Source organism: Aulostomus chinensis, chromosome 20 (genome assembly GCF_037954235.1).
Source record: "Aulostomus chinensis isolate RoL2024-O1b breed Wild chromosome 20, RoL_Achi_v1.0, whole genome shotgun sequence".
Lineage (NCBI taxonomy): Eukaryota > Metazoa > Chordata > Actinopteri > Syngnathiformes > Aulostomidae > Aulostomus > Aulostomus chinensis.
In genome coordinates, this window is record NC_141339.1 from 7,448,838 (window position 1) to 7,499,864 (window position 51,027).

Genomic DNA, 51,027 nt, shown 5'->3' on the forward strand with positions numbered 1-51,027 from the left:
ACGAGGTCAAATAAGGTGACTTGTAGCTAAGTCATCGATTCTGCCTGGGATGCATAAGCAGGAGATCCCGGTACCGCTACTAACACTAAAGAAGTATCTTTATTACAACTGCCTTGTGTGTCCTACACTCTATTTTAAGTGAATGTATGTATAAATTTAACTACAGTTTAAGCAAATATATATAAATTTGTCTACATTTTTCTATGTGGAACGAAAGACAGTGCTAAGCCAGCGCGCTTTTACATGAGAAGCAGTGAGTCTTTACTGCCGTGAGTGTGAGTTTGAAAACTTGTTTGTATTTTGTTTTTACAACTTTGAGGCAAGCTAAGTAGCCTCGCTCGCCTGCTCAGCTAACTAGCCTAGCAACCCTACCGTTGTAAGAGGGCAGGCGCTGGCCTGATTGTCCTTCACCTGCTGGACGAGAGGGGGACTGCGGTAGCAAGGAGGTTCAGCGGATGCGTTGCAGGTTCCTGAGTGTGGTCTGCTGGGTGCATAGTGGGGGCTCTCCTGCTATTCGTCGATGATGTGACGCGGGGGTGCCTGTGCCAGGGCTGCCGAGTGAGGTTCCTACAGATGACTAAAGGCGAAGGACTACAACTACCTTGTTCTCTTCTTTCTTTTTAGGCTTTATTATTATTTTTTACAGTGTTTTTATGTTTTGAAATGTGAGATACCTGAAATTTCATTGAATACACCCTTGAAAATCAGAGACTGTGTTTGTGGTGGTATTTATCCTATTTTGCTGAACAACTGCACAGGTAAATTGAATTCTGTCAAGAAATGGGTAACATTTCATTGGTTTTTCATAACCATACTTATTCCCATAGCCTCTCAGTGATTATTAAAAGAGTGAGAGTCATTAGTTACCCAAGACAGGTTATTTCATTGTGCCATGTCTCTTTGAAAATATTTGATGCTGGAAGTAGTTCAACGATAGTAGGAGCCGAGGGTGAAAGGGTTAATGTAGCATTTAATGTTCTGTCATCTCAGAATTTCAGTGACTTGACAGGAGATCACTGACATGACTGGATTCCTTTGCTTGTCAATAAGTGAGATCATTTCAGAATTTAGCATTTAATGTTCTGTCAACTCGGAATTTCTGTGACTTGACAGGAGATCACTGACATGACTGGATTCCTTTTCTAGTCAATAAGTGAGATCATTTTCAGAATGTTAGCATTTAATGTTCTGTCAACTCGGAATGTGCTTTTGCGCGTGCATGTGAATGCGCGTCCTCGTGCGTGTGCACCCCCGCGCTAAAAAGGAGTGTGTCCGTTCCTGTTTCCGGTTTAGCGCAGCTCGCAAACAATAGGATTCTTCGGCAGGACGTAAACATGCCTGGACATGTCCCGCTAGTCATATGGGATTCTTGGAGTCGTACATAAATACGCCCAGAGTTTGTTGCTGTATCATATGCGTTTCCGACCCAAGGTGTCGACCGGTGGACTCGCCCGTGTTTTTTCCGGTGAATCTTGGCCATGACTCTGGTTAACGGTAAGTTTTTCCCAATGCCTATTTTTTTTAATGCGTTTGTGTTTAACGTATTTTAAAACCGCTGCTATTTCTGTGCGCAGATGAGGGTGCACCGCTTGATTTCAAACACATGGCAGCCTAAGTGTGGTTATTTTCGATGTGGGTGTTTTTTGTTTTTTTTTTCCCCTGTATACTCTGAAGAGTTACGTAAATATCTACCTTTTTACACACTATGTGCGTTCTTGTTTTCTGTGATGACATGATTGTTAAAGGGGCCAGTGTGATAAAATCTGAAAATGTAATTAAACATGAGTATCTGTTCTTAAGGGGTTCTGTAGTAACCCATTCTGGCTTAAATATTTGATTTTGTAAAATACTGCGTTTAAAAGTAAAACTCATGCCCCGGGCAGGTGGTATGGTGGTATCTCACCAGATTTAAAAACACCACCCACAGCGGCTGGCATCCTATGAGAACACAGCCCCGCCCCAACCTCACAGACAGTCCCTATAAGGAACAGACGGCACCTCGCCAATCCACTGACTCCAGACCCCGGCATCACGATTGGATCATCCCAGGGGATTTTTCAGCGCCTTAAAGCAGACTCACAAGAAATGGTTACACATCCCGATGGTATGTCAGAGCATCGTGTAGAACAGGACGGGCCAAAATGCAAAAAAAAAGAAGCGGGTAGATGAGAGCGCTGCGCTAAAGTATGAGGAGGTTGTAGAAGGAGTTTTTCGGTATGTGTAGAACGTTAAACATGAAGACTGTAAAGTTTATCTGAGCGTGGGTGATGCATGCGTGGACTCATACGGAGTCGCACACGGCATGTCTATTAGTGATTGGTCTCATTATTATGATATATTGCACGCTAAGTTTCATAGTAGCCCTATAACGGGCTACACCGAGCTGTACATGTACCGATGGCACAGCTCACCAAATCATATAGAGCTTGTCACGATGGTGCTGTGTTGTACCTGACAACATGTCTCGATAGAACAAAAAAAGGCCCAAAAGAATTTGAAGACTTTTTTTGTGTACAGTGGTGCGACGGACCAGCTTTGTGTGAGGTGTTTAATGCCTTACAAGAAGTCATCGAGAAGGACACGGTGGTCACAGCTTTTGTAGGAGTTAGGAAGCGCCTTATTTTTGATGATGTATCAAATCAGACTGATGATAACGCATGTGACGGCATTCTGCACCCCGCCAAGGAAGCATTGATGAGATGAGGGTGTTGGTATGTGGTAGTTGTTAAGGCAGGGGTTTTTGTAGACAGTGTGTTATGTGTTTGATTCATGTGTTAATTCCCTTCTCTCATTTCTTTTATTTACAGACACCCATACACCACTTAAAACCCACCTCGTCCCCGGACTGTATTCACCAGAACTCACGCCTATGCTGCACACGCCATCCAACAACAACAACAACAACAACAACAACAACAACAACAACAACAACAACAACCCCCACCAGGGGTCCGTTTCACAAAGCAAGTTCATCAAACCCTGAGTATAATCCTGGTCTCCAAGTTGATCTACCCTAAGATAGAAAACTCTGAATTTTCGAGATCAGAACAGCGGATTTGAATCAGTTTGATCAACTCAGAGTAGGTTCACCTGGGGTAAAGCGCGATCACGACAACTCTAAAAAGCCAGCATAAATGGAGCCCCGATTCACCATCGCGACGGAGAAGCGGAGAGCTTCGGAAATCTTGATGCGATCATGTGAAGAGTTCCAACGCGTTAAAAATAAGTGCAACACCGCTGCAGCTGCAAGAGAGAGAGAGAGAGATGGCGTGGAAGAACATTGCTGCTCGGGTCAATGCATAAGTTTAAATGTAGTCCTTTGCAATCATGATTATTACAGAGGAAGATGCTTACATGGTAGCGCATTAATTTATATCGTTTAGATGCAATACCGCGGGGAGAAACGCACTTGGCAGCAACTTAAAATGAAGTATAAAAACATCATTCAAACAGGTCAGACCATCTCATGGGGTACCCCATGTTCTGCATTGTAAATTAAATTTTAAGTGGCTGTTTGACTGTGTACGATAGTTGTTTTATCCCCAACATAATGCTGGTTTCAAACACAAATGTCTTTTCATCGATATCATGTTCTGTTAAATGATTAAGCCTATTTAAACAAACACAGACTTCTACTCAGCCAACAGAAAGAAGGCAGATGCCCGTAAAACGGGTGGTGGCCCAGCACCACCACCTCTAACAGAGGTACAGGAGCTGGCCCTAAGCCAGAGTGTACGAAGGCCAGTGGCTGAGGGAGTTCATCCTTAGAACCCAACCCTGAAGACACCAGTGCCTTCATAAAATGTAATATGGTTTGATATATATATATATGTGTGTGTGTGTGTGTGTGTGTGTATATATGTGTATGTATATATATATATATATATATATATATATATATATATATGTATGTGTATGTATGTATATATATATGTATGTATATGTGTGTGTGTATATATATGTATATATGTATATATATATATGTATGTGTGTGTGTATATATATGTGTGTGTGTGTATATATGTGTGTGTGTGTGTATATATATATGTGTATCTATATATGTATATATACATATGTATGTATATATATATATATACATATGTGTATATATACATATGTGTATCTATACATATGTATATATACATATACATATGTGTATATATATATGTATATGTGTGTATATATATGTATATGTGTGTATATATATGTATATACATATGTATATACATATACGTGTGTGTATATATTTATATACGTGTGTGTGTGTGTATATATATATGTATATATATATATATATATACACATACATATGTATATATATATACACATACATATGTATATGTATATATGAATATTTAATTCTCTGCGCAGCAATGTTGCACCTTCATCCACGGGATCATCAAGAAAAGGACATGCCATGTTAGTTGAAAAACTCGCCTGATGATGAATGAATGCGGAAATCAAATGGAGTATGTGGCTCTGAAAGTGGGCGGAGACAGCGAGAAACTCGAGGTTCATTGACAAAAACCTGGCCATGACCAGGTTAGTTTCATAGCGTCTGTTACTGCGGTAACTGACCAAGAGCTTAAGTTACCGCTGTCTGTGAAACAGGCGAGAGGTAAGCTTCTTCCTCTGGTTTGAGTTACCTCAAACGGAACCTAGTCTAGGTTAAACGGAAAACTCTGTGTTTTCCTTATTTCAGGGTTGATAGACCCCGAGTTTTCACTAAACCTGCTTTGTGAAATAGACCCCAGGACTCTTCATCCATGCAGTTGAACCCACCCCTGGCAGACGCTTACACTCAGTGGTGTGTATGTGGACAGCGTAGAGACATTTATGCCTCAAGACCAGGGACCCCATCTCGTATAGCATGTGAAATTTGCCGTCTACCACCTGCTCACCAGAACTGTGAATAAGGTGTGGAAAGATGAGTGTTATGGGTGTCTTGTCAACCACCCGTGCCAGCGTCAACACAGCTGTCTGGAAGAAGTCCCGGAGTATTTTCTTCAAGCAAAATACGATGCCATCATGAACATGTTGTGGAACGACAACTTCTTGGTGACAATCAGGAGTTACCTGTTTCTGAAACGCATGCTCTGCAACCCTGTGAAAATCGCCGGAGTAGTGGAATCTATAATGGCTGAACTGTTAGAGGTTGACAACTTTGCGGCCATACTCGACAAGCAGAGCGACGTTGTGAGCAAGTATGAAAACTTCTGGTTGATATGCGACGAGCGGGTGAAAATCTCAAATACATGGGAACACATTGTTCTGATCTGCAGCTGTAACCGTCTTTCACTTTTTTTTTTTTTAATTTTAGTCTTTATAGATTGTATCTACCTTTGTGTGTGTTGGGATTTTTAAATAAATCTATGATGTTTAACCAACACATGATCATTTGCGGTTTGTCTTGACCATGAACACCATACTGCATAATATTTATCACGACCCCTCGCACCCAGGGGGTCTTGGGAATATCAACAGTCTGCGTAAGGCAGCTAGCGAGACAGGGGCTGCTACACCTGACTGGGACACAGTTACAACCTTTGTAGTGGGGCAGGAGGCCTACACACTCCACGCCAGGGCTTTTAAAAACTTTCGCCGTCATGGAGTACTGGTCAGTGGTACTCACAAGCAATTTCAGGTTGATATGGGCGAGTATTCTGAAGACAATAACAATGTGAGATATTTGCTGACGTGTGTAGACGTGTTCAGTAAATATGCGTGGGTACGCTGTCTAAGATCTAAAAGCGGGGCAAGTGTGACAAAGGCATTTGCTGACATTTTGAGCAGTGGTCGTGTCCCTGTAAAACTCCAGACAGATGCGGGAACAGAGTTGTATCACAAACACTTTCAGAGGCTGATGAAGACACATAACATCGTACATTTTTCCACCCTGAACGAGACCAAGGCTAGTGTTGTGGAGCGGTTTAACAGAACCTTGAAGAAACGTATGTGGAGGTATTTAACATCTGTTAATTCAAGGAGATATGTGGACGTGATCCAGGAGCTGGTCAGTGCGTACAAGTCTTTTCACAGATCAATTAAAATGGCTCCTTGTGATGTGAAGAGTGAAAATGAGGCCATAGACTTATATAATACCCCAGGATTTGGGCTTGTTTTCCTCCCTCCGACGCCGTCATCACCGTGATGATGACTAATCATGTGACAAAGACTGTGGAATCAAAAGACATTATGCTCACGGTGGGACATTATGATTCAATCTCTAGAATTTTAAAAGAGGTGAACGCAAAGCTTGCCACCCACACCACATATGGGGTCATACACTTTGCGTACAACAACATCAGCAATAGGGTTTACATCGGGTGGTTTGAACCATCAACAAACAAAACGCAAGATGCTACTCAAATGACCACCGTCACGCTGTGCGGGCGACTAGCTGAAATACTGGGTTTTACCCCGGGTGAGGAGTTTGAGATTTATTCACCAGTTATTCCTACGAAACATATAGCCCCCTTCCCCGCAGACATCCATGGGGGGGCGATACAATATTTTTATTTATAGCGATATCGTGGATTACCAGCTGGGCGTGACAGCCATGTCCCGATCTTGAGGTGTATAAATGTGTCTGACGAGCCCCGACACATGCCCACATTGACTTTTGACAAGCCGCACTATACATCGCTCTCCAAATCTATTATAGACGACATGGCGATATCTTTCAAAAATGATCAAAACGAGCACATACCGTTTATATACGGGAAGGCGATCGTGAAATTACACTTTAGACCTGTGAAGAGCAATTTTTAAAAAAGATTGCAGCCATGTATGCCCCTCACGTGAGCGACAATGGGGGATACATGACATATTACATGAACCAGGCAGGTGGGGCTATGCCGGGTTTCATAGGGACGAGCACCCAATATGATAACGGTCTGGGGGGGATGTTTCGCAGTTTATTCAGGAGGGCCCTGCCACTGCTGTGAAGAGGTTTAAATATAGCAAAACCTTATTTAAAGACAGCAACCACCGGCGTTATGGGAGATGTGGTTTCAAACATAGCGAGAAGTGCCATGCCGGGGCATCAGGAAGGAAATTGGTTTATTGTACCAAGAAACCAAGACCAAGAAAAAGACCCCCCAGTGTCACTGCCCCTGAAAAGAAGAAAAGAAATAAAACACCTGCCAAAACACATAGTCATTCCAGGAAGAAGGCAGCACCCAAGAGGAGAAGAACATCATCAGCTCGCGGCAGACCAGCGATAAGAGACATATTTTAACAAAATGTCACTGATCCACACCCAATCAGGAGAGTGTGTGAAAACCAAGCTCGACCTGTTCACAGTCCCATACACGCAGACGTCTATTGAGAAATCTACATATGTGGAGGTACCACCAGTCTCAGCTCTCTCAGAGAATGGTCCCCTGGAGTTCTATATTTCGGCATGTGGCGAGGATTACCTGGATTTGAACGACTCATATATCTACACACGAGTGCAGATCCAAACCCGGATGGGACGGCTCTGGACGGTCAGGCTGACGCGGGGTTTATTAACTACCCCGGATGCACGTTATTTTCTCAAGTTGATGTTAAACTAGGGGATAGGTTGATCACACAGAGCTCCAACACATAACCACACAGGGGAATAATTGAATGTTTAATCAATTATAACACGGACACCCTGAACACACAATTTAGCAATGCTCTGTTTTTCATAAAGATGGCCATAATCACATGAACGACACGTCTATAACTGGCGCTAATCCTGGACTCGCCCACAGAGGAGCGTATATTGTAGACAGCAGAATTGTTGAGCTAATTGCACCGATACATGCTGATTTGTTTTTCCAAGAATAATCGACATATTAAAGTTTATATGCTCTCCAGACCAGTTTTGTCTGATGACTCCACAAAATGTGTTGTTTAAAGCCAATATCGTGTCAGCCAGCATGTTTGTGAAAAAAGTCTCCATCTCTCCCGCTGTCAGACGAGCTCACAGCAGAGCTCACAGCAGAGCCCTCCAACACACTGAGTTTTTCCTCAGTCGATGTGAGGGTCTAAGGGCAGAGGATGTTGTTATGATGCCATGTGAAGCCCTTTGAGACAAACTGTTTGTGAAAACGGGCTATACAAATAAAATTGCCTTGCCTTGCCTTGCCACAAACACAAAATACGCAATCAACAGAGTTGCCTTGAAGACATTCTCCATCCCCCAGGGCACTAGGGTGTGCAATCAGGAAAACCTTTGCAACGGCCAGGTCCCGAAATTTGTAATTGTATGCTTGTTTGATCACGAGGCCTACACAGGGTCATCAGCCTGTATGTTGATGGTGCACCCTATCCAGCCAAGCCGTTTCAACCACATTTCCTAAATGATCAATATGTAAGAGAGTACTTTCAACTCATTCAAAGCACAGGTCGACACCTGAAGGACAGATCACTAGCCATAAACAGAACAGAATTTGGGTCTGGCTACACCCTGTTTTGTTTCAACGTGGAACCTGACAAGGGTCGTGGCGGAAACGTTTCTCTGATCAAGTCTGGAAATGTGAGATTGGAGGTGCGATTCAGAAATCCCCTAGCCAGAACTGTTAACCTCATTTGTTATTCAGTGTTTGACTCAGTCATTGAGATATCCAACAGTAGACAGTTGCTGCTGGACTACTACTGAGAACCATGAACACCGCTGAGCTGACCGGAGTTGTTAAAAAAATACTGAAGAGAGACCAGTGTTTTTTAGGTCTACTGGCGTGTGATGAGCTCCTGAAAAGGAAAATACCGTGGTTCCCTGCAATGACGATTGTTAACACAGATCCGTCTCATCTGCCCGAGCATTGGCTAGCTCTTTACATCACAAAAGACAAGAACGGATGCTTTTTCAACAGCTTTGGGAATACACCTGATATTTTTGCCCCCGAGATAAACACTTTTTTATGGAAAAACTGTATAGCTGTGTCTTATTAAAAAAAACAGGTTAAAAGCCATCAGGCTGTCTCCTGTGGCCAACACTGTGTGTTTTTTCTTTACCACATGCAGAAAGGAATGTCTTTTGATAGAATGTTAAAAATGTATACAGAAAATTTACTGTGTAATGATGCTATGGTGTGTAAGTTTGTAAACAACATCAAACCTTTAGCCGTGTGCCACGGCCATGATTTCACATGTGTGCAGTGTGGAAAATAAAAAAATAAAAACACAAGAAATCAGTTTGCTCTCAAACGTATTTTATTCTCAAAGAAAACATCACAACATATGCACCAGCATTTATTTATGGTAAAAACATACAAGGCAAAACGTGTGATAAGTGAAAAAATCATGGATTTACATCGACCAAAAAGCTTTTAAAAATAAAATAAGCCGGTATAATGCATGTATTGATAACGACAATAATAATGAAAAAAAAGAAAAGAAAAGAATAATGCAGACATCAATTCCATTAGCTCTTCCACACTGATCAAATAGCTTTATAAAAATAAGCCTGTATAATGCATGTATTGACAACAATAATAAAATGAAAAAAAAAGAAGAAAAGAATAACTAAACATCAATAGGTCTCCCACAACTCGTCACCCAACATTGTTCTCTTGCTGCCTCTTCTAACAATAGGTGTTGAATGGGTAAAGCCGACATCGTCTGCGTGTTTTAGGTCACCGTTAGCTCTGCGGACATGAGTGTTTGGAAAGCGGTACATTTAAATCAGCCAAAGTTTTAAGAAAAGTTGACCACCCCATCGATCTTGATGAGTCGCTCACGTTGTGGCTAGCTGTGACATTCTTGATCAAATCATATACGTGTGAGCCTTTAATTATTTTATTATTGAGAATAATTTCCCCTTGGTCTGACCACGACACAGTGTCTAGAGCCCTAGTCAGTAATGCCAAAATATGCACAGCGTTTCTCAGACTCCTCTTAGGCATGTGTTTAATTAAATCTGAGACTACGTGGTCTCTAGCGTCTGGTGTGTGTGCAGAAGATGTGGCAATAGGGCCCTCTTCAGCATGAGCAACGGCCCCCAGACTGGTTTCCAGATTTTCTCTTTTTAACGAGTTTGACTTTTTTGTCTGCAATGAGTCTGATCTGTTTTTTTTTTCTTCTTAAGCTGTCTGTATTGCCTAGTGTTTAGAGGTATGTTCCCATTTTGCACATTAAGCGCTATTTCACACAGAGAAATGATGAGATCGGACCCTGAATTTGCTATAATGACCCTTCTCATATTCTGTGGTGACTTATATAGCAGTTCGAGCAGTGGGAGGTTTCTTTGAACGCGTGAAAATGTCATGACTTTTTTTCTAATCTTTTTTAAGGCACATAGACGACCGTCTTCTCAGCCATAAGATTGCTTCTGAGTCTCAAATGATCAGGGGTCTTTGCTTTATAATCTATGAATAGGTACCCGTAAGGGGCGGAGGTTGCGTCATTGAACGACTCCCTGGGTCCCTGGGGTTTTTGAAAAGGACCAGATAGTTGGTGTTTAAGCTTATGGTCCTGTTGGCTTTGCCTTGGATAAACAGATTTTGCACCAGATATATGCAGCTAAGATTTCGATGATGTACATATTTTGTAAAAACATTTTGAACTTCTATATTACCACTGGCGTCATAATTAATAGATTATTTTTTTCAGGCGGTAGTAGAGAATCGTCACACAGAGAGTCTGGTAAACCCTTCACAAAGTTTATCTCTCTGAGTTTTAAGAGTTGGTTGTACAGCGGCTGCCAACACGAATAAATGTAAACGACGTTGTCTATAGGGTGTGAAATAATCCGCTGCGCATTTTCAATAATATCTTTAACAAAAAAGGTTTTTCCACAATTGTTTGGGCCGCTCACCACCATGCTAAAGGGGTTTTTTAACCAGGGGTCAAAACCAGAATCCATTTTTAAAAACCGTAAGGCAGAGTGGTGTAATCGGGAAACACCCAGCGCTTGTTATAAAATACCTGAACTCTTTTAACAACTGTGTCATTTTTAAGGTGGAATTGCTTTTTATCGCGCTTGATCATATCCGACACAGCTGTCAAGTGGCCGTTTGTGTTTTTATTGGCTGCGAATGATTGAACCAAGCCCTTCAGGGATTGGGGGGTGACGGTTTTGGAGTTGACAGAGTTTAATGTCACACCCCTGCATTTAACAGCGGTCTTGCCGTGGTGTGTTTGGTACGCGTAACACTTTGGCCCTCAAGACACAAACTCTGTGATAAAATCCCCATCCCCTAACTCATCTGTTAAATCACTCAGATACGGACCTGTCGGGGGGACCCACTCCCCTGGTTGAGATGTGAAGATCACAGAGTCTGTGTCACAGTAAAGCACGCGCTCCTGCAGCTTGTCAAGCAGGTTGTAGAGCTTGAGGCGTGCATGCGCGGTGGTCATGGCGCCTATGAACACATTCACGTCTTTCGCCTGAGCCCCCACACCATTGCACCATAGCAACGTCGTCAGAGATAAAACAAAACTGGCTCACTTTGTAATCATCACTCAACATGAGCTGGGTAAACCTCTCAGGCTCTGTGATCAGCTCACATGTGGCCATGTTACAACGCATGCTAAAACGGCCCCAGAGCGAGTTGAGGGGGAGTTTGTTACAGCTTCTGACTGCTTTGTTGAAGCAGATTTTGGCCAGGTCAAGTCTGATACCCTCCTTTTCATAATAGTCGGCTATGTATTTCTCACGTTCCTGAGGTATTGTGGCATGTTTGGGGTAGCCTGAGGCTTACTGTTTGCATTTCAGGAAGGTCTTGACATATTCTTTAAACAGCGTGTATGTCTTGTTCGGAAAGTGCCAGACCTCATCAATGTGCAACAAATGATACCCCTTTTCAAGAGCTTTTTGGAGTTCAAAGAGACCCACGTCCAAGACAACTGACGCTCTGTGTCACTATGTCTGCACTCATCTGACTGATTTAGCTGTTCAGCACAGGTACGGCATAGCGGGAACATGAGCTTGGCATGAGCCTTGTATGGGAGGATGGGGTGGTAGATTCAGATTCAGATTCAGATTCAGATGACTTTATTTATCCCCGAGGGGCAATTAAAATACGGTACAACTGAGCAGCATGACATTAAAAAACAAAACAAAGAAAAAAAGAAAAAGAAAGAAAGAAAAAAAAACGGACATGACAGTGGGAATAAATAAGAGAATAAAAATAAGATTAAAGATAAAAATACAATAAATATACTACATACAGTATGTACACAATGTAGAATGAAGAGTAAGGTGACTGGAGTGAGTGAATAAAGTGCAGACAATGTAAACAGTATAAACAGTGTAACAGTGAAGACAGGATATTGAGTAATCCGGGGAGAGTATGTAGGTGTGTGTGTGTGTAGGGTGTTGGTGTGGGGAAGGTGTTAACAACTGGAGTTAAAGAAAAGAATGGCTTTGGGGACAAAGGTGGCTTTCCTCCTCTCAGTTCTGCAGGCCACACAGCGGAGGCGTCGCCCAGAGGGGAGCCATTCAAATGCAGAGTGGAGTATGTGTGAAGGGTCTTTGGTGATCTTGGCTGCCTGTCTCAGGACCTGTTGGCTGTAAACGTGTGAAAGAGTTCTCACAGGCAGGCCGATGATTTTGGAGCACACTGATGCAGTGCGCTGCAGTCTGTTCCGGTTCTGGAGGCTGAGGGAGTGGAACCAGCAGGTTATGGAGGATGTGAAGATGCTTTCCACAAAGGCGTAGTAGAAAGTCATCATTATGGGTGCGCTGACTCCAAAGGAATTGAGTTTCCTGAGGAGGAACAGTCGTTGGTGACACCTCCTGAGAATCTCCTCTGTGTTGGCAGAAAAGTTCAGGAGGTTGTCAAAGATTGTGCCCAGGTATTTGTACTCTTCGACCACCTCCACTGGCTTCCCGTGGATGGTGGTGATGACAGCAGAAGACAGTAGAGCCCCCGTGGCGGCAGCACAACACATTTAATGAGACCGAAATAGTTTTCAATGTCATCAAAGTTGTTGTGAATAATTTGCGGATGGCCTACAGGGGTATTGTTTTTTAGACTGCACTGTGGGGTAAAGGCTGGTGAAGTCGTAGTAGTGAATTTTTTCACCACCCACGCACTGGTGGTAGGGCAAGGCAAGACAAGGCAATTTTATTTGTATTGCCCGTTTTCACAAACAGTTTGTCTCAAAGGGTTTTACATGGCATCATAACAACATCCTCTGCCCTAAGACCCTCACATCGACTGAGGACAGATTCATTGCATTTGTACAGCCCCCAAACAATGCAACTCTGGGGTTTAGACTTTCGGGTTTTCTGTACGTGGATAGAAAACCTCTAACGGCCTGGTCAGATCTACACAATGCACTCCACTCACACCCCCACATCACAACCACTCTCAAGCCATTCTGTATTCTCAGGGCTGTCACACGCTAAGAAAACTGGTGGAAGAGTTCACTGTAAGAAATTTTGGACACTGGGTTCTTCTCGCTCTCCACATGACACTTGACATAGCCGTGGTAAAAACAACCAGCAAATTCATAACACGTCTTTGTAGACTCACAGAAACCATCAACAAAGTAAGGCCCGATCTTCCGCTCGCCCGCGTTAAGAGCGTGTTGGATGTGTGTGTTTTCAGCGTGCATCACATACTTGGTTTTGCGCAGCTGTAACAATAAACTCCAGCTCATCGTCAGTCATCGATGAATCATTACTCTGAATAACCTGTGCAACTGCCTCTATAAACATATCCTGGTTGTATTCATTGTCAGATTGTAATACACATTGCACGTCGCTAGCCAGGGACGGTCCTCTCAACGCAATATTTTAAACACTGCCAGGTTGTGACCTTTCTAATGCGCTGTCAATCACTCCAGAGAGCCTGTCTCTAATAAAAGTGGGTACACATTCAGGGTTGTCAATAGCTACATCCCTAAAATCAACTTTTTGACGCAGTTCTATAGCATTAAATTGAAGTAAATTAAAGTGGACATAGGTAGTCTTTCAAGCATATTCACAGCCTGCTGGATATGTAGGAATCCTGGTGTAGTATCTATGAACTGAAAATAAGAAAAACTTGTTGGGTCTGAGGGTGACGATAAAACTGTTTGAAAAGTATGCAATGACATACCATCATGCCTTGGGCTCATTGCCTTTCTCTCAGCTGTGCATGGCTTCTTCTCACAGGGTCTGTATTTTTTAAAATTAAATTTGTTAAATTATGTGGTGGGTGTTTTACATACACAATGGATGATTTTGCCCTGTTACACACCCTTGCGCCCTGGTCAATCGTCTCCTCTTTAAACTGAGCCTGTTTTTGCGCTCAGGTGCGGTAGGGGTGTCTGTTAACAAATAAGTGATTAATTAATATGGGGTTATGGTTAGACTTAATTAGTGGTAAATTTGTTACTGTAAAATGTGAAGACAATATGTACGGAGTTGCTTACTGCTGCGATCACCCATTATTTCTCCCAGCAATAAGGAAAATCAGGATCCCGATCCTCTGTGCCTATGCACCGCATGGCCAGTCACATAAAACTGTTTGACCTCCTGAAACATTGTGGTTAAACCATACTAATAAGTAAAATGGGAGGAGCCCTGCCACCCGACCGCTGCATGTCGGGTCTTGAGTTTTACTTTTAAATGCAGTATTTTACAAAATCAAATATTTTAGCCGGAATGGGTTACTACAGAACCTGTAACATTTTCTGTCCGTGCTTTTATTTTGATAGTAGTGTTTTTCTGTTTCTGGTGTCACTTTGTTGTTTTTCCTTTCAGAGCTGGCACGCACAGCTGAGGCCATGGCAATCAGGGCCAGCTGCAGCTGATGGGCAGCAGCTATTTAGTCGGTAGTGATTCACCTACTCCCTGCCAGAACGTCTTGTTTGCGCCCTCTCCTGTGCCTGCTGTTTTGTGCCTCTCGTCTTCGTTTCCCAGTGTTCTTCGTCTTTTCCATCTTCTGAGGTCTTAGAACGTTACTACCTTGAGTTTCCAGAGTTTTTTGTTCCTTATTTGTTTTTTTCACTTGCTATGCCTAGTGATTTTTAGCTCTCTGCGTTTGCAGTTTCTTTCTACAGTTGGTAGAGATTTTGGCTCCTAGTTTAGTCAGTGTTCTTCAGTTTGTTGTTTTGTTACTTTGTTAATAAACACTGCTGGTTTACAGTCTGTTTCCGCGTCTGAGTCCAGATCCCTGTACCACTCACAACAGAACCCCTTAAAAACAGATACTCATGTTTAAGTACATTTTCAGATTTTATCACACTGGCCCCTTTAACAAGCATGTCATCACAGAAAACAAGAACGCACATAGTGTGTAAAAAGGTTGATATTTGTTTAATTCTCCAGAGTATACAGGGAAAAAAAGAACAAAAACACCCACATCAAAAATAACCTCACTTTGGCTGCCATGTGTTTGAAATCAAGCGGTGCACCCTCATCTGCAGTATTAAAACACAACATTAAACACAAATGCATTAAAACATAGGTTGTGGGGGAAAAAAAGAAACAAACTCGCCGCTGCTCCGAGACATTTCCGCGGTCACATGGACCTAGACTTAAACACACACACACACACACAACATACGGGGCATATGGTCAGACACCCCCCAATAACCCTAATTAAGTCTACATCAAACACGTTTAAAAATATCACACATTGTTGCAAGCCGAGGTAGAGGAAACGCTGTCCGCAGCATGTCGGAACTTGAGTTTACTTTTGAACGCAGTATATTACAAAATCAAATATTTTAGCCAGGCAAGGATAATCACAGTTTTATCTTTTCCCAGGATAGCCTGCGGCCCGATGTGGTAACATCATCAATCCCAGTCTTGATAAGTAATAGACACTCTAATCTGCCTAGAAACAGAAGGTACCCAACTAAGAACTTATCAAATTTAGCCTCCATCCCTCGTCAGCCTATCATGAAAAATAGAACAGATAATTTCTCTAGCACACTACATTCAGCTCTTTTAAATGTCAGATCTTTAGCTGGAAAAACATTCTTAATCAACGATTTTATCATCAAGTACAATCTTAACTTAATGTTTTTAACTGAAACCTGGTTAGAACAAGACAACAGTGCAACTGTTCTTCTTGAGTCAATCCCCCCTAACTTCAGTTTTATGAGTGAAACGAGGAAGCATAAAAAAGGAGGGGGAGTAGCTATATTATTCAAGGACTCAATGCAATGTAAGCGGTAGTTTTTCCTCCTTCGAATATGTGGCCCTTCAGTTGAATTCTGCTGTCAAAGCAATATTCTTTATCTACTGACCTCTTAAATACTGTGTGAACTTTTTTGATGACTTTACTGAATTGCTGTCTATAAACTGTATTGACTTTGACTGTGTAGTGATTGTTAGTGATTTTAACATTCATGTTGACAATCCCCAGGACAGAGGTGTGACACCTACAATGTATGTATTCAAAACTGTCATTTTGTTGTTTATTTTATTTTGTGTATTTGAAGTGAGAAAGGCTAGATCCATTACGTGTTTTGTGTTCTGAGCATAGTAAGACTAATTTCTAAGTCCTGCCATCAGAAGGAGTTTGCCGAAGGTGAGCAGGGGCTGGGTGGTATTTTGGACTACGGAGGCTTCCATCCTTCGTACGGCGACAGCCTGCACGAAGGACAAACATGCTGAAGTCTCTTGTCCACACCTTATTTACTGTTAAACAGGTTCGTAACACGTGCAAATGAATCACAGACTATTCCAAAGGACTCATAAGCCTTTTCGCTTTAATTTGATCCAAGGATGATCCAGAAATATGATGTTTTGGTTGAGTTTGAAGCTAAGGAAATGTGCAGCGTAAATGACTCATTCTAATGGTAGCCTTGTTTATTTTCAATGTAAAACGAAAGCTCCTTGACAAATGTACATTCTTTAACTGTTAGCTCAGGGTTGTTTAGCACGGGTTTTGATGTGCTTTATTTCATATATGTTTATTGTAACTTTGGTGATTTTGGGTAAAGAGCATTTTGATTATATATTCTAAAAAAAACGTCCTGAAGCAGTAAGATTGTGAAGACTAAACAAAAAGAGGTTTAACACCCAAACAACAGTATTACAGTAAAAAGAGTAAATTACAGTGACTGATTTAAAACAGTATTGAGAAGAATGTGACCTGAAGCATTTAAAAGGTATTTTGATCAACAGTATATTGGTGAAATGTAACAACAGAATCCAGACCAATGTTGTATGTTACAGTTACAGTAAATGTGAATTGAAGATAACAATTATTGAATGTATGATTGAATTGAAAAGAGGAAAAAGAGAGAAAAGAAAAGAAGAATCTGATAATAAACATACGGAAACAGCCTGCACGAAGGACAAACACGCTCAAGTCTCTTGTCTACACCTTATTTCCCTGTTAAACAGGACATATTATCTGCCAACGGGTCACTCAAGTCTGAGGCCTGTAACAGAGGCACTAAAGAATTGTGCTGTCTCCTTGATAACTATGGTTTAACCCAACATGTAACAGAGCCCACACATAACAGAGGTCACACGCTAGACTTAATTATTTCCAAGGGCCTGAACATACCTAAATTATGGTTACTGATGTTGCTATCTCTGATTACTCCTGTGTGTTTTTTGAGAGTGCTATTTCTGTGCACACTACTACTCAGACAGAGGTAATTACCAAGCAGCTTATGTAACAGAGTTAGAAATGACCAAATATGAGTTTCTTTAAAATTGTTTTGTGTTTTTGTACCGGTGTATGTAGTCTAAGAGCCACCTGGTGGGCAAACGTTGTAATTACATGTAGAGTTCCTCCGCGCGCACCGCGCATGCACTAGCAAAGAAAGAATACTCCGTGCGGAAGGTGGGTGCATGTGGACAATGTGCAGGCGATGTTTTTATGTTTTATTGTTCAAAAATAACTGTTGTAAAGTCCAGTAGCATGTGTTTTGTCTATAAGTGTCCTTACTGTGTACTGAGAGAGTTGCAGATGTTTTGGTCGAAAATAATAACTTTTTTTTTTAACGGGTAGCAATTCGACCGCGTATTGAGCTAATGCTAATTAGCTAGTCATGCTCTAGCTTTTCTCCGGTGAAAATGTTTTTATATTTATTTTATTTTATTGTTTGTTTTCAGCATTTCCAGCTGTTATTGAGGACTCTATGTGTGTTTATTTGCCCATCTTTGGTCCAGGTAGGCTTTTAAAATATTGTTAATTGTATGTTGTATTCAAGAGTTTTAATGTGAAGCAGTTGTGTGTTTAAAATGAATTGCTCTCTTGCTGTTTGGATGTATTTGGGGAATAATGTTAAAATTATATAGGAAAATTAAATCACTATACGATCACGTTTATAATGTAATGCATTAATATTGAGGTTGTAGAAGTTTAGGAGAAAGAAAAAAAGAGAGAATACTCCGTGCGGAAGCATTTCCAGCTGTTATTGAGGACTCTATGTGTGTTTATTTGCCCATCTTTGGTCCAGGTCCAGTAAAACAGCCCCAGTGAGAGCAACCTTGTGTGGTGTCCATTTCTTCCTGCACTGAACATCCTTCGGCATCCCGCATGAGAAACACAGCCGTTACACTTATCACTGACAACACCAGTGAAGTTTTTAAGAAGACTTTTCCTCCTCTGCCTGCTCTCTCACGGCTCTCAGTCAATGAGCTTGAAGAAGATTTTAGTTCTAGAATTACAAATGTGATGGATGCCATTGCGCCCACCAAGGTGAAGACGGTCTCTGGTAAGAAAAGATCTCCATGGAGAAATGCCATGCTGGTGAGTGTCAGAAAGCCGAACGCAGGTGGTAAAAGACAAGTCTTCAGGTTCACTATCAGATCTATAAAGAGAGACTTTGTATCTTTAACCTAGAACTGAGAAACGCAAGGCAATCCTCCTCTGACTTCATCACCAAAAAAAAACAATGCGCGTACCTTATTTGCTACAGTCGATAGGCTAACACAGCGGTTCTCAAACTTTTTTCAGTGATGTATCCCCTTTAAAATATTTTTTTTGTCAAGTACCCCCTGACATGCACAAAACATTTTTGGTAAAAAATAAAGAGGTACAGTGGTATGCCATCAGTGTCTGATTTATTATTAAAGTTAAACAACTCATAGCAATGATTTGCTATTGTTGGCTAATTGCTCCCCGCAAAAAAAAAACACAGTGTCTTGGGTGCCTACTTCTAGTACTTCGTCAGCTCTGGTTTCGCCTTCTTTTTCACTAGTTTCTCTGTATTTTCAGCAGCATTGCTGCGCCACATCTCCATCGTTACAGTGCATCGTCATGGTAAAGGCAGGTTATTGACTAGTGATGCTGGATCAATGGGTCAAACTAACTTGGTTTTGGGAGAGTTTTTTTTTTAAGGATATTAAAATTGAATACTGAATGTAAAATTCAGTGTGTGAACATAATTTGTATTTTATCAAACTTTTTCTCATAATTATTTCTCAAGACTTAAGTATTATTAGGATGACTGCTTTTTAAAAAAAAAAAAAAAATTTTGTAAAGCTTCACGCACCCCCATTTGAGAACCAGTGGGCTAACAAACCCTCCAGTTTCAATAGCCTCTGAACTTCTGTCCAACATGGCATGTCATGAATTTGCCTCCTTCTTCACTAATAAAATGCAGAAAATTAGACAAACAGTCAGTGCCTCAATATCCGGTACAGGATATATGTTGTCCCTGCGTACTAACCCCAGTAGCATGATACAATTCAATCCGATCAACATTAAAACCCTGGAGGACATTGTACTAAATCTGAAATCCTCCACCTGCTGCCTTGATATTCTGCCAACAGGCTTCTTTAAAAGAGTTTCTAGTTGCTTGGCCCCAGATCTTCTGCAGACTGTCAACATGTCACTTCTCTCAGGTGTCTTTCCACACGCCCTGAAAACTGCTGTCATAAAGCCGCTCTTAAAAAAGAGCAATCTAGACAACTCAGGAATGAACAATTATAGACCTATATCAAACCTCCCGTTTTTAAGCAAAATCATTGAAAAAGCAGCTTAACTTCTTAGCTCTTGTAGGATTTTTTTCAACAAGTCATCATAAATCAGTCAGAAGGACCCACCGAGTATATATTGCGCTGTTCAAAATCTGGAGAGGACACCTTCTAGTTAGTTCAAAAGAATTTATTCAGATTAACAGAAAAGAATACAGAGCTCTGGAGATCGTCTTCCCCTATCCTGGAGTCAGCATACGCAGATGCGTCGTCCCTGGCGTTTGGGCAAGAAGTCCAACGATCTAACTATCTCTCCAGTTTTATGTGTTACAAGGAGGTGCTTATGTGATCGCTTCTGCGTGCAAGTGTGTATTTTTGATCTTGATGTTATTTTGCAGAATGTTCTGTCTGACCGCGTGCCAGCACCATCTGTTCCCATTGTATACTTCTTGTTACATCTGTGAAGATCAAAACCTCTATTTTACCAGATTCATGACCTTGCTCTTTTATTCTTCTGATTCCCACCACTTCATGCTACTGTAAAAATTCTGTGGACTCTGTTCTGACTTAATTAGCTTGAGGAAGTGATGCTAGTCATGAGCTACACTCCTGCTATTCCCTGTTGTGACCTTTTCACCTGTGTCCACTCTTATACAATCTGGTCTGTGCTTCACTGCCTTGTGTTTCCTGCACTCTATTTTAAGTAAATATATGTATAAATTTAACTACAGTTTAAGCAAATATATATGTATGGGCTCATCTACAGTTTAAAGCAAATATATGAATAAATTTATCTACACTCTAAACAACTGTTTTGATGTTTTCCAGTCAGGGTTTTGACCGCACCACAGCACAGAGACTGCTCTTGTCAAAGTCTTTAACGACATCTACTTAAACTCAGACAATGGCAAAATTTCAGTCCTAGTATTGCTGGATCTCAGTGCTGCTTTTGACACGGTTGACCACAGCATTCTACTAGATCGACTGAAAAACTGGGTGGGACTTCTGGAACAGTACTCAACTGGTTTGAATCCTACTTAAAGGACTGAGACTACTTTGTGTCTCTAGGTAATTACACATCAGAGCGGACAAAAATGACATGTGGTGTTCCCCAAGGCTCCTGGGGCCACTCCTATTCAACATCTACATGCTCCCTCTGACTCAAATTATAGAAAACAACAAGATATCTTACCATAATTATGTAGACGACACACAGATTTACATAACCATATCACCAGGAGACTATAATCCAATACAAACACAAAGTAAGTGCATTGAACAAATCAATGATTGGATGTGCCAGAATTTCTTCAACTGAACAAAGATAAAACTGAAGTAATTTTTTTTGGAGTTGAAGAAGAGCGATTAAAAGTCTGTGCTCAGCTTCAATCGGTTATGTTAAAAAGCACAAACCAAACCAGAAATCTTGGTGTAGTCATGGACGCAGACCTGAATCTTAACAGCCACATAAAGACAATTGCAAAGTCAGCCTACTATCACCTGAAGAACATATTAAGGGTTAAAGGACTGATGTCCCAACAGGATTTGGAAAAGCTTGTCCATGCATTTATCTTCAGTAGACTTGACTACTGTAATATTGTCTTCACAGGTCTCCCTAAAAAATCCATCAAACAGCTCCAACTGACTCAGAATGCTGCTGCTTGAGTCCTCACTAAGACCAGGAAAGTAGATCATATCACTCCAGTTCTCAGGTCTTTACACTGGCTTCCTGTCTTCCAAAGAACTGATTTTAAAATACTACTAATGGTTTATAAAGCACTGAATGGTTTAGGACCAAAACACATTTCTGATCTGCTGGTATGTTATGAACCATCCAGACCTCTCAGGTCATCAGGAACAGGTCTGCTTTCTGTCTCCAGAGTCAGAACCAAACGCAGAGAAGCAGCATTTAGTTTCTATGCTACAGAATCCTATTGTTTGTGAGCCAGAAACGGAAATGGACACGCCCCTTTTTAGCGCTGGGTGCACAAGTGCAAAAGTTTTCACGTGTACACGCAAAAGCACCGTCTTATTCCTACTGACTAGATTAATCGGATACTCTAAATTGACCGTAGGTGTGGATGTGAGAGCAAGTGGTTGTCTAACTATATGTGTTGGCCCTGGGATGGACTGGTGACCTGTCCAGGGTGTACCCAGCCTCTTCTTTCACACTGTTTAACATGTTGGGCCGTATAACTTGACCATGTGGAGAGGGATCCACAGATAAAATGTAGACAATAAAACCAGAGAATTTCTTTCTCTCTTTCTCAATCTTTGAACCTGATCACATTAGTATCATCCACTCAAGCTCTGTTGTGCACAAATGGTAACATTCTATCCTGGACATTTATTAATGGCAGTGTTTCCAGAGCCTGCCTGAATCAGCTGTGCAAAAGAGTTAAGTCAGTGAAAGTACTTGTGGTACACTGTCTGCTAGTTGATTTCAAACTCTACTGGCACAGGAGCACCAAATAAGCACCAAACTGCAAATGTGACTTAGAAAACAAAGGAGCGACCAGGATTCTCCTGTTTTCCCTGCAACCCAACAATGCTCTGGACAGCAGACTCTTCTCTTCTTGGTTCATCAGTGCATCAATACAACTCCGTTAACACCAGTGGGAATTTACACAGCATTAAGGAGATGACATTATGTTTGAGAACAGTTAAGACAGGCTCTTTCCCTTTTGTGATTGTTCTTTACATGAAATGTAATTTAAGCTGTAGAGTATTGTCGTGATCACTGATTGTGAGGAATTTGGTGTTAGATTTGCTCCATACAGACACAAGGTCTTTGCATGCAAACTAATCACCCTCTTTCCTCACTTGGCACACGACACACACACACACACACACACACACACACACACACACACACACACACACACACACACCTAATGTAGTTTGTTTTCCAGTGTAACTATTTTGTGAATGTGAGATTCACACATCCTACTCCATCCATGCCCCTAGTTTTCTCAGACCATTTGTGTGAATGCACAAATCCTGATGTGCTGGCACACACACACACACACACACACACACACACACACACACACACACAGGTAAATGTGGTTTAGAGTGACAACCATTCTGAGGTGGTTTAGTTGGACACCCCTTTCCTGAGATCCTAGAGCTATGGGAGTTGGACAGTCACTTCAGTTCCCTGATACACCCTTGACAAGCTTTTATATTTGGAAACACATTTTTTCTGAAATTTTCATTGTTTGTGAGGAAATTTGATTGTCTTGACAAATAGATGGTTATGAGTAGAAAAAATATTATGGGCACTTTAAAGGGCAATGATTGTTGACTGTTAAAGTGCTTGGTATTTGCATTAATACCCATCAACCTGTCAACGCAAATGTTTGGGGACATTTTTTTAATTGGTGATAGAACAAATGTATACATATATTTTCCACAACAATGTTCTTGAAATAAAAAAAAATTGTGCATTCTAAATCATATTACAAATGAAAAGTACATGGAAGTACAGTATTTGCACCCAAGCTGGTATTGCCATTACAAAAACAATTGCCTGTGGTATTATTACTTTTAACTCCTTTAACCTCTTAAACTCTTATACCTGGTGAGATTTGAAAAAATGATTTTTAAAATGAAATTTGCACCTTACCATAGTATAAAGTGTTGTGGTCCTGGCCTAGGGGCCAGGACCACTGTACCACTGTACACTGTACTGGACCACTAACTGTGGTGACCTCTGCCTTGGTCCACCTTTTCTTTGGAACACTTCTGGATCCAGGTTCTTGATCAATGTCTTTTGTTGAACAATCTAAAATCACAGAAAAATAATAGTTTATCGTTTGTAATGGAAAGACAAATGTGTGCAAGAATGGACCTGGTTTTAGTGCAAGAAAAGAGAAAAAGTTTACATTACCTTCAGCAGGAGGTGCCATCTCTTATACTGTGGATGACACAGATTGATCTGTTTCTGCTAAACACACATATTTAACATATTATTGTTGTTGCATTGTTTTGGTATACATATCTATTAATACTTTTTAATTTGATCATGGTAGCCCATGGAGCAGCAGGTGAGATTAGAAGTGTGTACTGAAAGCAGAAGGCACATCAGCAAAATAACTTAGAAAATGTATCATCAGAGTTCAAATGCTAAAGTAGGGAAAAATAAAGCCTGAAGTCATCACACACATCAATCAAACTGAATGTTCAGTGCAGCAATATTCAACTAATATAGGTGTACCACAACACTTGGGTACTGTCACAGTCCCTTTCTCCCATCCCCCTCCTGTCACTCAGCTGCAGTGTCTTTCCACTCTCCCTCCCTCTGCTCCACTCTACCTGCCAGCCACTCCCACCTCATCAGCCCAACTCTGCTCACCTGCCTACACAGCTGCAGCTCATCCTAATCAGCCCTGCATATAAGCCTCTCCTGCACTCTCACTCCTTGCCAGATTGTTCCTCCGCAGTATGCGAGACCTTCCAGCATTCTTCTGTTTGATCACCCGGTGCCGACCCAGCCTGTTTCCGACCTGCTCCCCTCGTCTGCTTCCTGGTAAACTCACCTGCCTTCTGTCCTTGACCTCGTGCTCTGCCTCAGTGTTTCTGGTGTCTGACTGCTCTGCTGGTAATTACTCATCTGCCTGGCCCTGGCTATCCTCCTGCCTGCTAAGGGAACTAAACTGTTTGGAGCCGGGGGCTCTGGAGTTTCCCCTCGGTCCCACGGCCGGCTTCGGCTTCATCCCTTCCCCTCGTGTGAGCCCCAGAGACTGTGTGAGGGCTTACAGCCCGAAGAACGAACTTTATTCTGAGGTTACTCGTACTGCTCCGTACCTTGTTTGCTGTGGAGAAAATAAAGGTCATTACCAACTGTTCCTGTTCTCCTGTGTACTGCATTTGGGTCTAAACCACACCCGTTTCAGATACACTTAAACGATCAGTATACATTTATAGAGATTTGTGTAACAATGAGAAGAGAAACCCCAAATGTCCATTCTGAGGTGCTTCTTCTGTGATGGTTGAGGCCACCTCCCCAGGTTCACCTGCTCCACACTCTGCTGCCTCGACACTCTCCTTGGCCTCACCATCACTTAGTGATATTTCATCTGTGAAATATTATGCCGGATGCCTCTTATTTTAGAAATCATGAAAGAAACATTAAAAAAAAAATTTTTTTTTTCAAACCTTCAATCTCATCCAGTGACTTCCCTTGCAAACACATAAGCTAACCTTTCTCCATTCACATCAACGGTTTTGAAATTTTGGCCAGTTGTGTCATGGGAACAGGTAATCTATAGAAATCCTGGTGGACACAGATGTTGTGATTCAGAAAATCTGCAACCTGATCAAGTTCACTGTTCTAAATTAAGGACTTGTGAGAGTGTGACTTGATTTAAGTTGAATCAGGTGTTGCTTTTGCTCGGTTGGAATGAAACACTGCAGCCACACTGTAGCTGAGTACAGAACTTGTGTGGGTCAGGTCACTTGCATCCTTCTGGATTTGGCTGGTCTCAGTCATCATCTGATGTAAATAAATCAGGGGAGAAAGGCACAATAAATCAGCCATTGAGGAACCTTAATTCAAGAGAATATTTAAAACTTTAATATTACAACCAGTGCATTAGTAAAAGCCATCAGACAAAATAAATTTATTTGTGTGAATACATGCCTCTTCGTAATCCTCAGTGATGGTTAAGTCATCTGTGGCCTCACATGCTCTTGAGGGAATAACCCAATCAGGATCCTGAAACAAATATAAATAAAAGGAAAGAAATATTAACAGACATTTACATCACTGATGAAACAACTAACAACTAGCCTGGAGTCAGGCCTGGGGTCGGGGCCCATTGGCGAGGACCTGGTGGTCGGGCCTTAGCCCATGGGGTCCAGCCAGGCGCTGCCCAAAATGGTCACATGGACTCCCCCTGTGGACCCACCACCTGCAAGAGGAACTGGAAGGGTCCGGTGCATTGTGGTTTGGGCAGCAGACTAAGGTGGGGGCCTTGGCTGTCTGATCCCCAGAAATGGAAGCTGGCTTTTGGGACATGGAATGTCAACTCTCTGGCAGGGAGGGAGTCAAAACTGGTGGAAGAGGTTGAGCGTGCCTTCAGGTTGCTCATGCACCGAACAGCAGTTCAGAAAACCCTTCCTTTGTAGAGTCCCTGAGAAGGGTGCTGGATGGTACCCCGGCTGGGAACTCCATTATCCTACTGGGGGACTTCAACACTCATGTGGGCAATGACAGCATGACCTGGAGGGGTGTGATTGGGAGGAACGGCAGGCACGACCTGTACCTGAGTGGTGTACAGTTATTGGACTTCTGTGCAAGTCACAGTTTGTCCATAAGTAACACCATGTTCGATCATAAGGATGTCCATCAGTGCATATGGCACCAGGACACCCTAGGTTGTAGGCCTATGATAGATTTTATAGTCGTATCATCTGACCTGTGGCCATATGTTCTGGACACTCAGGTGAAGAGAGGAGCTGAGCTGTCAACTGATTACCATCTGGTGGTGAGTTGGATCAGATGGCAGGAGAAGACGCCGCGCAGACCTGGCAGGCCCAAACGAGTAGTAAGGATTTGCTGGGAATACCTGGCAGAAGAACCTGTCAGGATGATCTTCAACTCCAACTCCAACCTCCAGCAGAGCTTTGACCGCATCCTGGGGGCAATGGGGGACACTAAGTCCGAATGGACCATGTTCCGCTCTGCTGTTGTTGAGGCGGGTGTTGTGAGCTGCGGCCGTAAGGCTGCTGGGGCCAGTTATGGCGGTAATCCCCGATCCAGCTGGTGGACACCAGAAGTGAGGGGAGCTGTCAGGCAGAAGAAGGAGGCCTACAAGGCTAGTCTGTGAGTCTCCAGAGGCAGCCAACCGGTACCAGAAGGCCAAGTTGTGTGTGGCCATGGCGGTTACCAAGGCAAAAACTCTGGCATGGGAGGAGTTTGGTGAGGCCATGGAGAATGACTTACAGTCGGCTCTGAAAAGGTTCTGGCAAACAGTCTGTCGCCTCAGGAGGGGAAGGTGGCAACTTGCCCACACTGTGTACATTGGAGGTGGGAGGTGTCTGACATTAATTGGGGAGATAATTGGACAGTGGAAGGAATACTTTGAGGAATTCCTCAATCCCACCAACAAGTGTTCCATGGAGGAAACAGTTAAGGGTGGGGGGTCATCCAATCTGTGGCAGATAAGACAGATCTGAGGCAGTTAAGCTACTCTGCAGTGACAGAGCTCCGGGGGTGGATGAGAGCTGCCCTGGGTATCTCAAGGATCTGGATGTTGTGGGGCTGTCTTGTTTGACACATCTCTACAACATTGCGTGGACATCAGGGGTGGTGCCTTTGGCATGGCAGACTGGGGTGGTTGTCCCCATCTTTAAGAAAGGGGACCAGAGGGTTTGTTCCAGCTATCAGGGGATCACACTCCTCAGCCTCCTTAGAAAGGTCTACACCAGGGTACTGGAGAGGAGGGTCAGGGCAATAGTCGAACCTCAGATTGAGGAGAAGCAATATGGTTTTCATCCCAGCCATAGAACCGTGAATCAGCTCTTCACCCTCGCTCGGGGGCATGGGAGTTTGCCAGTCCACATGTGCTTTGTGGATTTGGAGAAGGTTTATGGCTGTGTTCCCAAGAGCACCCTTTGAGCATAGGGTGGATGGCCCCTTAGAAAGGGCTGTTCAGTCTTTCTTCCAAAGGGGTGAGATTCTGGTTCGCGTTGCCGGCAGTAAGTCAGACCTGTTCCTAGTGACGGTTGGACTCTGCCAAGGCTGCCCTTTGTCACCGGTTCTCTTCATAACTTTTATGGACAGAATTTCTAGGTGCAGCCGGGGGGCAGAGGGGGTCAAGTTTGGTTTCGGGAGGATGTCATCTCTGCTTTTTGTGGATAACGTGGTCTTCTTAGCTCCATCAAGCCACGACCTCCAGCTCTTGCTGGGACAGTTGGCAGCCGAATGTGAAGTGGCTGGGATGAGAATCAGCACTTCCAAGTCTGAGGCCATGGTCCTCAGCCAGAAAAGGGTGGCCTGCCCACTCCAGGTCAGGGCAGAGGTCCTGCCTCAGGTGGAGGAGTTTAAGTATCTTGGGGTCTTATTCAAAAGTGAGGGGAGGATGGAGCTGGAGATTGACAGGTGGATTGGGGCGACATCCGCAGTGATGCAGGTGCTGAACCAATCCGTTGTGGTAAAGAGGGAGTTTAGCCAATAGGCAAGGCCCTCGATTAACCACTCAATCTACTTTCCAATCCTCACCTATGGTCAGGAGCTTTGGGTAAAGACCAAAAGAACAAGATCACAAATACAAGCAGCTGAAATGAGTTTCCTCCACAGGGTGGCTGAGCTCGCCCTTGGAGATAGGGTGAGAAGCTCAGTCATTCGGGAGGGACTCAAAATAGAGCTGCTGCTCCTCCATGTTGAGAGGAGTCAGTTGAGATGGTTCGGGCATCTGGTGAGGATGCCTCCTGGATTGCTCCCTGGAGGTTTTCAAGGCATGTCTGACTGGGAGGAGGCCTCGGGGCCAACCCAGGAGACACTGGAGGGATTATATCTCTCGGCCTCAGGATTCTCCCAGAAGAGCTGGTGGAAGTGGCTGGGGAGAGGACAGTCTGGGCTTCCTTGAGGAGGCTGCTGCCCCTGTGACCTGGACCAACCAGATAAAGCAGTAGACGACGACCACTATCAAAATGTCTTAATGGGTGTAAATGTTTATTGTGCATAACTGTTGATCAAATTAATTTAAATTTAGTGGGATTTATCAACATCCAACAACACTATGTTCAGTGCAATATTGTCCAGAAACTCACAGACATGTCACAAACTTTCTCTGGCAAGTTCTGATCCAGACAGCAATCTGTCTTGCAGCAGCCTGACACAGTGCTCCCCCATCACACATCAGCGCTTCTGTTCTGCTGCAGTTTATGCATTAATTATACTATACGAATGTCAAGCAGTGTTGTTAATCAGTGAGATGACGCCTCCAACCTGCAACCTACATTTTTATTTATCTTTTCAAGATAAATATCTGGCTGCATGTCCTTAGATGACCATCAGATCTGTTTATGCCAGGTCTACTCTTATGCACCTACAAGTCAGTCTGAGGTATAAATGTACATTTACCATCTCAGACCTGACATTAGATTTGATCAAAGCCTTGCTTATGTCCATATCGATAAATACTGAGATGTGCGAGGGAATAATCATATGCCCGCCAACACCCATTTCATTGGATGTTTATTTGATAATTGATGGCCATTATCATGAAAGTAATACTTCAGTCACATTTTCCTGGAACTTTATATTTCTTCAGAGAAGTGATTCTTAAATTGTGGTACATGTGCCACTGGTGTTGCATGAGCTCGCTCAAGTGGTACATGGAGAATTATCATTTGAAAATAAAACAACCCGAAAAACATATAAAAACAAAAAAAAATACTATCCATACAGTGAATACTTAGGAATAAAAATATTTTAACTTTACAATATTTTTTGTTTTGTAATTACTTTGTGTCAGACCATTACTTGTTACTGTTACATTCATTAACGTCACACACAGCCAAAGCACGATACAACTGTTGCTGGTAATGGTAGTAACAAATCATGCAGGTAAGGAGATATGCCTCATATTTCTAATCGGAATTCAGTTGGACTGAGGATGAGCTGAGGATCCAGTGTGTATATGTGGTGAAGTTTTCAGGAGTGAATCCATGAAACCAGTGAGGGCTGAAAGACAAATTTGTTGGATTTCCGTCTGAGAACAGCAATGCACTGATGCAGTCCAGGTCCATAATTCAAACATTTGCTACAAGAATAGCTGAAGAGTAAATAATCTGGCAGGAGAGAATCATAGATCGTGATAGTAGTGATAAAGGAGAAGATGATCCTGATGGTTTTCAGCATGAAATAACCCTATAAGTGATGATCATGAAGCTATAACACCCCAGGGGAGCCAAACTCTCTAACTCTATTTTTGCCCTTGTTGATGAACACAAACTTCTTTGTTGTTCAGCTCCACAGAATAAGCAGAACCAGTGCTTTCTTTTGTTTTACATTAAGATATATTGCGATGTGCATCTCAGTTGCACAGCAACTCTATGTATGTTTCAACAGTGCTCAGTGCTGTGTTACCCTGCCTATACCAGACCATGTTGGTGTGCGTAGTGATGCCTCATAAAGGAAGGGTTTATTAGGGCCTGAGCCTGAAGGTACTTCAGGCGAAGACCCTATTATGTTTGCTCGGCAGAGCAACACGTTAGCAGCACTAAAAACACTACAAACACACACTAAACAGTGTCCCAGCCCCCCTGCCCCCAACACCCATAAGGCAGCTCAGCCAGACGGCCCGGAGCCGGTTTTAACATACACACCCATTCAAAACCTGGTATTACACTGTTCTTGCTGTCAATGAGCGTGCGCAATATGCGCATTATGCGCATAACGCACATAACGCACATAACAGCTAAATGCTGGTTGATAGACATCAGTAGCAGCTTCATGGCTACTTTAGCATTAGCTTGAGGAGGCATGTATACAGCACTCCCAACACAGCAAAAAGGTTCTGCATGGCAACATCATATATTTAATGTCTGGAGAGCAGTGAGTGTCTTTCATAGTCACATTAGTGCACCATCTATTGTCAATGTAAACACAAAGTCCCCCTCCTTTGTTCTTGCTGTAGTTTGTTGCCTGGTCGACTCTGAAGACAGCATGACCTGCTAGCTCAATAGCTGCGTCAGGGATGTTTGATCCAACCAGGACTTTGTGACAATTAATGCACAGTATTCCAGGCTGTGAGAAGTGATCTGCAGTTGTAATTTGTCCATTTTGTTGTTAAGCGACCAGGAGTTGTTAAGGAAGAGACTGGGAATGACCGATTTGTAGGGGTTAGCCTTTAGCTTAGCAGCTATCCCCCTCCTTTGCCCCGCTTCTGCTTTCTGTGTCTCTGCCACCCACGCCACTTCAGCAGGGGGATGGTGAATCCGGCTTCATTTGGTGATTGCCGGATCTCCAGGGGAGTAGTATTCCAGAGATTTAAGTTTTTGTGTGGGCAGAAAGCATTTACTACAATAGCCAGCAGTTCTGCTCTGCTGTGCTCTACACATGCAACAAGCAAACATGTGAGAAGGAGTAAAAAATGTACAAAGCTGCCAAAAGTTGAGGAGCACTGGGCCGCTGCAACTGTGCACGCCACCATTTTGACGTAAGTCATGTTGGCTTTACCAAACTCACATTTAGCCAGGTTGAGGGTCAAGGATGCCTTGGCAAGCCTCTGAAACACTGCGGTCAAACTGGCAAAATAGCCAACCCAGTTATCAGAGTACATCACATCGTAAAAGTATACGTTACAATGGGGCACTTCTCCCAACACCAGGTTCATCATGCGCTGGAAAGTGACAGGCACATTCCTCATTCTAAATGCCACAACGGTATATTGCAGGAACTAGTCTGGGGAACAAGGGCAGAGGTGTCAGACACTCTGGATGTTAAAGGCACCTGCCAGTACCCTTTCAAAAAGGTCAGGGGCCTCATGTATCAATACTTGCGTGGATCTCATACTAAAAAACTGCAGTTGCAAGAATCGTGAAAGTTGTGTACGCACAAAAAATTACGAATGTATCAATACGTGCGAGCGCCAGAATCCACGCACATTTCCTTGATACATCCCAATCAGCGTGGAATTGAGCGCAGATGTCGGAGCAACCGGGCCCACCCCATTACGCCCACCTATAAATACGCAAATTCATTCAAATAGGGTCTCCGCTGTCCGCGCTCACAAAACAGTGTCAAAGAAAAAGAGGTTCACGATGTGCGAGCTGGAGGTGCTGGTTGGGGAGGTGGAGGAGAGACAGTAGATTCTGTTTAGTAGCCTGTCCAGTAGCCTGTCCAATGGTGTCAGTATAAACAATAAACGTTGTGAGTGGGATAAGAAGTGAGTGGGATAAGAAGTGCGAGAGGGTGACCACGGTGGGTTCGGCGCAACGCACCCGTGCGAGATGAAAAAAACAGTGGTCGGACCTGTTATTGGCGAAAGTTCCCTTCTAATCACCAGTATTGTTTATCATGTTCATACATCTTAACCACTTCTAATGACGGAAAGAACGAGTCACTACGCGTGTTTGAGGTTTTATGACGACGGTAGAGTGTTCGCTCTGTCCTTTGCTGAACGATAAAAGTGATACAAAGCACACAGTTTTCCTCACTAAACCTAAGTGAGAATAACTACATCATAACCTTGCACTACTGCTAGTGCTCTAAAAGATTTCCTATCTCTATTTCTAATGCATGTCTGCAATTCTAACTTCCTAAACAATGCAAACTAAACCCATGACTAAATTCAACACTGCGCATCACTAAATGCAATAACTACAATAATCACTTGGCTTAAATCTAAATTTAAATAACAATATGGAAAATGGCGCTAACAGGACCTCAAGGTGGAGGTCAAGCGACATACAGCCGCCCTCCAGAGGAGGCCAGACAGGTGGTGGTCAGGAAGGGGTGCACCTGACAGAATTTGAGCAGCAGGTGGCGGCAGTCACGGGTAGCACCTCTGTGGGGGGATTGTCGCTGCCCCCCACGCTGACTCCGAAGCCTGGAGAGTAAGTGGCAACTCCATTTCCTATGCAACATTTCCACATGGTTTGCCACAGATGTAAAAGGCAACAAATACACAAAATCAGCCATTTAAATAAACCAATAAGGATCTTGGAGATGTAGGGGAGGCTGGATATAGGCCTATAGTTGGCTAACACATCTGGGTCAAGAGAAGGTTTTTTTAAGTAAAGGGTTAATGACAGCCACCTTAAAGACCTGTGGCACATAACCTGTGACTAAGGAAAGATTAATTTGATTTGATATGGACGTGTTGACCAGAGGGGAAGGCATCCTTAAGTAGGCTTGTCGGGATGGGATCCAGCAGACAAGTGGCTGACTTGGAGGAAGTGACTGCAGCAGTTAATTCTGACAGGTTGATGGGGGTGAAGCTGTCCAAGTATGCACCAAGTCTGGGAGGTGCTTCTATGGGGACTGTAGTCTGTCCTCCATTACTGGCAATCTTTGTTCTAATATTCACAGTCTTTTCAGTAAAGAAAGATAGGAAGTCGTTACTGCTGAGAGTTGGGGGGATGCATGGCTCAACAGCACTATGGTTCTTGGTGAGCCTGCCCACGGTGTTGAAGAGGAACCTGGGGTTGTTCTTATTCTTTTCTATTAGGGACGAGTAGTAAGCGCTTCTAGCATTACGGAGTCTTTTTTATATATTAATAAACTATCCTTCCAGGCTTGGCAGACTTCCTCATGCTGGCTGGAATGTGTCTTCCTTTCCAGTTGTCTGGTCTTCTGTTTTAAGGCACACAGCTCTGGGCTGTACCATGGAACTATTCTTTTTTGGCTGATAACCTTCTTTTTCAGGGGAGCTATGGCATCAAGTGTCCCAAGGAGTGCTGCTGCAGTGCTGTCCACAAGATAGTCTACCTGCGAGGGGGTGAAATCAGCATAACTGCCCATTATGTTACTACAAGGTGTGGCAGCAAGTTCTGCTGGAATAAGCTCCTTAAATCTAGAAACAGCAGTGTCAGATAGACATCTATTGAAGCGGGATTTTTTCCCAGGTAGGATATAATTTTTTAAGGTAAATTCAAATGTAATTAAGGAGTGATCAGACAAGACGGGGTTCTGAGGAAGAACTGTGATGAGGTCAGCTTCTATTCCATAAGTGACTACTAAATCAAGGATGTGATTAAAAGTGTGAGTGGGTTTGTTTACCCTCTGACAGAAGCCAACTGAATCACGAAGCAACTTAAACGCAGTGGCCAGAGATTAGCCTCAATGTCGCCCGCTCTGGCCCCTGGGATGCACTTTATGCTCACTGGAGTCTCTACCTTCACGTTGCGGAGAACAGAGCTGCCAATGACTAATGTCGACTTCACAGTGTGGCTGCGAGCAACATAGCCGACATGCAGACTTTTACTCTCAGCGGGTGTGTCGCTGAGTGGGGAAAAGCGGTTGGCAACATGAAGGGGTTGGTGGGCAAACACAGACTTAGGTTTCCCTTGTGATGTCACCCCGCGAGACTGGCTAGTTTCCGGCTGCTCAGGAGCTGCGGGGGAGTTGCTCATGGTGGCTAGGCTAGGTGGCTCCGCACTCGCTAAGGTGGACTGAGAAGCTCCTGAAGCTAAGAGTTGTGCCAACTCAACCAGACCAAGAGATTAATTCAGAGATGTGACACCAGATGCCCGATGTGACAAAAAGTCCAGCTGAAGAAAGGCTTTCTTCTTTAGGGAGGCCTAACACCCCTTTTCAAAGCCTGAATTCAAGTGACCACATGTTCTCGGACAAAGGGTCGCAAAAGGTTATGACTCTGGCCACTGGCCCCCCTCTGAGAACTCTGGCCACTGACCACATCCAAGAACCTGTCAAAATGCTATTGGCTGAGAGCCAGTATCATCCCACAGGAAGTGACATCATCGGCCTCCACTTATAAAACTTCAGCGCGAAGAAGATTCTTTCTCTCTCGGTATTTTTCGCCTCTCGTGATCTTCTTTCGGTGGTTTTCTTCCCTTGGGTGGTTTGCAAGTCTTCAGAAGATCCCACCCTCCGGTTCTCCACCTCGGACCTCGAGTACAGTGCAGCGACGACAGAGACCCCACAAGGACAACTCTCTCCCTCCTGTCCACTCGTCCAGAGAAGCCACCGTCGAGCCACGCTACCCGCGTGAACTGGTCCCTAGTGAAGGAAAGCTCAACAGCTTCTTCATCCTTCCAACCAGTAACTCCAGCAGACCCTGCAGGCTGCCCCGCCGCCGCTCTGCTGCCTTCCGAGTCAAGCCGAACCACGCTCCGGAACACGGAAACTGAATCCCTTACCGCTCCACCGGGTCAAGTAAGGATTCCTTTAACTAGGCATTTTCTGGGCAGAGAAGTAGCTTAGTGTGCTGTATAATGTCTATGAATGTTCTGTTTATGTGACGGAAGTCTTGTAATTAGCAGAAATTACAGTTAGTTATTAATAACCGTGACCTCTCAAGAAGGCGTTACCGGTTATTGATACTGCACAAGTGTGTTAACACACATTTTTGGGTTCATGTTTGTTCTTCCCTTCCTTTCTCTCTCTCTCTCTCTCTCTCTCTCTCTCTCTCTAAGCGCTCCGCTTAGTTATTAACATTCCGTAAGTTCTACCTCCAAGGTGCTAACTAGCGGCTAGCTAGCCTCAGCTAACTAGCCTAGCTTTTAGCCCTGCTGCGACGCTAACTGGTTGCTAGGCAACCATACTCTCCCCTCCCCTTCTTCACTCACTCACTCACACACACACACACATACACACACACACACACACATTATCATTTGTGTCTTTCGTTTAGATAACAGTTGTACCAACGTGTTGCTGATTGAATGATACACGGTGTTAATAAATATATTTTTATTATATGAGAGAAGTCGTCGTGTCTTTTGTGTACGAACTTGTGGTCACGTGTCTAAGCAATAGCCAGTGCTCGGATCTCATCCTTCAACATCAGAGCTGTCCCTAGGTAGTTAATGTTACAGAATATTGACTGTTTAGTAGATAAACTCTGTTCAAGACTGATAACTGTTACAAGTTTGGTCGTCTTATAGTTTCCCTGAACGCATCAGGGTGGTGCCCCATATTATTAATTAAATATGAATTAGTAATTTATGTATTAATCGATAATTATATTCATAATTATCAATTATTATTATTTTTGACCAATTCGCTCTTCAGTGCACAACATAAGGGACTAGTGCTAGCTTCCATGGTGCGGAGCTGGGTCGCTAACTCACTAAGCCTCTCCTCCAGGACTATAAACAAACTACACTTATTACACGTACCATTTACACTAAAGGAGGCAGAGGAGTAACTAAACATCTGGCACATGGAGCAGGAGAGGGAGGGAGAGCAGCCATAGCTAGTATGCTAAGGTGAACGAGTGGACCTGTGGCAAATATAACAAATCGAATTTCAGAGCAAAGTCCTGCTAAAGGCTTAAGTGACAGAAACCTATGTATTACACCAAAACGTAGAATACAGTGGGGTAGCATGCTGCTACTTTATTGCTGCTGCTGCTTCAGAACTGAAACAGACACACTGTTTGATGACTGGATGTTCTCGTGTCACTCGTGGCATTGCTCATATTGCAGTTTATTAGCCAGACTGTAAATCAGTTTAGGCCTATCAAAGTTGGGATCAGATTCACAGTCCCATTAACAAAGACATTTGTGTACAATATCATTTTTGGTGGTGGTGGGTAGGGGGATGTTAGGTTACAGTACCACCACCTGATTTTAATCCAGGAAAAAGTTTCCAGTCTGAGTATGAATGGCTTGTCATGAGTTTCAAAAGGATTTCCTGCAGACCCTTGCTCCTGAATGACCACTGCCATCAGAACCACTCAACCTCCTGGTATACCTTCAACATGTATATATGTACTGCAAATGTTAACCTTAATGTTGAGGTTAAAGCTTAACTGCTATTTCATTTAATTTAATTTGAGCCATCTTTAAAGTGAAACTGCATACATCACGTGAAGATGAATGATTTGGACCGCTCTGTGTAGGCTACTGAAATGACCATAGTTAATGAAAATAAACATTTTTGAGCTGCCTACAACTGCTAATAGGCTGATATGAAATGCAGTTTAAATGTAGCAATGGTCTCCAGGGAAAGTAAATGCTGTTGTATTGGCAAACAAATCTCAATATCTGTCACAATAAAACAAACAAACAAAAGGAACTGGAAGTGAAGGAGGCCAACACAAGGAACCGCTGGCAACAAAAGTGAGTACACCCCTAAGTGAAAATGTCCAAATTGGGCACAATTAGCCATTTTCCCTCCCCCCTGTTGTGTGACTCAGTGTTACAAGGTCTCAGGTGTGAATGGGGAGCAAGTGTGTTAAATTTGGTGTTATCGTTCTCACACTCCCTCATACTGGTCACTGGAAGTTCGACATGGCACCTCATGGCAAAGAACTCTCTGAGGATCTGAAAAAAATAATGATTGCTCTATATAAAGATGGCCCAGGCTATGAGAACATTGCCAACACTCTGAAACTGAGCTGCAGCACGGTAGCCAAGACCATACAGCGGTTTAACAGGACAGGTTCTGCTCAGAACAGGCCTCGCCATGGACAACCAAAGAAGTTGAGTGCACGTGCTCAGCATCATATCCAGAGGTTGTCTTTGTAAAATAGATGTATGAGTGCTGCCAGCATTGCTGCAGAGGTTGAAGGGGTGGGGGGTCAGCCTGTCAGTGCTCAGACCATACGCAGCACACTGCATCAAATTGGTCTGCATGGCTGTCGTCCCAGAAGGAAGCCTCTTCTAAAGCTGATGCACAAGAAAGTTCACAAAAGCAAGCAGACTAAGGACATTGATTACTGGAACCACACTAAAAAAAAAGGGAGACTTGCCATCTATTGGATTTATGTAAGCATCTTGCGTGTATCTAACACAATTGCCTCGTTTTAAATTTCAATGAGACTGTATAGTGTAGGAGCTATAGAAAGAGTTATTGAATGTGTTCTGATAATGTTGGGATGAAGCTATTCGATAAAGTAGCATCGTAATTATCTTGAAAAAGCACGTGATCTCGTCACGCGCACTTTGCATTGTTGCTACAAGACAGCAACTCCAGCATCGTGGTCAACATCCGTCTGCATCGAAGAGCTGCGTGACGCCATCACTTCGGAAGGTAAGTCTGGATATTTCATAAGTAGCCTATATCTGCATAATAATGTCGTAAAGGTTAAATATGCGTTGTGACTCGTGAGCGTATTTGCTTGTAAAGTTTTATCGCCGTGTTTCATTTGGGGAAAAGAGCTGTCTTTACTTGCTCCCTTAACTTCAATCATGTAACCTCTTATGTCATCTGGGGTTGCCAACAGTTTAACTTCAAATGACGGACACCGCAGTTCCAGTGTCAGGACGTCAAACAGTGGTGGGCGGGTGGTGTCGGCACAGCGCCATTATGCCATGTGTTCATCAGCATGTTTATTGAAATACATTTTCTGTGCCTTTTTCTCAGCTTCTTGCAGATCAGAGAAATCAAAGCCCCCTGGAGTAAGCTGATGAAGTTTTTTGTGGTAAGAACAGTACGTTGATCTTACAGTGACCATAGATGTGATTATTTAGTGTTTCTGGAGTGAACACTCCAAACGGGACAGGTCTGAAAGAGCCCTTAAAAATTTCATCCTCTGACTCCTGTTTACCTTCCACTTGTTGTTCACTGTTTAGTTCAAGAATGCATTTTTTAATCAAATGCAGTTTTCTCCTCACAAGACATGGATCCTTCTTTGTTTCCACTTTTACAGTGAATGGTGCAAGAGGTGTTCCAGTGACAGTGTATATGAATTAGATTGGTTCAGTGAGAGGTTAATATGCGTGCATTATGTTTTCTAGATGCTGGTGTCACATGCTGACCTGTTAAAACAGTCACAGCAGTATTAAATAACTTTTCAGTCCTACTGAAAATTTAAGTTCAAATATCTGTTTTTTTTTTCTTTCTTTTTTGTTATACTTCTTGAGGATGACAGCAATGCTGTAAGGGAGTCCCTCATCAAAGGAATCTGCATCTCACTAAATGAGAATCCTGATCTGCTGGTGCAGGAGAAAATGGTGAGTGCTGTGTGAGCACATTGTGACTTTGGGTTGGTGGGTCAGTCTGTGTCTGTCTGCTTGCCTGCCTGATGTGAACAGAATTATTCCAGTGGGCATTTCAATTTACAGAATGTAAACCCTTGTGAGATTTCTTGATAAGAGTGCAAATTTAATGTGTAGTTGTCAATTGTGTGTGATTTATGAAGTCACTCACTGCCTGGGGGAAAATCATCTGAGTGGCATCACCTGCTTCTGCACTGTCTTACAAACTTAACTAATATCGAGCTTTAAGGCTCCTCCTTATTTGATCTGGAATTTATGTTTTTCATTTTTCTTGGACTGAATCGCAACATTGCTTTCTCTGGCTGCAGTTCTTTGCTATGCTGCTCACATGGGTTTGAATGTACCGTAGCGTTAGAATTGCAACATTTAAAAGAGGGGAAAAAAAAACGCTTTAAGAAATGTTCTATTTTCTATGAGGACATAACTGAGGCTGCTGCACTTTGTGCCATCCAGAGGACAACGGTGGGAATCTACATCACCAGAGAGACACCAGCCGACAACTCTGATGTGGGCATCATCATCAAGGGCGTGGTGGTTCTCCAAGACCTTGATTGCAACCGCCATGCTTTTTGGACTTTTCTACTCTTTACACATGAAGTATCCATCACAGCTTCGCTACACTTTTGAGGTAATACAAAAGGTGGTCATGGAGTTGGATGTGACTCAACTCTCCAGAAAAACGCAAAGCTTCAAAACAAAACTGCTCCAGTAAGGAGAGCTGACAAGTGAGGCACTGCTGATTCAGGACCTGTGTGTTAGTTTGTGAGCGTGTGCACATGCACATCTTTGTTTTAACAGTTCTGAAAAGTTGCGTATTAAACTGACCTACAAAATTTAAACTGCAATTGCAGGTGTAGCACTGATGCCTTTTTGGTTTAACTTAGTTCAGGGTTTTGTTTTTTTTTTTAATACTGACACACAGTGCCGATGTAGTTGTTAGTTTGTGTGTGCATGTGTATGTTTGTGAGCGTCTGTTTTACCAGTTGTGAAAATTTGTTTGTGTTAAACACTGAGCTACATATTTAAAGGCACTTACAGGTGTAGCCCTGATGTCTATGAATCCTAAAACACGATGCCACAGTAGGTTTTTTTTTCCCTCAGTTACTATTTATAAATTAATCAAAATTTGTTTCATCAAGTCCTTTATTCAAGATGGGCTAAAGCACTGTTTTTGCATTTTAAGTCTGATCGTAATCCTTTCGAATCATTTGAAATTTGGGAGGGCTAGACATCAATTACACTTTCAGTATTTCATTAAATTGATAATCATAATTGTTTAATTTAATCTTGACAATGGTTTTAAAGAATGTGTTTGTATTCTCTTCTAAGATGGTTGCTTGTAATCTTTAATTGCAATAAGATTTTTGAAAGGTTACATGCAACCACCTTCTAATAGAACAATACAATCATCGACTGGAAAAAAGCCACTGCTCCGAAGCGATAGAACAAATGACGGTGAAATGTCGGCCGTACTATCTGCCATGAGAGTTCACCGCAGTGTTTGTCACCATTGTGTACATCCTGCCAGGTGCTAATGCTAATGAAGCACTGAAGGAGCTTCACGACACCATCAACAAGCGTCAAGCAAAACACCCGGAGGCGTTTTACGTCGTTGCGGGACACGTTAATGACATGAAACTGATGGACACTCTGCCCAATTTTTACCAGCACGTAACCTTCCCCACATGGGGAGAAAACACTCTGGACTATGTGTACAGCAACATTTGCGGTGCGTACAGATTTTCACGACACTGATATTTAAGTACCATCATATGAGGTGGAGCATATCCACCATCACTCCAAGCACAAGGCCTCTGTCATGGGTGTTCAAAACCCAACAGAACAAAATTAAATAGGGAAAAGAGTCCAAGCAATCCAGAGCGTCCAAAAAGTCAGTCCAGGGGGAATAGTTGGGTGTGTGTGTGTGTGTGTGAGAGGGAGTGAATGGAACTGGGGCTGGTTTCCTACCCCACCAGCAGTGGGTAATGCAGGTACTGAGTTTCGGTTTCTGGATCCAGTCCTTGGTTTCCTAGCTCGCCATCCGGGGTTTATCCCCTTTCTTGAAACCTGGCCTGTACACACAGGCTCAATTTAATACATTGATATGTGTAACTTAATTGAATTACAAAAACAGAAAGCCATAAATCCAACAATTGAATTCAAATAAAAAAATCAAATACCCAGGGTTACCAACATAATTCAAACAAACAGCACAATCTACTATTTATATTTTTTGAATCAATCATCCTCTTTAAATCAGAGGCTGAGTATTAATACAAAAATAATTTTCCCATAAATAGTCAGGGGTTTAGTATTAATACAAGATACAGATTCACAGATTTAAAACCGGCAGCAAGAGTGTAAAACCATCAGAGCAGCAAGATGTGATTTAACAGACAAACAATATGTTACTCACCAATTCAGCAGTTCAATGAGTTTGAACGCACTCAGCGCTCAGATCAAACAGGGGTGGATGCATCACAGCCCGTGGTGACTCTGCTGCACTCCTCAGCACACCAAACAACTCAGCTCATCGGCTTTCATTCACTGCAGCTGCTTTTCATAAAATTCTGCATCTGTGTGTTCTGTGCTCTGATTGGCTTAGTTCAGTGTATCTCTGCTCTGTGCCCTGATTGGCTCAGAAACAAGACACTGTCACTTGATGTTCATACAAATTAGAGCAAAATTAATAATCAATAGTGAAAATAATCAACAAGGAAAATAATCAATAATGAAAACAATAATGAAAATAACTGTTTGTGACCTGGGTTACAAGTAGGATGCATCACTAACTGTAAATACCTATTCTGTTCTGTAAATACCTATTCTGTTCTTTACTCTTTATTAAGCTATCTCTTGCTATCCCGGGACCTGAGTTCAATTTTCGTACCACCAACATGGAAATGTGAGTGGTATGACAATAAAGATCCTTGAATCCTTGAGCCACGTCTCCGTAATGGCAATGAGACAAGCATTTTTATATTCCGAGAGGAATCTCGTCCTCCTTTTTCCGAAGCGCCTATGCCTTGGCCAGGATGATGAAGGGTAGTGAAATCCTCCAGTGTCCCTGGCATTTGAGGCGCTGTCAGACTCCCCCACGTCTGCCTCTCTTCATCCCTCCAGCACTGAGATTTGGGGTCTGGCTCGCGTTCCCTAGAGAGGGATCCCCTAGGCGGATGGTCTCCACAGGGAAAGAACCCGCATGCCCACGTCTTTGAACTGTCGGAGATACTCCCGTCCATAATGGTGTGACTCAGAAAACACACTGTGGTCATTAAGGAGGTAAAACAAGAGTCCTAAGATGAGAAAAAAGACCATCAGCTTTCAGTAAGTCATTGTTGTTGTGGGGTGGAAATGTTGTGCAAAAGCGATAAAAGACAAAAAAGCCACCATTCTCACACTGCACAACTTAACAACTTAACAAGCATTGATCAGCACGCTTACAAGGAAAGACTCTCAACAGGTACAGCACTCACAAAGATGACAAATGATTGGTTAAGTGACATCAATCAACAGAATATGGTTGGAGCAGTACGACTGGACTTCAGTGCTACCTTTGACGTTATTGATCATAGCTTGCTTTTGGGGAAACTAAAGTGTTATGGCTTTACTCAGTCAGCCTTAGCATGGGTGGAGAGTTATCTAACTAATAGAATACAGAGGGTCTTCTTTAATGGCAGCTTGTCACTCACAAGATATCTATCAAATGGAATTCTGCAGGGCTCATCACTTGGGCCTCTGCTTTTTTCAATATTCACAAATGATCTTCCACTTGCTTGTACTGAAGCCAAGATGGTTATGTATGCAGATGATTCAATTCTTTACATGTCAGCATCTACGGTTGAAGAAATAACCTTGGTTCTCAACAAAGAGTTGCAAATTATATTTGATTGGATCACTGATAACAAACTTGTCCTTAACATTTCTAAGACCAAGAGCATTTTATTCGGGTCAAAACACTCTTTCAGCTCCAGTCCTCAGATGGATTTAATCCTTAATAATGTTGCTGTTGAGCAAGTACAAGAGACTAAACTCCTTGGTGTAACCTTAGACAGTAATTTGTCATAGTCAAAGCACATAGACTTACTGGTGCAAAAGATGGGGAGAAACATCTCCATCATCAAGAGATGCTCTTCTTTTCTAACACCGCCCTTGAGAAAGCTAGTTCTGCAGACTCTGGCACTGTCACAGTTAGATTACTGTGCGACGGTATGGTCAGGAACAACAAAAACTAACCTAGGGAAGCTACAATGGCCTCAGAACAGAGCAGTTCAGGTTGCACTTTGTTGTACAATAAGAGCTAACATTAATAACATGCATAACCAACTTGGCTGGCTGAAAGTAGATGAGAGGCAAATGGAAGACTGGACAGCGATATCCCTGGTACGGCATTTTGTTCAATTGAATTAAATTCAGGCCTCCCTTCTCTTTTGCTGACATCAGTACTTTCAACTGTATTCTTGGTCTTTGGTTTTGCCAAATGACTTTTGATAATTAATTTTTCTAATAACTTAAATATAGATTGTGGTACCAAGATAGGGAGGGACTGGAATAAGTACAACAGTCTTGGTAGGATATTCATTCTCACGGACTCTATTCTGCCAAATAGTGACAGCAGGAGCACATCCCATCTTTTCAAATCCTTTTTAATTTCTTTAATCAGTTTGCCATACTTAGAGGACAATAATTGTGTGGTTTTAGGTGTGAGAAAAGCACCAAGATACCTGAATCCTTGCTTGGATCTTGTAAAAGAGACCAGGGACCTCATGTATCAATACTTGTGTGGATCTCATACTAAAAAACTGCGGTCGCAAGAATCGAGAAAGTTGCGTACGCACAAAAAAATCTGGATTTATCAATATGTGCTGATGTCCCAATTAACGTGGAATTGAGAGCAGATGTCGGAGGACTGGGCCCGCCCCCGTTACACCCACCTATAAATATGCAAATTTATTTCAATATGGTCTCCACTGTTGGCACTCGCAAAATAATGTTGAAGAAAAAGAGGTTCACTGCATGCGAGCTGGTCGGGAAGGTGGAGGAGGGACAGCAGATTCTGTTTGTACTGACACCACTGGACAGGCTGCCAAACAATAAACATTGTAAGTGGGATAAGAAGTGAGAGAGGGTGGGTTCGGCGCAACGCACCCCCACGAGATGAAAAAAAGTGGTCGGACCTGTTATTGGCTAAAGTTCCCATCTAATCACCAGTGTTGTTTATCATCATGTTCATACATCTTAACCTCTTCTAATGATGGAAAGAACGAGTCGCTCCGTGTTTGAAGTTTTATCACGACGGTAGAAAAGTGTTGGCTCCTCCTTTACTGAACGATCAAAGTGATAAAAAGCAGTTTTCCTCACTAAACCTGCACGAGCATCACTATGTCATAAGCTTGCACTACTGCTAGCGCTCTGAAAGGACTACATGAGGCCCGCATTGAGACATGAGGCCCCAGATTATCTAACTGAGAAGACCAGTACCCAACAATCATCATCACCTGTCGCACTTCTTATCCCACTCACAACGTTTATTGTTTATACTGACACCACCGGACAGAATGTCAAACAAACTCTGCTGTCTCTCCTCCACTTTCCCGACTAGCTGGCATGTGGTGAACCTCTTTTTCTTTGACATTATTTGCGAGCACGGACAGCGGAGACCCTATTTAAATGAATTTGCGTATTTATAGGTGGGCATAATGGGGGCGGGCCCGGTCATTCCGACATCTGCGCTCAATTCCGCTGATTGGGTTGTATCAAGGAAACGTGCGTGGATTCTGGCACTCGCACATATTGATACATCCGGATTTTTTTGTGCTTACGCAACTTTCGTGATTCTTGCGACCGCAGTTTTTTAGTATGAGATCCACGCAAGTATTGATACATAAGGCCCCAGATCTTATCAGTTCGGCTAGCGTTTCAATGCTGAGAGCAAACAAACAAGGTGACAAAGCATCTCCTTGACGTGTGCCACGTTCCAGCGGGAAAAATTCGGTACAGTGCCCGTTCACTCTAACCCTAGACCTTGGGGTTTTATAAAATTTTTAATCCACCTCACAAAGATGTCTCGGAAGCCCATTTTGCTGAGAGTCTGTTCTAAGAAGGTCCAGTCAACCCTAGCTTTCTCAGCGTCGAGGCTGAGAAGCATTGACGGGGTGTTCCTCCTGTCTGCAAGTGATTGTAGGTTCAGGGCTCTTCTTACATGATCAGTTCCCTGTCTATTGTTAATAAAGCCTGTCTGGTCTGGCTTTATAAGTTTTCTAATGTATTTTTGTTTTCTGTTTACTATGATGGAGGTCAAGATTTTAAGATCAACACACAGGGGACTGATAGGGCGGTAAGATGTACATAGTGTTAGGTCTTTGTTTTCCTTATGAATGACACTTATCATCGCATCTGACCATGACCCAGGGGGATGTCTTTCTGTTAATGCATAGTTATAGACTCTACACAAGACTGGAGTTAAGTCATTTATCAAGGTTTTATAATATTCTCCAGGAAGGCCATCCACCCCCAGAGATTTGTTGTTTTTAAGTCTGAGAAGATTTACTTTGATATCTCTTTCTGTAATTGGACATGACATTGTTTCTGCCTCATCTACTATTAATCTGGTTAAATTAATTGAATCAAGGAAAGATTCAATCTTTTCTTTTTTATGAGGCTGATCTTCAGCTGTATACAGCTTTTGGTAGTAGGCGGCAAATGCCTCTGAGATATCTTTTGGTTGGGTTAACATCTGGTTGGTATTTGGGCATTTTATTTTATGTACTATTCTATTAGATTGGGCCTTACGTAGCTGGAAGGCCAGCAAACGACTTGCTCTATTACCAAATTCGTAGTACTTCCTCTTAATAAATCATTGTTCTCCTTCTGCCTTGTAAAAGTCAACAGATCATCCAATTTTTGTCTCTTTTCTTTTCACAGTTTCAGATCTTGTTGATTTTTTGATTGTTGATACTGTGACTAACTTTATAATTTGCCTTTCTACTTCAATCTGCTGAGCTATTCTTTGCTTTTTCAATCTGGACGTGATAGCAATAAGGTTATCCCTCATCACCATCTAGGCTGCCTCCCACAAAGTACAAGGGGAAACTGTGTCATTATCATTAGAATTCAGATAGTCTGTTAAGTTTTTGCGAATTTCTCGTTGAATAGCTTCATTGTTTGATAATGATATGTTAAGTCTCCAGTATTTAAACTGTTTGTTCGACCCTATCTGTATCTTTAAGGTGACAGGGGCATGGTCTGATATAGTTACTGGTTCTATATTACATTCACTAGTTCTGTAGCTATCTGTTCCTGATATCAAAAACATGTCCAGTCTAGAGTGGCTGCCATGTACCTGTGATATAGAAGTGTAGTCTTTTTCTCTAGGATGTAGTTGGCGCCAGACATTTTGTCTTTGTGTTGGTGTGTTTTTTCCCCGCCGGCCTGTGGCTGGCTGGGCACTGGTGAGGAGCTGTCATGGCGACTGACAGCTTGTCAAAGCTGTCACGGAGTCACGGCGTCAAGGTGGCCGCCGGCTCCATGTACAGCGTGGAGGAGGTGGCGTTTGCTGTGGGGGAGCTGGTTGCGCATAACGCTGTAAAGTCCGCCACCCGGATGAACAAAGCGGTGGTACTTTTTTTGGAAAAGGTGGAACAGGCGAACAGGTTGGTAGAAACGGGGATCACGGTGAACGGGCTGTTCGAACTGGTGCTGCCGCTGCCGCAGCCCGCGACCCGGATCACCCTGTTGAACGTGCCACCGTTCATAATCGATAGTTTTCACATAAATGAGCTGTCCCGCCTTGGGAAGGTGGTGTCTCCCATGAGAAAGGTGCTTTCTGGGTGTAAGTCACCATTGTTGAAACATGTAGTGTCTCATCGCAGACAGGTGTTTATGATATTCAACAACAGAGCAGTGGAGTTTAACTATTGCTTCATGGTACAGGTGGACGGGTTCGACTACCCACTGTTCGCCACCTCCTCCCTGTTAAAATGCTTCGGCTGTGGGGAGGAGGGACACCTTGTCCAGGCTTCTCCAAACCGGGCCACCTCGGCCCGAGGCGGGACCTGCCCCACAGAGGTTGGAGCCGGGGACGGCGTCGGCTGCTGCCGCTTACAGACCTGCACCTAAGGCACGGCGTCGGGCTCCGGCCGTGGCACAGCGGAACGGAGCGGAGGGAGAGAGGCAGGTGGAGCGGAGCGAGCACAGGGAGGTGAGTGAGGAGGGGGTGAGTGACATAGAAGATAGGTGACACAGGTGAGGTGGTGGGGGAGACAGGTGACGTATTGGAGATGTTAGGTGAAAGGGAGGGGAATGAGGTAGGTGAGGTGGTGGGGGAGACAGGTGAAGTAGTGGAGGTGACAGGTGAGTTTGTGGAGGAGACAGGTGAGGTGGTGGAAGAGACAGGTGATCTGGGTGCGACAGGTGAAGTGACAGTTAAGTTAGATGAGTTGGGTGAGGTGACAAGTAAGTTAAGTAAGACAGGTAAGGTGACAGGTGAGTTGGGTGAGACAGGTGAAATGTCAGGTGAGTCTGGTAGGACAAGTGAGTTGTGTGAGGATGGTGCAGCTCCTGAGGTTGGAGTGATGGAGACTTGTGTGCCTGAGTGGACGCCTGCTCCTGTGCAGCACAGTAAACATAGAGGCATGCTGAATGCTGCGGTGGGCGGTAAAGCTGGCCGACTGGTTGGTCGACAGACTGCTGCAGACAGCAGTGACAGTGATGGGAGTGTGTCTGATTGCAGTGACATGTCCCACACCCAGATGACTGCCAGTCAGGAAAACAAAATGTATCCTGCAAAAATGTTTCTGCAACAAACCAAATGTATAAAAGGCCTTGATCTGGATCAGCACTTTCCAGATAAACTTCTGTTTTACAACTCAGCAAGGCACCTCATTAAAAACAGAGCAACATCAGATCTCACTTATCAAGAAATATTTAGATTGAAAAAACAGATGAAAAAAGTGAGAAAGCAACTTAGTTTTTAATTGTGATGAGGATGTTGGTTCTATTTTTAATTTTAATTATGGTTTTATTTTTTTATGGCCCATTGTTTTTGTTTTTAACATCTCCTACACAATGACTACTTTTAGAGTGGGGACGTTAAATGTAAATGGAACCAGGGTGGCAGACAAACGGGCTTTGGTGTTTGACATAGCACAGATCAAACAGATTGATGTGTTATTTTTACAAGAAACTCAGTGATGAGAGCGATGAGGCAGACTGGACCAAGGAGTGCGAAGGGCAGGTGGTTTTGAGCCATAACACCAGTCTCAGTGGTGGAGTGGGCTTCCTGTTCTCCAGAACTTTTACTCCATCATCCCTGGAGGTCGAGCATGTAGTAAAGGGGAGGTGTTTTTTTAGCCAAAGCACAGCTTGAGCATCGTACTCTGGTTTTTATCAATATTTATGCTCCAACCAACGGTACAGAGAGGAAGAGTTTTCTAGAGAAAATTAATGCTAGATTGAATCGCTGTGGCTCGGAGGATTTTTTAATCTTGGGTGGGGATTTTAACTGTCCTGAGTACGAGTGTTTAGACCGTAACCATGCAGAGCCTCATCCGGCCTCCCAACACACTGTGAAGCAGCTGGTCTACTCTCACAGCCTCGTGGACGTGTGGAGAAGGATGCACACAGATTGCCGACAGTACACGTGGTCCCACCTGAGAGAGAATAGGATCTCTTTAGCCAGACTTGACCGTTTTTATTGTTTTAAGCATCATTTTAATGTTTTTAAGGAGTGTAGAATCATGCCCACTGGTCATGTTGCTTTTAAAAATATTTTACCCAAGAGTGCTTACTGGCATTTTAATTTGGTTTTAACGTTTGATAATGGTTTTAGAGAGGCGTATACTGTCAATGTCACACAAAGTACCTGTAGGTCTATTAAAGACCTGGAGACTGAGATTGTGGAACTAGAAACAATCAGCGGTTCCACAGGAGGACGGGGATATATTGAAATCCTCAAGTCCAAAAAAATGGCTTTAGCCAACCTGCTAGATACCGAGGTGCAGGGTGCACTGGTCCGGTCCCGGGTCCAGAACATCACCGAGATGGATGCTCCCTCTAGCTTCTTCTTCGGCCTGGAGAAGAAGCATGGGCAGAAAAAAGTAGTCCACTCTCTGCTCTCTGACACGGGGCAGGAACTAACCGAGCCTGACCAGATAAGAAGCCGAGCTATGGACTTCTATTCATCCCTCGACACCAGTGAGTAAAAGGAGAACGATGGAATGTTGGAGGGGTTCTGTGGTGAACTACCTCAGGTCTCTACGGAGATGAATTCGCAGCTGAGTCGGCCATTACAAATGGCAAGGCAAGGCAAGGCAAGGCAAGGCAATTTTATTTGTAGAGCCTGTTTTCACAAACAGTTTGTCTCAAAGGGCTTCACATGGCATCATAACAACATCCTCTGCCCTTAGACCCTCACATCGACTGAGGAAAAACTCATAGAAAACCCTTTTAACAGGGAAAAATCTGAGAAACCTCAGGGTGAGCAATAGAGGAGGGACCCCTCACCCAGGACGGACAGACGTGCAGTAGATGTTGTTACAGACAAGAAAACAGTTTACAATACAGAATGTGGGAAACATGGAAATGTTAATAGTTGAAGAAGGAAGCTTCTGGAAGGGGAGGCAGGGAGAGCAAGCCAGCTTGATGGGGGACTGGATGGCAGACTGGTTCATGGAAAGGGAGCGCAGGCCGGTGTAATAGTAGGGGATAAAAGGGGGGCGATGCAGGTGGCGGTTGGAGCTCTGGTGGATCTGTGGAAACACAGAGAGACTGCGAGACACCAAGGTCAAACTACAAAGTGCAACAAGTTATGGTAATGACAGTTCCAAAATGTGCGTAGAGGAGCCCGGTAACTAAAGGCTCTACCTCCCAGTCTGTTTTTAGAGATACTGGGAATCACTAAAAGACCTGCATTCTGAGAGCGGAGTGCTCTGGTAGGACAGTAGGGACTAATGAGTTCTTTCAAATAGGATGGAGCTTTATCATTGAGAGCCTTATAAGTCAGCAGAAGGATTTTGAAGTCGATTCTAGATCCTACAGGAAGCCAGTGGAGAGAAGCTAAAGTGGAAGAGATGTGTTCTCTCTTGAAGGAGCTGCACGTCGCTCTGCAGAACATGCAGGGACAGAAGGCCCCCGGCATCGATGGTCTGACTGTCAAGTTTTATTAAGCCTTCTGGAACATTTTAGCGCCTGATATTTTAGAGGTTTTTAATGAATGTCTGGCTTCAGGTTCTTTGCCATTGTCCTGCCGCAGGGTGATTGTAACCCTCCTGCCAAAAAAAGGAAATTTGCAGGACATTAAGAACTGGTGCCCTGTGTCCCTCCTGTGCACGGACTACAAGGTTCTGTCCAAGGCTTTGGCTAAACGGCTGAGAGAAGCTATGGAGCAGGTCATCCACCGGGACCAGACCTACTGTGTGCCTGGCAGGTCTATGGTAGACAATGTCTACCTAATTCGAGATGTTTTGGAGGTCTCCAGCTCATTGGGCATAAATATTGGTCTCATTTTGCTAGACCAAGAAAAGGCTTTTGACCGTGTTGAACACAACTTCTCTGGAAAACCATGGAGAAGTTTGGGTTCAGCGCTGGCTTCATTGCCAAGATCCAGGTGTTGTACAATGGCATTGAGAGTATACTGAAGTTCAACGGCAGTTGGTGCGCTCCTTCCAGGGTGCATAGGGGCATCCGGCAGGGCTGTGCTCTGTCTGGGATGCTCTATGCACTCTCCCTAGAACCCCTCCTTTGTAAAATTCACACAAGCATTGATGGCCTGATTTTACCTGGTTTAATAAGAGCATTGTTTTATCAGCCTATGCGGATGACATCATTGTTTTTATCAAAAATCAAAAGGAAATGGATTGTTTAGTTAATTTAACCAATTCTTTTAACATTCTGTCTGCAGCGAGGGTGAACTGGAGGAAAAGTGAAGCCCTTGCAGTTGGTGAATGGCGTGACGCTCTCCCAGTTCTGCCTCAGAATCTGTCTTGGAAAAAAGACGTTCTAAAGTACCTCAGTGTCCTCCTGGGGAACGAGGCAATGACCAAAAGAAACTGGGAGGGCGTCACCGGAAAAGTCGAAGGAAAAATTAACAAATGGAAATGGCTACTCCCTCAAATGTCTTATAGAGGTAGAGTTTTTGTGCTGAACAACCTGGTAGCTTCAGCGCTGAGGCACCGCCTCGCCTGTATGGATCCTCCATCAGGTTTACTGGCCAAAATCCAGACAAAGATAGTTCATTTCTTCTGGAATGGTTTACATTGGGTGCCGCAGAGGGTGTTGTTTTTACCCAGAGAGGAGGGGGGATAGGGCCTCATCCACTTGGCCAGCAAGACTGCTTCTTTCATACTACGGTTTATTCAGAGGTTTTTGACAGGACCAGCAGACCTGATTTGGAGAGAAGTGGCCAGCTGCATATTCAGACGCGTGAGTAACTTGGGACTGGATGCTGCACTGTTTTTAACTGATCCTAAATTTCTAAAGTTAAATGGGTTACCTCCTTTTTATCTGTGTTTTTAAGTCATGGGCCTTTTTTAAATGTGATTCAAGGGAAAGCTCTGACTCTCTGTTCTGGTTATTGAAAGAGCCACTAATTC

The 51,027-nt window shown here is 43.2% G+C and overlaps 2 long non-coding RNA genes across 9 annotated transcripts; one reads left to right on the forward strand and one right to left on the reverse strand.

Moving 5' to 3' along the window:
• The first annotated feature begins 1,096 nt into the window (after positions 1–1,096).
• LOC147242700 (uncharacterized) lies at positions 1,097–5,398 on the forward strand. Of its 8 annotated transcripts, XR_015110694.1 has the most exons (6): positions 1,097–1,494; positions 1,575–1,675; positions 1,884–2,104; positions 2,518–2,711; positions 2,808–3,804; positions 4,372–5,398. It is a non-coding gene; the product is annotated as an uncharacterized LOC147242700 (long non-coding RNA). The 8 variants fall into 8 exon arrangements; XR_015110692.1 differs by lacking the exon at positions 2,518–2,711 and having other exon boundaries at positions 1,575–1,707; positions 4,372–5,397; XR_015110693.1 differs by lacking the exon at positions 2,518–2,711 and having other exon boundaries at positions 1,575–1,707; positions 1,928–2,104; positions 4,372–5,397.
• A 14,676-nt stretch (positions 5,399–20,074) lies between these two features.
• Positions 20,075–41,158, reverse strand: LOC147242701 (uncharacterized). Its single transcript, XR_015110697.1, has 5 exons — positions 40,854–41,158; positions 25,440–25,514; positions 23,688–25,292; positions 23,424–23,582; positions 20,075–20,253 (listed from the first exon to the last, which is right to left on the reverse strand). It is a non-coding gene; the product is annotated as an uncharacterized LOC147242701 (long non-coding RNA).
• Between the last annotated feature and the right edge of the window lie 9,869 nt (positions 41,159–51,027).